The sequence below is a fragment of the Pararge aegeria genome, chromosome 22, assembly GCF_905163445.1.
Source record: "Pararge aegeria chromosome 22, ilParAegt1.1, whole genome shotgun sequence".
Classification (NCBI taxonomy): Eukaryota; Metazoa; Arthropoda; class Insecta; order Lepidoptera; family Nymphalidae; genus Pararge; species Pararge aegeria.
In genome coordinates, this window is record NC_053201.1 from 707,561 (window position 1) to 767,629 (window position 60,069).

Below are 60,069 nucleotides of genomic sequence, written 5' to 3' on the forward strand. Positions count from 1 at the left end.
GAGAATTTAGATTCCACAAGCATGCAGTTGTAAAAAGTTTAGAATAAATAAACGTAAAAAATATTTGGATTTCAATCGGTTTAACGTTATCACCCCAGTTTTGCAGATTTGTAAATAACACGCCCGTGTGTATATGACGCATTATTTTTATCTCAAACCAAATTTTATAATGTTGTATGAAATAATATATTATCAAAAAGGCATAAATTGATAGCGATTGAACGATTTCTAATTACTCATATCTTTCGTGGATTGCTATGGTATTGGGGCACTTCTACAATGTTGATATCAATTTGGTGTTTCGATCATTTGATAAGATATATTAATATGATAAAAAATGTAACATGATAAACATGAAGACGTAATTAGGTTTTGAACTAATTTTTCATCAAATCAAAATTCATATATTTCAAGTAGGCCTAATTTATAAGCACTTTTGGAACGTCAAGTAAGTCTGTTTGTAGTGACTCTACCACCGGTTCGGAAGGCAGATTCCACTGAGAAGAGCCGGCAAGAAACTCAGCAGATTGCTCTTTTCCAACATCATCATCACGTTTAACAATCTAAAGAATTTTTTTGTTTTGTGAGAGATGAGAGCGAAGTGGCCTGCTTCTCGTTAAAGAATTCATCAACCTTGTAGTAACCACGATTTGTTAAATGTGTTTTAATATATTATTTAAAGTTAGGTAAAGTAGTGTTATTACTTATTACTAAAGAAACGCAAAATTGTATGACCTTATAAATATCTTGTTCATCTAAGTAATCTTATATCTTTAAACGAGCAATTCTTGTTATATATATATATATATATATATATAATAGGAATCTCCCACTCGGAATCGGCTCCAACGATTTCATGAAATTTAGTATACAGGGGGTTTCGGGGCGATAAATCGATCTAGCTAGGATTCATTTTTAGAAAATGTCATTTTATTCGTTTTTAATCGATAAATATATATATATAATTGGAATCTCGGAATCGGCTCCAACGATTTTCATGAAATAAATTTGGCAGAGATACCTACAAAATTTATTTCATGAAAATCGCTAGTCTGGAATAGCTTCTTTTTATCCCGGAAAAGCAAACAACTTCTACAGGATAGCATCGCTATTTTTTCCTCATTTGTCTTTCAAAATCCGCGCAACGGAGTTTTAGATTGACGTGGTTTTATGGATAGGCATAGTTCAAATATTATAAAGGTTTAAATTTTTTTGGTTGAACGCGTTATCTCAGAAAGTGTTCTTTAGTTTTTTTTTTTTGGATTGGTAGTTACAATTATGGCTATATAACAACACGCTACGACCAATGGCTACTATCATTAGAAATATTGCAAAAACTGCAAAAAATATCCTTTTTGAGAGATTCGGATGCGCCCGATGCGTGAACGGTAAACTTTACGCCAAACGACGGAAGTATGAAGTAAGTATATCGGAATTGTCGGAATTGTTGTTTCTTTAAAGTTCTATAAAACAGTCCGCGACAACATACCACTATTTTTTGAAGACGACTTATTCGCGGACGAAGTCGCGCGGGTCCGCTAGTTATTAAATATAATTGATAAAAATTAAGAATGTACTCAAAGCTAATTTAGGAGAATTAAATCATAATCCATCAATAAATACGCTGCAAATGTAATTTGTAGATAAATAAAGAAAATTAGGACACCTATACTCTAGAGCACTAATCTAAAAGAGCAAGTATTTGATATGAGCCAATTTTATTTTAAAAATACAGTGTGTAATCACTTGCATTGAATCTTAATTTAAATTATCACGTAGAAGCGAGCCTTGCGTTTTATAGTAATTGATACGCAAATAAAATAAATTAAATTTGTTAATTGTTAAAATCTGCGGAAAGCAGTAAAAGCAGAATGGTGTTTTAGGGTTCCGTGCGGGTTAAACGGGACCCTAACACACCGCTGTTCGTTCGTCTATCACAAGCAGTGGCTTGCATACATGGTATGCACTAAGTGGGGAGATGAATGAAAAGACGAAGAGTACAGTGCCTACCCTTAAGTTTATCATAACATCATAACTTGCACTGGAGATTATTTCCATTTTACATAATCTGCCCGCTTAGTGCACGCCTCTCTATGCACACCACTGGTCACCAGGCTGTACCTCATGAACCGAGATAGTTAGACAGTTGGAGTTTCCACAGATTATGTATTTCTGTTGCTGATCTAACAAGAAATACAAAAACAAATGAAAGATAATAAATATTTAGGGAGGCTGACATACGTAGACATGATTTTATTGCTGTTTTTATAAATAATGGTATGGAACCTTACACGCGCGAGTCCGCACTCGCACTTGGCTGGTTTTTTTAAAATACATATTGGTTTCAGTGACTCTACACAGATTTTCCTAAATAAACTCATACACAAGTCGTGGTGCCAAGCCAATTCAGTCGAGTTGCCAGAAAGGGTTTGAATTAACTACTCTGAGATGTTGAGATGGATCATTTGCAAACATGGAACGAAATAAACCAATACAAAAAATAAATCTTAACTTGCTATAATCCGCGAAAACCAGGAAATTTTGCAAGGTGTACATTGTGCAGATTCAACTGAGGATGCTCCGGTATCGGAGTAATACATGGTTAGAGAAGGCATTTTGAAAGAACGGTGAGATGTGGTGTTTAAAAAAAATTAAAGATGTTTTCAAGTAACTGAATAATTTGCTTCGGGAAACAATAAATCAGTTAAACCTCCTAAATTAAACTTTTTTTATCTTTTAGTTGCTTAAATAAAATTAAACAAACTAATATAATCAGCTATATTTTATCATCAATAGCTAAGAAAGCCTTACTGCATATTGGGTTTATGGTAACTTTGACATTATTTCCGTCAGAAGATAATCATTTAGTCATAAAAATACGCATGAATAGTAAATCTTTTTTCTTCTCGAACAACACACCATACCTCCCGCTTCTATTTAATATATAAATGAATATTATAAAATGAATATGTACGGCTTGACAAAGTCACATCGCGCGAGGCATTTAGCGCCGGTACAGTAGCAATAACTCAGCTCAGGAAATCACGTCATCGCTCTATTACAGCGCGCACACAGACGCACGTACGCACACTACAGAGATGTCGCGCGTGTCGGATGTAGGGATGAAGCGTTCGGATAGCCATGGAGAGATTTAGAGTCGCATAAACGAACCTACAATACCCATACTTGATTTAAGTACTTTTATTGTGTTTTTACTGTTAATATACTATTTACAGATGTGCTTTTAATCATCATATCGAACCATTCCGGCCTACTACAGGGCACGGGTCTGCCTCCTACAATGAAAAGGGGTTAAGGCCGTAGTCCATCACGCTGGCCCTGTGCGGATTGGTGGACTTCACACACCTCTCGTCGCTATTAATTCCAGGACGCTAATCGTAATAGTTATGACTAACATTCTTATTTCTACCGCCGAGGGCTGTGCTCTGATCTGAAGGGTTGATATACTTTTGGTGGCACTTTGCAGGACGTGTCCTTCGCATGCCCTGATGTGATGCTCTGTTTATAGACCATGGTTTGCCACTTACCACCAGATAGCAATCTGCGTGCTCCGTCATTTATAACTATCATAAAATGATGCCTACTAACATTTAAAGGTAATATAGATAAAAATGTATCTATAAAAATAACTAATAACTCTACCACGATTTAAATGCATGATCTTATATTTTATTACGAGTGCGCGATAAAACGCTTATTGAATGATAAATTGTTGTACTAAGCCATTTGGATTAACTATAATCCTTTATGAGTCTAAAATTAAAATCATATTTTGCCCTTGTTACTCTTGGCAGTGTTTAATATACATTTAAAATATTTTCTTAAAATGCTATGAATCCCTACTAATTTTATAAATGCAAAAAAATGTTGTTTTATGTCTTTCCTTCACGACCTAAGCAACCATTCTGCTTGATTTTCAGCACACAGTTACTTGAAAGGACCGAGAGTAACAAAGGCTACTTATTATTCCAGGAAAATAAACGATTACCAAGGGATTTGTAAGAAAACGTAATTAACCCGAAAAACACGGGCAACCGCTAGTTACTTATAAATATACTTTTTTATTGATTTCTTATAACTAGGGCTAGCAACAAAAGTACATGTATAAAAAATTAAAGACAGAAATTATTGTCTTAGGTTAACGTTGGGGTCCCAAGAAATGGTTGGCTGGAATGGCGACCTCATACAAGTAAACGCAGCGTTGGTATACTTCCGACGAAGTGGAAAAGCAGATATCAACAAACGAGTCGCAGGTAGCCGCTGACCAGGACCGCAAATGTCCAGCAGTGGACATCCATTGATTGACATGACGATGTTGGTCACAAGAAAAAAAATCTCCAATTCATAACCTCCTTTCGGAAGCCGTTGGAAAAATATACTTGGACGCAACGTTTTTTAGCGAACGGCGCATACCCCTAATTGTGTGCGTTGCCATCACATCGCATTGTTAATGCTATGTATCCATTTGACATATTAACGTGCATCGTATACGCTGTACCACGTATAACGTGTTCTGTGTACAGGATGTCCGCGTAAAGGAAATAATATCTACCCATCATAAATCATATCAAACCTTTTACAGGGCACGGTTCTCCTCCCACAATGAGAATGGTTTAGGCCGTGGTCCACCACGCTGGCCCAGTGCGGATTGGTGGACTTCATACGCCTTTGAAAACATTTTGTAGAAGTCTCAAGCATACAGGTTTTCTCGGGACGTTATTCCTTCACCTCTCAAGCAAGGAATACCAATAACAAATGACTTTTTTGGACGAACTCCTCGGCGAGGCATCATCGTCATATCAACTCATTTTCTGTCCACTACAATCCAAGGGTGTATTTCCACAATGGCTTTAGGCAGTAGTCCACTACGCTGGCCCGGTACGCATTGGTGGACTTCACGCGCCTTTTGGGAACATTATTGAGAACTCTGAGGCATGCAAGTTTTTTCTTCACCAATACACATTTACAACGGTATAACTGAGTACCAAGTACCAATGATTTTGAACAACCCCCTTGGCACAGAGCTGGATGCTGTGGTTTTAAGTGGGAAGTCTAGGGTTCGATCTCCGGGAGGCGCAATTTGAGAATTTATAACTTCTGTATGTTCTTTGGTCTGGGAGGCTTCGGCCGTAACTAGTTTCCAACCTACCGATAAAGACGTGCCACAAAGCAGTTTAGCGTTCCGGTACGATGTTGAATAGAATTACAGGTTAGCCCGGTACCAGCTTAGACTTCATAATCACTTTGCAACAGGTGTGATTATAGTCTAGGGCTAACTTATTGTAGTTATCAGGAACTTACCATCTGATTCGAAATGGTACAACGCAAGTGGGTATCAGATAAAATCCTAATTAATATGACTGAGCGAAACGAGGTCTTAGAGTTTTCCTGGGTAAATTTACCTTGATCCTTCTGTCCGTCTGTCAGAGCTCTATAACTTCTAAATAAAGGAAAATAATTACTTTTAAAGTTCCCGTTGTTGAGAAAAGTTGAGAAGACTTACCTGTTTTATTTCTGAAGCTTTTCCTAAATCAATACGCCAAAGCTTGAATGGGAAAAGAAAGTTGGTAATGTGATGACTCTGAAAAATAGCTCAGAAAAAATAAGTCGATGCAATACGCAGTTTTCGCTGACCGTTTTCGACATCGGTGGTCTATCTCGAAGGAGATTCTAACTACGCGGCAGATATTAAAGTGCACATGTTTGTGCGCAAACACAGATGAACTCCACATTCCCTTACTCTCGCAGTCCGATGTGACGGCAGCTCCGACCCGACAGAAAAGAGATCGTGCGCAGGACCAACAGATTAACGTGCTCTCTGAGGCACGGGTGTGAATCGCCACAAATTTTCAAACCCACGCTGATAGTGTTACTAAGAATTTATTGACAGAAAAAACTTAATACTATTCATTGACCCGACACTGGGCTTCAAGCTAGGACGTTGTGATCTGCAGTCGCACTAAACTAACGAGGCTACAAGTATACATAATAAATAATAATAAAAAATATACTAGGACAAGCTTAGCTTGTGCTATGGGTACTAAGATGACTGATGACACTGAAAAACATTTACGTTTATCACACAAACATTTTCCAGTTGTGGGAATCGAACCCACAGCGTAGGACTCAGAAAGCAGAGTCGCTGCCAACTGCGCCAATCAGCTGTCAACACATAATAGAAACGAGGGAAATAAAAAATGCAATTTCTTAGAAATAAAGATCACGTTGTACCAAAATGAGAGATTTTACACTTGAATACACAATGTACACTTTTATAAGTATGCACTCTCAATACAGCTTTCTATAGCTAACACGCCTGTACCCTATATATTTAACAATCGGGCCACCCTGTAGAGTTACGTTACAACAGTAATTAATCCGCCGGTTCGCGAGATGCACGGCTTTAATTAGAAGCACGCTGTATATATTTTGATGACGATGTAAACGTTTTACTACAATTATTTTCTTTTTGTTTTAGTAAAATCATATATTTACAGATTATATATATATAATGACCCGCCAAAGGAAATATATAAGTTATATTTCCTTTGGCGGGTCATGAAAGCCATAAGTGAATTATTCAGCACGTAACAAAGATTGGCGAAATTAAATATATCCGAGCAAATACAATGAGAATATTGTGGGACTTTTGGATTTATACTAGACTTTTGTATTCTCGCAATACGAATTCTTATACGTACTTAAATCAAAATCTTGAAAACTTCTTTAGAGCGACTTGTTTTCCAAAACTTTATAATTTTCATTGATTTCATTTTTAGAATTATGGAAATAAACACTTGTGTTTCCGAGATGTTGCATTCTTTCTTTGGTCATCGTAGTCGGTGTAATCTATAAAATTTGAATAAATAGCATTTCGTTTCTAAGCTGAAACGTCAATCAATAACATATAAGTTAAAGTCACAGCAATCATTCAAGTAGCATTTATTTTGAAGCCGCCTGTATAAGAAGCACGTTATAACAGTAATTAAGCAGACAGTTCGCGAGATTCACGGCTTTAATTAGGAGCACGCTGTATAAGTTTGATTTGTACAGCTTTGTTTTATTATATTTTTACTGATAACTTTTAACAGTTTGATAAAACTTCATGGCTGTTGATAAGACATATAAGCCAAAAAAAAAATCTATAAAACAGACACACAAATTTCATTGTCTTCTATTGGTAGGATTGTAGCCATTTTCTGTAACTTACTGCCATTCAGTGTAACCTGCCACCGGATCAGACTAGAGAAAATTCAAAAATTACAAATTCCCATATTGCTCATGACAGGAATCAAACCAGGGACCTAACACAAATACCATAGTACTCATAACTGTGCCAGGGAGGTTAATATAAACAAATTATAAAATTGAAATTTACACATTTAAATAAAAACTGCATTTCAGAGGATATAAAATTAGATAATACAAAGTGTCGTAGCACGTACGGCGCTACGCCGTAGCAGTTTGAAACTAACGTGGATAAGTAAATAATAATTAGTTAAAATGTTATGGAATTTTTAAAATATAAATCTGACTTCACTAATTGTGGATAACAAACGTTCAGTATATTTTTCTTTGTTTTATCGGTCAATTGATAAAATGATTTCTTCAGAACTTCTTGCTGTGATTAAAAAAAACTTGTTCACTGAGAGAAAGCGAATAAGAAACAATTTCTCTTTTTAACCGATTAAGAAACGGAGAGAGGAGAGAAACTTACAGGTTATCGAAGCAGCGTGGATAAGTTCACGCTGAAATATAATAAATTCACACTTTGTACGAACGAGCGTAGTAAAGGCGTACATAGTTTGAGATTGAAAATGGGCTTACCCGAGTTGAACACACTTTTCTCAAATATGAGGAAAACGAATGGGCTTACAATACGGTACAAAAAAGTTTTGAAATAAGTTATGCTTTTTATTTTTATCTCGCCTTAACGTCCCACTTTACAGGTCTTCTGAATGCACAGTGCATCGATAAGCTGACTACAAACTATCGATAACACCTGACTTATATTCCGGGACTTACAGCTTACGTAAGTCACTCTTTAAACTAACTTACAAAGTTATTTACGTTAATAAATTGAACGTAAGGGAATTCCGTAACTAAGTTACATAAGTTAAACTTACAAGTGTAATCAACGCCTAGAGAATACTTGCTTCGAATAAAAACGTCAATTAAAATGCCACATACACAATTCATTTGAACAAGTAGCACATTCACATTTCACATGAACAAGTAGTAAGTTATATATTTATAATCTAAATTTTACAAAAAATATAAATCAATTAGCCCGTTCGTATCTTCCTATTATTATTAAGTAATCAAAACTGCATGTTTAATATTTAAGCTAAAAATAATCAAACACCCAAGGGGTTAAAGGCACTGAAGCTGAAATACAAGGTTTCTTAGTTTAGCTTCAGAAGCTCGTAGTAAAATGATTATTTAGGATTTCATGGATGCCCCATCCTATAAAATAAGAAAACCTTTTTACTTTATTGTTTAGACTTGAGATTTTTTGGAAATAAACATTATTATTATTATATTATTATTTACTTCATGCAAACACAATAAGCACGACATTCATCCCGTAAACAAAGCGGCCCCTATGTTGCTCAAAGTTCCATGAAACGGTTAATGTGCCACTAAAGTGGACAGTAAAAATAACTTATAAGTTATAACTTAACGCGTTATATTGCTGTTAATAGCCTCTATATTATAATATAGAGGCTATTAACACGGAGGCGAATGCCTACCGACTATCAACGATAACTATAAATGAAGCCTAGACACTGTAAAAGTGCGGGATATAAGTGGGGTGATGTTTACAGTAAAAATCCACTTCAATCACGCATTTTGATACGAAGCGATCCTTTCATTATGCGTACATGCCTTCAAATTAGGTGTTTGAAAACACACGTCATTAAAAAATATTCTTGCTATAATTTTTTATAATCATTATTATTTTTTAACGTGACGGCAGATCAGAATACAGTAATAACCACTCCTCCTCTTCTACGACTAAGGAAATATACTAAGGAAATATATATAGACGGCCGAGTGGCGCAGTGGGCAGCGACCTTGCTTTCCGAGTCCAAGGCCGTGGGTTCGATTCCCACAACTGGAGAGTGTTTATGTGATGAACATGAATGTTTTTCAGTGTCTGGGTGTTTATCTGTATATTATAAGTATTTATGTGTATTATATTCATAAAAAAATATTCATCAGCTATCTCAGTACCCATAACACAAGCTACGCTTACTTTGGGGCTAGATGGCGATGTGTGTATTGTCGTAGTATATTTATTATATATATTACAGCGGCCAGCAGTGTCCTCTGTGCTAATACCACCATCTACTGAGATCACCAACCCGCCTGTCCAGCGTGGGGATTACGGGTGAACCCTCCAGTTGGGAGAGGCCTTTAGTCCAGCAGTGGACCGTAATAGGCTGTTGATGATCATGAAATGATTAAGCTCAGTCAATGGGACTTTATGTACCAATAGTATAAAGAGGAAAGACTTGTTTGTTTATTTTTAATCGATAAAAGTACTTTGAAAGTAATGAACAAATTTAAATATATCACCATTAGCTAAGGATATAAAACTAGTAATAATAAGATTTCAGCCTGAAATAATGGTATTCGTAAACCAAGCCAGAGGAAAAACAGGTTTAAATACTGTTTTGTATTTTTAATTTTTTTTTTTGAGAAAATAAAGTCTGCTATACCTTTTTCTTGTAAATAAACATCAAAAACGCATTTTATGTCCAATCAAAATGGGATTTCAATGGTTATTTTTAGGCGTAAATTATGAATCCCTGTAAAAAAGAATCAGTTTATTATGATGACAATTATATGTAGATAAACCTAGCTCATCGTTGTATATTATTTGGTTGGATAGCTTAGGAGGTAATAGAAAATTTATATTCTTGGACGACCAATGCGGGGGAAACCACGGAAAACAGCCAGTTATTACATAAATCACGTATGCTTTACTGCAAAAAGGCTTTGTTAATTTTCCTCCTTGATGCGTAGACATATATGCTAAACCATCAAAGCAGTTAAAAAAAATATGGGCAGTTAATAATTAATATTCTCAACATCTAGACCAAGAATCAGAAGAAGCAAAGGGAATGTAATCTATCGACATTAATATCGAATACCTTCCTTAAAACGCTCCAAGTGATCTATAAAAGAGCCTTTTCGAGCAATTAAGAAGCGGCAATTAAAAATCCCATTCTCTTAATCGACTCTCGAGAAAAAATCGCATAAAAAATGACAGAGATGTCTTCATCACGTGCATTGGGTTATACAATGCTTCATTTGAGCTTAGGACGGACACACATCAAAGACAAAATTTAACTGTAGTCCAAACGTTTAGTCAGTCGTGACTTAAGTATTTCCCGGAATTTTTTGTAGGTACTTAAATCGTGTAGTACATAACTACACTATCTCAATTAATTTAATTATTCCCTAATGATATAATATGTTAGAATAAGAATATAAATTAATGAAATAACTTTTATGTGTCATAAATATATAAAATTTTAACTACTTTTGCTTACATTATTACATTTTTTTTCAAGAATGTATTATTTTCTTAAAAAAAATCCTATTAAACTAATCTTATATGTATATCTTCCAAGCTTTATTATTTACCTAGAAACATATTTATTTTAACAGCGAGCGACCCAAATATTGCCTCGTACTAAATACTAATTAGTATAAAACGGATTTATTTATCACCTACGGGAGTCCCGTCGTGACCATTATTATCGTGGTATGTAACCGTTGAACTATACTTAAGAAATGTTGATTTACCACGAAAATATTAGTTTAAAATTTTTATAATAGTGTTTATTCATGTTCATTTACAGCACTCAGTGAATTAATGAATTTGTGAAACATTATGAAATTTCAGATTGATAGATTGATATTTAAGACAATTTACCTCCAGTCGCAATAAAAAAATCATAAAACCCATACATGCAAAATAATTGCTGATTGCAGAACCTATAAACATAAAGACGAACGAAGATTGTCTTACTAAGGTGCGTAGTCACCCTTTTAAAACTATTAAAAATTATAAGTGTTTACATCGGATAAATATTTTTACCCTAAAAACAGGATATAAATTAAAAAATACTAAACCAATTTCGCTGTGTGTGTATATTTACTAAGTGTTAAAAGCAAAATTATTGAACATATTTTACATGATATTTTGATGAGAAATTCCATTCTCATTACCATGTCTGTTAAGCATTCTTACTAGTGGTTAATTAAACAGACAGTCCGAAATTATATTTAATCAAAATACAAAATACTGCATTCGAAATTCATATCGGTCCAACCATTTGAGTACCACGACGAAACAGACAGACATACAGTCAACGCAGAATAAGTTGTAAAGTTAGTATCGATCATGATCATCTACAGTAACACAAAAGCCAGCGATGCGTTCCCAACTTTTAATGAGTTGGTTAAGTAAGTATAAAAATAGGTCCAATATTCTTCTTATAGTAATAATTGAGAGACAAAGAAGGTGGCCCATCAAGTCTGTGAACAGAGTAGAACAAATTGCAGTCAAGCTAACTTGTAGTGGAATAAAAAAAAAAAGGGTTACAAGGATACCCTTTGCAAGGTGTCGTCCTGTGTTTATTAATCTGAGTTACCATGTCTACATTCCCACGAAAAAGTAGTATTAATAAAGGGTACTTCCACCAAACTGGCAACACTTTAAACTTATCATTCGTAGGTCACAATAACTCTTATTCTAAGCGCTATAAAGCATACAACTGTACAGTCGTTTGTCATGCGAGTTAATTGGCAGTAAAGAGGCTCGTTTATGAGGAACGCAGGTAGCACGGCTATAAAAATTAGTACGACCCCTGTTTGGAACAGAGATCCTCAGACAATTGATAACACGTTACACTACTAAACACCTATTACCATAAATCGATAGAGTTAAACATTAAATTGTTTCACTCCGAGCTTCAACCGTTTCATGTTTATTTATTTATTATTGTGATTACAAACATAAGTTTTGGTCACTTAGGAAAGCTTCTCTATGAGAGATCTCTTCCAGCCACCCATGAATGTGAGTAAGATCATTTTATAATGTGGTATAGGTCAAATAAAGGTACTATATAATAGCTACCTAAAATATACAATATATCTAAATATTAACAAGATTATACATACTAGTACATAAATAATTTGAAAATAGTACATAGATTTTATTTTATTTTATATATTTCGTTTGCTCAAGCGTGGCTGTGTTTTCTAAGTTGCTTGTTTATTTTTCTGAGATTCGTGCTTGTTTTTGAAGTGTAACCTCTTTAGATTTGAAACTCTATGAAACGAATTTGTTACGATAAAGAATTTAACTTATAAATGTATGGGAGAGAATGACATTGAACTATTTTAGTTAACGTGGAAACTGAATAATATGTTGGTAAAGAAACAAACACATACGAGTAAATAGCAGAGAATGAGATAGTATACATCAAACATTTTAAATAAATAAATATACTACGACAATCGTAGTAACTCAACAAACGTAATCTAATTCTCTCCTATACATTTATGTGTTTGTTTCTTTACCTACATATTATCTAACGCCATCTAGTTCCAAAGTAAGCGTATCGTGTGTTATGAGTACGAAGATGACTGATGAATATTTTTATGATTAATGTACATAAATACTTATAATATGCATAAAAACACTCATGCACTGAAAAATATTCTTGTTCATAACATATACATTTTCCAGTTGTGGGAATCAAACGGCATTGGAAGTTGGAATCAACAAAGCAAGGTCGCTGCCCACGGCGCCAATCGGCCATCAATTTTGTTTCCTATTTTAGTTACATGGGTATACATTAAAATATTAAATAGTAATTTATAAACCATACATTTATTGTAATAATACTCTTTATCAATCTCATTCCTCGTAGGCTACTTTTTGTCTTTTTTTTATTCCACTACAAATTAGCCCTTGACTGCAATATCACCTGGTGGTAAGCGATGATGGTAGCGGGCTAACCTGTTAGGGAGTATTGTACTCATACTAATCCCTAATCGGTTTCTACGCGACATCGCACCGGAACACTAAATCGCTAAGCGGCACGTCTTTGTCGGTAGGGTGGTAACTAGCCACAGCCAAAGCCCACCAGGCAAAATTCACTTCTGCCGTGTGGGAATTGCACACAGGATTTCCTTTTGTTATTGTAAATCTTGCTATCTCAAATTCTTACTGTTATGGCTCTACCAAGTATGCTTGGTTAATTATTTCCGAGACGTCAATTGACTTGGGGTTCTAGCTGATCAGCGCTGCATACGTTACGTAACGTAACATACTTGCGTTTGGAACCCTTAAGTTGAACCCTTTAACAACTTAGGTTGTAGTTTACAAACTTAGTTATCGTCATCATCTCACTTCTAATTACATATTTATTTATGTAATGTACGCATTCAACGAGCTACCTATTTGGCTTTGACTTTATAGTAATCTCCAAGCAAACTCTACAGACAATCGTAACTGCCTACTAAAAAAGTGGTTAGCATCAAATACGTATAGCGGGGCCCTGAGTTGGGTTCTTGGGTCGTGTCATCGTATCAACCCATTACCGGCCCACTACAGAGCATAGGGTCTTCCACAATGAGTAAGGGTTAAGGCCGTAGTCGCTGGCCCAGTGCCGATTGGTGGACTTCACATACCTTTGAGAACATGATGGAGAACTCTTAGGCATGCAGGTTGCCCACGATTAGGTCACGATGTTTTCCTACAACTTAGAAAAGGAGGATACCTTTTCCCAGCAGTGGGACGTTAATAAGCCGATGAAAAACATGTTGAACCTTCGAGATAAGATTAAGATATTAATAGTTACGGAACCCATTTCCAAATCCTTTCACATTTTTTTACCCCCAAACCGCTTATACAACTTTTATAGACCCAAATAAAATCCCGCAAGGCATTAGCGGCTTTGAACCCACTCACCCTAAGCGTATGCCTTCTTGCCATAATGAGGACCCCATTAGGGGTTTTATTATTATTTTATGAGGACTCAATAATAGTTTGAGTGCTTTGATTTACAATTTAGTGGGTATTTCCTGCTGAGACACTGGGCGTCGACTCTTATTTCATTAAAATATTAACTGCTCACGAAACTTTGGCACTCCTTCAGACTTAATTTTTACTTCATCCATACTTATATCCATATTTATTTGACGACCGATTGGCGCAGTGGGCGACCCTTCTTTCTTAGTCCAAGTATGTGGGTTCAATTCCAACAAATGGAAAATGTTTGTGTGAATGTGTCGAACATGATTTTTTTTCAGTATCTGAGTGTTTCCCTGTAAACTATAATATTTATGAGTATTATTCGTAAAAATATTCATTAGTCAAGCGTAGGTTGTGTTATGGGTACCTACTACTCATAACACAAGCTACGCTTACTTTGGATCTAGATGGCGATGTGTTCTGTGATGTATATTGTATTGTTTTTATCGTAGGTATATATTTTATAATAATATAACTTCAAATATCATTAATGCGAAAGTGTGTATGTTTTTTACCTTGTTTGTTACCTTGGTTCAACGAACCACTGCAGCGATTTTGACGAAGCGGCTAGCATACAGATAGCTAGTATCTCTATGATGGAGATTGGATATTCCGCGATATAAAATGTATTGGAAGGAAACAAACGACCTCCCCGGCATATAATTGGCCTCCCATAAGACCAGACCATAAAAAATTCAAAAATTATAAATTCCCAATATTAAAGCAATAGAATATAATTTGCTTCAACGGCAAAAGAGAACATCGCGAGGAAACCTCCATGTCCGAGAGTTTTGCATAATGGCCTAAGGCGTATGGAGTCCACCAATCCGCACTTGGACAATATCATGAAATACGGCTAAACCCCTTCTCATTCTGGGAGGAGACTTGTGTTCTGTACTGCTAATAGGTGTGTTAATAAAACAATCCTAAATTGCCTGGAATTTACGCTTATTTACTCAACTTTACCCTTCCGGGAATCGAGCCTAAGACCTCCAAGCTAAAAGGCCACAGTACGCCCTATGCCATAGAAGTCAACAAGTATGTATCGAAGAAAGAAAATAATCTTTCACAAAGTATGTATTAACATGATACCTGCCCACGCAATTACTCGCTACGTACACCATAACAATCCTCTCGGCGGTAAGGCTTGCTTTACACTAGGCTGAGCGATAAGGGTGCGAAGTTAAGCAGTGAAATTTGGTCACGTTTTCCACCAATGAGTGACCATTAACATATAAGAATATAATTAAATGTTACAAGCATTAAACATACATTAATAGACAGAGAAAACTTATACTTTAACTCGAATTTTTAATTAGTAAAGTTATGTTATTATAATCAAAAGCATTGTTCTGAGCATACGCCCAACTTAAGCAAGTGTGAATGAATGAATAAACAATGACTAGACTTTTATTGTACATGACAAATAGCGCAGAAAACCGAAATATAATCAAAACACAGCACATATAATTGGGCTCTCTTATAGCTACATAGCGATCCCTTCCAGGAACCAATGGTGAAAGAGAGACATCTATAGAAAATATATAGCTATAAGTAGTATACTTACTATATGTCTATAAATACCAATAAAAACACTTAGCTACATAACCAATTTAAATATATATGTTTATGTATATTTGGTGAATATAATATTATATTAACATCTATATTAAATAGTTAGGTGAATAAGAAAAACTTCCCCATCAGCTAAACATATCTACAGCCTCGCAGTCTCGGTGGAAAACCGCCCCAACACTGCTTATACCTCTGTAACCTATCCATTAAATAACAAAACGATATCATACACCCATCCATTACAGTTCAACATACAATTTGCGACCTTATTACTAAAACATTAAAGTACTGTATCCATTCTTAGTTAGCACATGTATTACGTGTCATATTTTTGTATTTTCCCCGTATCAATATAACCCGGCTAAATGTTTGAGTTAACATTGTGTTAGAACATATTGAATGGCATGTGACATCTGAACTCTGCCGAGTGTGCGACTCAGGTGGGCCGCCTAAATAAAAATAGAATCAAAATCAATAGAATGCTTTGTAAGAAAGATGTAATGACGTCAACACAAATAATATCGATACTTTCGATAATAGTCAGAGTTGTTACAGTAACTGTAGTTGTATTTAGCATTAATATTTTATAGGGACGGCAGTTGACTACGAAAATAGTCTTACTTCGGGGGCTTACTACCATTGTAAAAGTGGTATTATTTTAATATTGTTGGCGTTTGGTTTCGGAATTATAATCTTAAAGATGTCAAGGTACTCGATATAAACTGTAAGTTAATAAAATGTTTTTAAATATAGTAGCAAGCCGAAGAAAATGTATGCTTGGAAAACCGAATCAATATTAAAGTTATCTTTCATGTATAAGTTTCGCACCCAAGATTCTACGATCCATATTCGCACTTCTAAATCAATAAAGCAGTATTTTTTCTACCTAAAACAAAATACCTTTCTTCAGATTACTATACCTTTTTTGCTGCTCCTACCTTTTAAACCATGCTCTGAAAGAATTTAATTTTATGTAAATTATTGCGAGAACATATTTGGATTAGGCTTTAGTTATACGTAGACCTTGATCGTTATCAATATAAAAAATCATAGTAAATTTATGCCACTTTCTTCTCTCTCTGTTTAGTTAACGTACATCTAACTCAGTTAACTAACGAAAAGTACTACTTTTAGGTCGCGATAAATTTATTATCTACTAAAATACATATAATATATTGAGTAAAGATATAGATATTTTTTCATTTGTGAACAAATGACTGTTACCATAACGCTTTATTAAATATTGAACATCGATATCGATACTATGGTTGTTTGGAAGGCACTATAATCCCGCAGGGCTGTCAGCTAGCTTAAGTAATCGGCCATTATATCGATTTACCCAACAAGCAAATCATAACTCAACCGTAACATTTTATTCTTACTAAAACATTGCTGCTTTTCATTGATACTGTACACCAAAGTAACGTTATTAATCCGCATTGAATGCAAAATATGATGTAAATATAGGGGTTTTGTAAGCTTTTATATTTATGGACTTCAAATACGTACTTTATGCAGAAAACTTACGTGTTGTTTATGTTATATGTTAACGTTTCTACTCTAACAGAATATTTTTCTTTGTTTTTGTTTGTCTCACATATATATCGGTATTTTTTTTATCCCGCAAAAATCTTTTTTTCTTAAACAGGAAATATCTTATGACTGTAAGATACATAATGCTATATTTAAGCACGATTTAGTATAGTATTTAGTAGCACGGAAGTCGTACATGGGTAAATTTTTTTTTTTTTAAATTTTTACTACAAAGGTTAAGAAAAAGTCTTGCTGTTAATAGAAAAATATGAACGTCATCTCAATCAACCTATTATTGGCCCAATACAGGGTCGCTTCTCAGTATAATAGTAGCAGTCCACCAGGCACCAAGCTAGCTGTGAGGGTTGGCAGGCTTTGAGGATTTGAGAACGTTATGGAGAACTTTGAGGCATGTAGGTTTCTTCACGACGTTTTCCTTCACCGTTATAGCAAGCGATATTTAATTACTTAAATTAAAAACGCACATACTTGATAAATAATATGTCAGTTAAAGTCGTTTCCATTAAACGATGATCTTTGTTTTAGTCGTATGTTTTTGTTCGGTAATATTTGTGGAACTACCCTCTTCTACGAACATTTTCTTCTAGCTGCATTAAGTTATGCTTTATAGATTATAGTTTATAGATTTATATTTACCTCTATACTGTACGCTCACAAGATGTTTTAAGTTTTCTCAACTACGCGAATTTTTTGTAATTCTTTTGAGAAATAAAGATCTTAAACCATACATAGCTCCTAAAATTTACTATGCGGTGATGTGCTGTGACGTAAGGTTACGTAATCTTCTAACGAAGACGGTTACTTGAAATTGTAGGTGTGCTTATAACTGGAGACACCTTAACTTTTGTCTATTCTTCGAGGACCACTTTCCAAACAAAAGCTATCAATAAAATAAAAGTTTGGTCCAAACAATCCCTCAGACAAAACAATAAAGGGCCAATTAACCCTCCTACATCAGGCATTGGGGCTAACTCAACCATTTCGTCCCTTGTTTGCGCAGATACAACACCCCACTTGCAATGCATTTGTTAAAAGTTCAAGGGAATTCGATCCTTTTGTTCTTTTTTCCTTATACTAAATGAACTGCTCCATTTTCGCCCGGTTAACTTTAAAGGTGGCTTTTCCATAAACACATGATACATAAAATACACAATACGTAATGATTTTAGAGTCTAACCCTTTATTTGTATCAAAGGACTTTCGTAGCCAAATTGAAAAGTTGCCAAAAAGTATTCTGCAAGTTTTGATGATCAATCAGTAAGAACAACTTTCAGCATCAATGTTTTTGAAGACTGCATCATTTCATTGGATTTATCAAGAACCTTTGACTTATGAGTAAATTGAATATTATTGGATATTGGGGAAGGGTCTAGGCACGTGGACTGACAGACACAAGCAAAACGCAATTATAACATATATGCCTTACATTCTTTCTAAACTCCGCTCTTTCTTAACCCCAAAAATAACTTATCGTCGGTATTCTTATACCATACCATACACGGTACACCTATTGCGGTGATAGCGCAGTGTTTAGGACTTCAGCTTCACTTTAGGGGAGCCGAGTTCGAATCCCAGCACGAACCTCTTACTTTTCTAAGCTATGTGCGTTTTAAGCAATAAAAATATCAGTTTCTTCAACGGTGAAGGACAACATTGTGAAGAAACCGCATGCCTATGATTTCTCCATAATGTTCTCTAAAGCGTGTGGAGTCCACCAATCCTAATTGGGCCAGCGTAGTAATACACCTATTGCCAGGACGAATCAGTACAGTTATCCAAGATCCTTGTTTTCGATTCCTTCCAGCGGCCGCCTTCGTGACAAAATCAGTGTCATATAAGCTTCTATCGATGCTTCACGCTTGTCCGCAGCACGAATGGTGGAGAAAACTATCTCCCAATGTGCGCGACCAGCGGCTCAAATCAGAATTTTTCCTATAATCCGAATCAGTGATGAAGGAATGAGGAGATACGTAGAACCGGAGTAATGCTCAACGAATCGCAAAGCTTTTTTTATTTCACTACAGTTTAGCCCGCAATCTCACCTGGTGGAAAGTTTATCTGACCGAAAAATAAGGATTATAGTTTTGACCTTAAAGACGTCTGTCCCTTACTTAGCCAGCTTAGATGAATACTGCCAGAAATCTCATTTTGAGAGAAGCTTTTTGGGTTGATAATAGTGATGACGCTGAAGCGATCATAGTAAGGCCTCGAATACGACAATCAAATTTACAATAGGCCTACAGAGCACATTTTTGTTTGAAAGAGTTTTATTAATAAAAGCTTAGTGGCAGGTTGTACGCGAACAAAGGATATTTGAGTGGGGTTTAAAAATACGCAGCCCCAATTAATTAGGGACAATTAGCCGCCCTTTTAACAAAAGGTAGAAAAACTCCAGCCATTAATTACTAGGTGGGCTCGCGAATTTAACCCTTTGTTTTGAGAGGAATCCGTTTGAGTAGATACTAGTCTGCAGGGTGCACAGAGCACCAACGCCGTAGATGTGTTAGAGTATGGGAACCAGAAAACTGGACGGTTATTTATATTTTTAAATATTTACAGATACCCAAACAGATTTTTATTTAATTTTTAGCTGTCTGTCTTTCTGTCTCTTCGTGCATCATGCAGAAACTACAGAACGAATTCAAATGCAATTTCGTATACCTATAGCTGCCGCTAGGCCACAAATCTCTCCGTAGCAGCAACAAAGCAGTAATTTGTGATGGGAAATTAAAAGTAAGTATATTTATTTATTTATTTAGGAAAACCAACCGCTAATACATATTTTCTTGTCCAAGTTTTTACGTTGCGAGCTAAGTGAATGTTCAGCTTATTACAGGTTTTCACAACGTTTACAAATAATTTCAAAATTAATTACATTAATTTAGTTAGTGGGTCCACGGGACGGTAATTTGCGATCGACAATGTTGATTGTGAAAGTGCGTCTGTATGTTTGTTTGTTATCCATATTCCATCGATCTGCTTGCATTTTGAACAGAACGAAAGAAAGAACGAAAAATAAATATACTTACATTGTGCCACACATTACAAACCACATTAGTTATGCTTACTATGCTTTGTATAATAAAAATTGAAGTTTTGTTTCTATTTAAAATATTAGGCGATAAATTGCCTTTTTCATTTTATTTACTTAGTAGGCTCTCACTTATTTTACTCTGCAGTTCATCCAAATCTAAGCGGGGCTGGGGAAAGACTGGGAATCCGCTTTATGACGTATTTATAATTGCTCACAAAACGATGTGAGTATTAAAATGTTTTCTTTAACCAGTAGCCATACAAAAATGTTTTGTTATACATACTGTTTTGTTTAAAATGTCGTATAACAAGTCCTTTATATATTTTCTAAGACTTTAGTTTTCAGGCACTTTATTCTGAAAGGAGACCCGTGCCCTGTAGTGGTAATGGATTGACGATGATGATGACTTTAAGCCATTTCTGAAGTAAAGGCAGTAACACATCGATAAACTAGCGGATGCACTGACAGATAAAAGTGATCAGATAAGGCTCCTTAAGGTATGAAACCGTAAAAAATCACGAAGTGTGTAAACGAAATCAAAATCGCTTTATCGTGCCTAGTTAAAACTTAGTTGAGCACCTATTTCTAGTAAAGCCGGTAGCAGTAACTGACAGCTTTCAATAATCCGAGCATTTTGTATGCATTACCACCACTTCAACACCTAATGACCTAATCCTTTCCCGTCAATATAACCTTAAAAGCCCAAACGAAGTGTACACCATCCCACCAAATTGTGTCCCTGTTAGACTATGCTAAACAATCGAAAATGAACACTCAAGTCATTCTTAAAAGGTGCATACTCAAGTAACAGATATCGGTACAGGGTAACGCTATCGCATATCAGCAACGATCAGATTAGCCATGTCCATTAAACAAGTAGCTATCAATTACAACGCTTCTATCTATATTAGCGATAATTTGGGCAGTGCCTAGTAAGCTGTTGAAATGTGCGCTTGTAAGCAAAAAAGAGCGTCGTTCCTTATCGAGGATATACTTTGCGAGACGAAACCTCACAAGCATTTAGGCCACGAACCACTGGAGTCACTCACGTGTAGTAAAAAGCCTGAGGTTTTCGGTATTTGTGCAGTTACGACACCAGTTATAGAATTTGCTAATCAGAATGTGGCTTCCAAAACCCCAAAAGTGGCAAACACAGATAACAAAGGATTTTCAATCGCCAATCTGGCATCTTCAGAACCTGGCTCCTGTAAAGGACTAACTTCATTGGCAACTGAAGATGGCTGCAAATTCTCGATTTCGAAACTAACAACTGGAGATTTCGGCAAGGATTGTTCCACATCAAAAAACGCAACACATTCATCGAACCCAAATAGAAATGAAGAATTAATAACCAAACTAAACGTAGTTACTGAAGTTCAAAGGGAATTAGAAATAGTTAAACTGAAAGTTAATTTGGAGCAAAGAAGGAACACGTATCCAATATATCCAACGCCGATTAAAGCGAATTTACCCTGGACTCCGTATAGATTAAAAAATTCTGGCTACCCAATGGAATCCCGACACCCGATGAGCTTCTTCAGTGATCCCATGCTGAAGACTGAGCAGATATTGAGAAACCAACTAGCTGTGAACAGACTTGTGACCAACCCGTATAGTTTACGACAAGTTTATGGATTTGATGGAGGTTAGTGGAAAAATACATTATTTATGGCATTTTATGTATGAAGACATAGAATAATATAATAAAAAATATATTATGACAATGCACACACCGCCATCTAGCCCTTATTTATATGGGTACTAAGATAACTGATGAATATTTAGGAATAATACACATAAATACTTATGCTTAATATAAAGACATCCAGACACTGAAAAACATTCAAAGTAAAAATATTTTTTTTAAGTAGGCCCATAGATAGATTTCGATGTTTCTGTTTTTGTTACATTTTAAATGTTGTGGTATACAAATAAAGAGTTTAATAATAATAATAATAATAGATGGCACTTATTATCCGTACATTACATGAGAAATGTATACAAGGCAAATGTTCATCGTGGTAATATTGTCCAATTGTGGGAATCTAACCTACGACCTTAGACTTAGAAAACAAGCAAATTACTATATTACTTGGTTACACGCCACGATTTCCCTTTAGCTTAAATTTTTATAAGTAATTTAGGGGTCTTCTCCTAATTGACTCTTTATTATATTGGCGAAAAACTAGTTGAGTTTATGGTTAGTTACATTGATTCTCGTTCTGATCTCATTTAGGACTTTATCCTTGAGCGAAACTTGAGGGACTTAACACAGCCTACACCATAACTTGACGTCTTTGTGAATCCGGTGTCAGTTTTCGTTTTAACCGATAATCTTTCTTAATCCCTCAGATAACTATTTGATTATTCAATCAGAGCAACCATATCGAAACATTATTTTTCCATTTCGAATTCCACATGGCTCATATACGGATTGTTGTGTGTATATATATATATTTTGGACTGCATTAAAGTTTATCTTTTGAAATTAAACTGATTGCTGGTTTACTAGGATTTATTTTGGTACAAAGTTTAGTAAATGCACTGCGACCACCAATGCGTGAATGCTAGTGTGGGCCACGTAAGTCGAGCTCGCGGGTCGCCCCCCGCGTAGCCCGCGACCCGCGGACCGGTTTCGATGCATACAAGTGGGCATCGAACATACTGCCCGGGGAACGTTGAAGACATTCAACTTTATGAAGAGATTGGAAGGGGGCAGATGTTATTGAAGGCCCTCTGAATGATGCCCTTCCTGGTCTTGATGTCTGCAGCCCGGTTGACACCATCCTTGCCTGGATGCAGCTTGACGACTCTGCCCAGCTGCCACAGAAGCGGTGGTTGGTTCATCTCCTTCACGAGAACCATAGAGCCGAGCTGGAGAGAACTTGAAGAAGACCGCCACTTGGAGCGTTGCTAGAGGAGAGAAATGTATTCAGTTGAGAATATTGTCCAAAAATGCTGTTTTAGTTTCACGGTCCTCTCGTAGCGATCCAAGCGATTGATATTAGCGTCGCTGACCGGAGGACGGGGAACTGTCAACAGTGAACGCCCTATAAGGAAGTGAGCGGGTGTAAGGCATGTAAGATCTGAAGGATCCGAGGACAGAGGAGTGAGAGGTCTAGAGTTAAGGATAGCCTCTATTTGAATCAAACAAGTTGACATCTCTTCGTAGGTTAAGTTTGTGAGTGTTAGAATACGTCTAAGGTGATGTTTCACAGACTTAACCGCCGCTTCCCAAAGACCACCAAAATGAGGTGTATAAGGGGGAATGGTTTTAAATTCAATACCCCTATTACTTAATTCATTTTTAATGTTATCTGAGCATTGACTAAAAAATGATGTAAGATCGTTACTAGCTCCTATAAATGTCGTCGAATTATCTGACGTCACCGAAATTGGTTTTCCGTGTCGTCTAATAAATCTCAGGAACGCTGCAAGGAATGCCTCCTTTGTAAGATCCGTGACCAGCTCCAGGTGCAATGCTTTTACTGCCAAACAAACACACATGACAATATTGTAACAACTTAGAAAACTATCACCTTGAGGTCACCCCGCTGAACTAGGTAGTACTGTAACTCATACTAGGAAAGGGTTTTAGCTGCCATAGCGTCAAATATTCGACTACTCCATTTCTACAGTACCTACTCCATTTCTGCAGAAACATCCGTCTTTTCCAACTTATATTATAAATAATGAAAAACTACTGAACCGTTAGACTGAATTTTTGAATGGAGATAGATTATACCCTGGACAAACACATAGACTTTTTATCCCGGGAAAATGTACGGTTCCCACAGGATCCTTGAAAAATCAAAAAACCGCGTACAAACCCGTGGGCATCAGCTGGTCTAATTATAATTTACGCAGTGAAAGATGAAGCTTGGCATTGTCAGTTTCATTAAAACAGATGCACCGTCCGTCGGAAAGTAAGATAAGAGGTTAAAAGAAACTGAAAATGCTGCTCTGTGTGGCCAGATATTCTTTACATGAAAATTCTCCGAACACGCGGTATCGATCAGTTGCCTTAAGTGTAGCTTAAACATTTACCCTCCACTGATGATCACAATCATAATTTCAACCGATGGACACCCGATATACAAAGATTGGTTATTAACCTTTAATGGCGATTGGTAGTGGGAGGTCTACGAATGCTGCGTTCGTTGCGTGTCGACCATTCAGCACCTATTTGAAACTAACCAAACAAAATTGAAACAAGTATGACTTCCTTTGCCGCTACAAAAACCTTAATCCGGATGACTTCTTTTGAATACTGGATAAAAGCAGGCGTTACTTTTCGGAATTCCGTGATATATTATGAAAATTAAGCTTAATTTGCTATACTCCGCGAAAAGCAGGAAAATCTGTATGGTACCGGAGCATCCTCGGAATAATTGTTAAGATAACAAGTACAACAATTATTCATTGTAAAGTCAAATTAAGCTTAATTTTCTATACTTCCTTTGAACAGTACACCTTTAGGGAAAGATCTGTCTGTAGGTTAATATGAGACATGAGACAAAGTTGTATGTCGGGCATAAATCTGTATCATCTTAACACTAAGTTAATCCTGAACAAAGACATAATACGATCTATAAGTAATTGAAACCTTGTAAGTTGTACACGTGAGGGTTACGTTGGTAACTTAAACAAACGATTTCGTCGCGTTGTACTAACTGCGAATAGTTTTTATAAAATGCTATCAGCTACTTTGTTATTCAATAAAGCAATCATATTATTTTTATGATTAGGATTCGATAAGACTGCCTAAAGTAGTCCAACAAGCTATATGCTGTAATAATCTGCTGAATCAAGTAATTTTATAGCAATTACGTTTTATACGATTATTTTATATACTACTAGCTGGTCCCGCAATTTCACATGTGTTCGTTATCGTGGTGGTCGTAATGTTATTAAGCATAACATAAGCTAAGCGGATATTACTCATGATAGAATCTAAGATGGTATGTGTATACCTACCCCTTTTCTTCCCCTGTTGTGCATAGGTCTTCTTCTCACTTGGCCATTTCCCGCACGCCAGTTATCCGCTTGTTGTTGTTGTTCTTTACCCCGCTGAGCTTGCCACTCCAGCCATCCGAGCTCGATGCAAAAGGGGCCCACGTTGCCAAGGACTTCCGGAAATGTGGCTGGGGATGCCAGATAGATTTTGCGTTAGTCTGCCACGACCGTGCACTCCCCCGTCACGTGCGTTGGTATTTTATCCGGCAAAGGTCTTTTGTAGGGATTTCCAAAATCCATGGTACTGGGCCGCTTATTTCCAGGTCTTGAAGTCACCCGCTTGACGTCTTCTGTCAACCTAGTTGGCAGTCGACCAACCAATGCTGAGTTTACCGGTGCGAGCTCACCATTTCTTGGGACCCTAACGTCTATCGGTTCTTCGAGCTATGTGCCTCACCCATTGCTATAAAAGCTGCGCAATTCGTTGAGCTAGAGTGGTAGTTTAACACATTCTTTTTTCAAATTATTATTTTATACTTAGACCAAAGAACTGCTGTAAAGTGCATGGTTTATATCTACATACCACTGTTGATAGTTTAAGTCACACCGTTATTATTACAGTTACACAACCGTTGCGCTATGAAGCGGGTAGGTGGGCCTATGTGATGAACATTGACTCTAAATTAACTATTATTTTTTGATAGTTTTTAATGATAATGATTGGATCCCAATGGTTTAACGTGCTTTATGAAGAAATGGCCATATTTGTAAATCCAAGAGCGGTCAACCAGCGATGCTTAACTACTGGGAACGACAGGTTTTTAACGTTTGGGCGTAACCAATTGGATACCACTTTTATTAAACCCATGGGTTCCTCACCTTTAAGGTATCTGTTTAATATGCCTCTAAGTGCCATACTCCTAACAGGTTAGCCTGCTACCATATTATACTGCACTATCACGTTAACTTACGGGACAGACGAATTAAACGAATCGCAGGGCGCGACACAAGACCGTGCGATATGACAATCCCTACAAAAGATCTATAATTTCTGCCGCTAAGCAGCAATGTTGCAATTCTGTGTTCCGGTCTGAAGGGCTTGGTTGCCGTTGTAATTACAGGCACTTACACCTCAGACTGATGGACACAGGGAAGCAGATTGCTGGACCTATTCCTTGGATGACCTTCGTGTGTTGTTCTGTGTAAAGGCTATGGTTTACCACTTAGGTACCATCAAGCGGGCCATTACCATATATTACTTTAAAAAGCATTCTTATATTGTGAACGTCCAGCGTCTGAGATAATGATAATGATTATGACGATCATGTAAGACGCCTAGGTAAAAAGCAATCAAGCTAATTATTTCCTATATCTTTCGATGGCCATTAATGTAATAAAAATAAAAAAACACAATGTTTTGTTATCAGCGATCGTGATCAATCATATGCTGATAGCAGTATTTTACAATTAGGACGGACTATATAGTTATCACAACTTTAACTGACTCATTGGTCCAGTGGTATGAATTTTCAACTGCGGATCACCGGTACTAGATTCGAGTTTTTTGTAAAAAATTCTCAATACTAGCCTGGAAAATTTGTGGTTTCGCTGTACTTTCCAAGGGCCTTGTAATCGACCCACGTTAAGCCGTCGATTCTTGTTATTAAAACTGTTGTTTTATAAAAATCGTTACAGCCCGCAAACCTGCATTGGAGCACACTGCTCCAATGTGGTCCTTAATCTAAAACCCCTTTCTCCTATAAGAGAGGAGGCCTGCGCCCAACAGTATGGGGACATGGGGTGGTAACATTGATAGGGTGGAGATGGCATCATTCATTAAATCTTTCCCTAGGTTGAATCTTTCTTTAACAGTCGACTGCTGGAGTAAAGGAACCTCCCAATTTAAGGGTTTGCCTATAATCACAAGAAGGCTGTGAAGGGGGTTTGGTGATCGCAGCAGGTGGTAGCAGTTACACAGAGGACGCTGCTGCCCGCTCTCTGTTACAATCCCTTAGACGCGTCGGAGTTCCGCGGGACGAGGAGGGGTGGTGACAACTGAGTTCTGATCCGCCGTCACCACACGGCACAGTAATCAGGTTTAATAGTAGCGTTGCGGAGCGGATGCGTGAAGAAGCTGTAAACGCACATCCGCGCCGGCGTAGACGGGGGGGAAGGAGACGGCGGGAATATGCCGCACGTCTGCTTGCCCTGGGAGGCGGCGGGTAGTTATTGGGCTAGATACCCGTCCCTATATGAGTCTTCCTACTATCTGAGGGGGGGTCAAGCTGATCCTGATCCCCTCTTTCTTAGCGTAGTAGCCCTGGCAATCGGTTGGGGCGGTTGGTAGATGTCTGGGAAGTATACAACGGGTTCCCCGGACGTCCAATAAAGCCAACGAGAGGGACATGCCGTGGTGGTTTTTAGTTCGGGTATACGAGTCCCACATAACCTCTGCCCTGCTCAAAAGGACAAAGGTAGCCATAAAGCTTTTCCACCACGACAAAAAAAAAAAGGTTTAATAGTAGCATAGACCTGTCAAAAGGTGAAGCGTTTCCTAATACGGAACAAACAGATAGAAAACCAAAACTTGTATATGAGTTAAACTAACGGTCAAAGAATCATGTGAGCTTAATAGGTTATTCACAGACAAACAGTTTAATTTTATTTATTTGTATACACAGATGTATAGATACAGTACCTACAATGTGTATCTATGTATTTATGATATAACACGAATCAATTATGGTAAGATAAGCAGTTATCATTTTAATTATGATAAAAAGAACCATTTTTCGGGTTCCTCATAAAAATAAGAACCGTGTTGAACCAGTTTTAACGTGTTATCTGTCTGGATTTTGATTTAGGGTATGACTTATGACATTTGAAATTATATTTTTCAGTAATTGAACTTTATCTAGGTTGCTCTAAATAGCGAAATTAATATCCCGCAAAATTTGTGGTTTTATAACGTCAACAACGTAAAATATTTTCGTACATTGGACTCATTTACCACCTTACTTTAAATTATATTTGGAATAAGTGAATTTTTAACAACTAGCTGTTGCCCCCGTTCTTCGTTTATTACGGTTTTTTATTAATCCCTTGGGAACCGTTGGGTACTCTCAGTCCTTTCAACTAACCTCAGCTAAAAATCAAGTGTACCTACTAGTTGCTCAGTAAAGGCGTAAGTGACGACAGACAAATAAAAAAAAAAGAAACTAACTTTCGCATTTATAATGTTAGAATGGATAACTTATTTTAAAAAATGACATTGGTACCAATTCTGTTAAACAGAATCAATACGTAAGGTCTTATTAGTGGGACGTGCCGGATTCGATGCATGACGAGAGCTATTTCTCAATTAAATATGGTTCACCTGGTGGGAGACTTCAGGACCTGGTCCCCGGACCCTGCGATGCGTTTTCGGATGTGGGATCGACCTTTCAGGACCTGTCGGTTCTTTTTGTCACTTCGTCTTCTGAAAGGTTTCGACCACGGCTAATAACTACCCGTATTAGAGCAACACTGAGTCTATACTCTAAGACCCTTTCTCCTATAGAAAAAAATTTTGTCTTTGGCTTCCAACGTGGCTGGTTGCCATCCTACCGTCAAGTGATGTGCCGCCAAGAAATTCATCGTTCCGATACGATATACGAGTTTAATACAACTGCCCTAACAGTGCCCGTTACCGTTTGCATCATCACTTACTAATTGTCACTTATAAAGTCAAGGGCTTACTTGAATGACACCTTAGACATTTGTGTTGCACTGAATTCGCGTCAATATCGAATATGAATATTTCTAATGATTCAAAACTACGGAACCCTACCGTACGTGTCAGCCATAACACACTTACCTGGATATTTTAAATGGTTTAAGTACACACTCACTTATCTATTTTTTGAGGATTAACGAATTATAATACATCACCTATTAATTGAAGAGATACAAAACATTCAAATGATTAGATGTGGTTTGTCGCCAGACATTCGAATGTAAAGGATTTTTTAGCTCAACAGCATTTTTGTGGACGTGGTTCAGAACCGTTGTAGCTGTTCCCAACTTAACTTTTGAATAGTAACTAATAACTCAAGAAAGAACCCAGTAACTTCATCATCATCAAATCAACCGATTAACGTCCACTGCTGGACATAGGTATTTTGTAGGGCGTTCCAAACTCCACGATTCTGGGCCGCTTGTATCCAGCGGCTCCCGACTCGTTTGATGTCGTCTGTCCACCTGGTTGGGGGTCGACCAACACTGCGTTTACCGGTGCGGAGTTGCCACAACAACTTGAACCCCAACGTCCATCTGTTCTCTGAACTATGTGCCCCGCCCATTGCCATTTCAGCTTCGCGAATCGTTGAGCTATGCCGGTAACTTTAGTTCTTTTACGTATCTCGTCATTTCTGATTTGATCACGTAGAGATCCTAACATGGGTTTTTCCATCGCCCGCTGTGTGACTCTGAGCCTTCTTATGACGCCCATAGTTAGCGACCGTTACAATCCGTTTCAATATACACTTTAAATTATTAACAATAGATCAATAAGCGACCATATTAACAAAATAAAAAGGCGCAACGACTTTTTTTTCGCGCGCCAAGGTAAACCCACATGCAGCCAGCGCCGTTCGCTGCTATATTAAAAATATAATACGGGGAATATTTTTGTATTCAAAACATGTTTATAATATGACCTGTTATGAATTGTGAATAATTTAATCAAATTAAACGTTCACTTATTATTGAGAAGGTAAAAAGTTGTTTATTTATGGAAATGCCTACTATTTTAAGCCGCAGCCGGATCTTTGATTTAAAAAATAAGATGTATTATCCGGCTAAAATAAATTTGTCCATCTTCATACATACAACTTGAAGTGAAGTGCAAACTAAACTTCATCATCATGTCATCGCAAATAAAGCACTATGGTATAAACTCCTTCATTTATCAATTCATTTTGCAAGTTAATTCCATGAAACTTTGATTTTAGGTTTTCGATTAAAAATCCAACTACAAAGTTTCTGATTTTTAAAGTTATTTACATTAAATTTTTTCTATTAGCAGCAAGATTTTTTTTAAACCTTTGTAGTTAAAATTTACCAAATCAAAACTTGAACTTAACATGAGCGAAGCCGCGGGCGACAGCTAGTCATAAATAAAGCACAAGTAAGGTAATTTTAAAATAAAACAAGAGTGTCTAATATTTTGGATTATGAGCCTTATGTCAATGGAATAAGGTTCTCGTTACGAGCAAGTGTGATTAAACATGTTATGGCCAAAATCTCGGTAGGTAACTATAAAATCTTGATTTTTGTTCCCTCAAGTCTAGAAAGGCTTAGCTAATACCTGAAATTGGCTAATCTGTATAAAGCCAGAAGAAAAAAAAAGATTTATCTTAAAGCCTACCGTTGGTAAGGTAATAAAGTATTTAAATACTTAAAAAATCGGACCTACTTGATTCGGTCGGTTGATGTCTTGCATCAGTGAATTTCCTTATAACAATATTTCAGCTGTTTAGCCTCGCGAGAGAAAAGGCGAATTATCAAAAACTGTCGGCCAGCCTTCACTAGTTGGAGAGGCACCTAAAGAATAATATTTTAGAGTCAATTTGGACTTTTTATATAAAGTTAATGCACGAAACGTTTGACTTAATGAATAAGCCACTAGTTTTTGAATCTAGGCAATAAGCAATTTTGATAACATCAATTTCTGATCTGATTGAGTTTTTGATAATAGCAGATAACATCAATATTGCGGATTATAATCATCAATCATTTTTATGACCCCTCTGAAATTATGTAGGTACTAATTCGCCAAAACGTAAGATCTTGCGGTATTACTATGTACTTACCTAAATATGATTAGGAATATAAAATGTCTTCGAAACCAACGAGGCGAGGTAGTGTCTAAGATGCCCCTTCTTCAGTTCTCCTTTGAATGGTAACAAAGTAACTGCTAGTAAATAATTTAGATAGGTACTTAACAACTAGACTCTAGGATCCCCGGAAGGTTCATAAACCCTTTTTTTTTAATTCCTTATAAAAGCTTGAGCATCTAGCGGGTTTAACTGTTAAAGTTAAAGCAATATTTCTCAACTCAAAAGTTATTGGATTCCAACAAACACTTAACTTAACTTATTTTTTATTTAATACACTTTATTGTACCAAAAAATAACACAAAGTTTGACTAGAATAACGTAAAAAAAAATGAGCACGTACAATAGGCGGCCTTATCGCTAATGAGCGATCTCTACCAGGCAACCTTTCACAGGCCAAGAGAAACGTTACAGTACAGGGTTAGGGTGTACACAAAAAAAAACAAAAAATAAGTAAGGAAAAGAAATACGAAAAGTAAAACCATTATCTTTAGCCAATGTCTATAAACCGATGTACCGAAAGATCAAGTTCTATTCCCCAATAGCAGCTAGGATCTTGCTTTGCTGATCATCATAATGATTCATAGCCATATTAGACAGGTTGGTTGACTGAGTCCAAGACCGTGGGTTCGATTCCCACAACTGGAAAATGTTTGTGCGATGATCTGTATATTATAAGGATTCATGTGTATTTTATTCATAAAAATATGCTTCAGCTATCTTAGTACCCATAACACAAGCTATGCTTAATTTGGGGCTTAGATATTATCGTAGTATATTTATTTAATGACAAGGTTGCTTGGAAGCATCCGGCTCCGCTTTCATCTCTCACAAGATAGAAAAATGAATGTTAAAATGTAAATTGTTGATGTTGGAAAAGAGCAACTGCTGAGTTTCACGCCGGCTTCTTCTCGGTAGAATCTGCCTTCCGAACCGGTGGTAGAGACACTGCAAACAGACAGTCTTGTTTCAAAATGCTTATATTAGGCCTACTTGAAATAAATTAATTTTGAATTTTTTGAATTTTATTTACTACTACTGCTCCTTCTAACGCCCCACGCTGCCATATTGTGGGTTGGTGGACTTTAACACATCTAAGGGATAAAAACTGCTAACGTAACGTGAAGAAAATCCTTATGCAGGGTGTTCCCTGTTGGACATAATGTTGGTAATTTCAAAAAACATAATTCTTTTCAGTACCACCCTCATGCTGCAGCCCGTGGTGGGGAGTGGGAGGGAGAAGAAAAGGTGGGCAAGTGCGATTCAGCGCGGCGCAAACTGGCGCTCTGGAGCGGCGGTTCAGCGCCAGCAAGTACCTCAGCCCTGACGAGAGGAGAGCGCTGGCGGCGTCCTTAAGACTGAGTGATCGACAGGTTAGGAAGGTCTTCTTTGCCCTAGGCTTACCCCTTATCCCCCCATTCTTATACGAATACTGATGCAGATATGCATATAACAGAATACTGAACTAGAATCTTTTACTGCATTGTGGTCCAAGCACCGGGTGGGACCTAATTGAATCCTAATTTGCATCTAAGGTTTTTTTTTATTCCACTACAAGTTAGCCTTTGACTGCAATGTCACCTGGTGATAGAAGGCTTACCTTACCAGGCAGTCATACCCATAATAAAAATTCGACCTGGGTGCGTTTGAAGTCCTCGTAGCTTTAGTTTAAAGTTGACGAATTTAGTTATCAACTCACTTCTATGTCATATTTTACACGTAATGTACGCATCAAAAGTGCCATCTATGTGTCTATTTGAATAACTAAATACATATTTGACTTTGACATTGAAAGCCAAAGTCTTACCTACTAGGCTATTACCGCTTTGGTTTCTTAATCTTTGGTACTAAATTAAATAAACTTGTTTGTGTATAACAAATTGTTTTAAATATTTCAAGGTTAAAACTTGGTTTCAAAACCGAAGAGCGAAATGGCGCCGCACCACTCCAGAGATAGCGGACGCAGGGAGTCCCCCCACTGCCGACGAGTCTGATGACGACGTGCAAATCGCTGATGATGACTGAATTATCTAATAACATACCTACCTCGCTGATGACTGAATTAAATATTTTAAAACTAATGCCCTTATTACTTATATGGATGGTTATTTCATTTTCATATCTCAGTTTATGAAAATTGGCGTTGGAACCGTCAAACGATATATAAACTTAGATCACGCGAATCCCTTCGTGCCAAATTTAAATAAATAGGTATACTTATGGTAGCCTCGCAATATATTTATACTAATATAATCTTTATTAAACAAAACATAAGTAATTATAAATCAAAAGTCTATATAAACAGTCGACTAACTAGAAACGGACATAAATTAGTGATATCTGCATATCGGCTGAGAAAAGTACAGAAATTCTCTTGTGAGATCTTCAACGAGCCGCAAGAGCGAGAATGTGAAGCCCCAAATAAAATATATTTTTATCTTTACTAAGGTATTAACTGACAACAGATTATGACCGATTAATTATCTGTTTGATTAATTGCAAATACTTAATAAAGGCATCAAAGGATATAGAATTAAAGATTATGTCGATGCGTAGTTAACCTACCTACTTATTTATAAAATAAATCAGACATACCTAGAAAATATTCCGTCTTATCAACTTTATCAGGCATGCATCGGTAAATATATCCAAAATAAATTAAGGTCTGCTTAGCAAAATTCTTAGTATAACATTTTTCTATGCTTACAATTGCAATCTTGTGGTGTAACATTGGATAGAAACAGACTTTACTTTGCGGAAGTTTCATCGTAAATACGAGGCATACAGAAGTCGCTTAAAACACATTAGCAACCTACATACACAACTCGCATAAGAGACACTTGCCTCCTTGCCATATATATATATATATATATATATAAGGGACACTTGTCTGTCCTGTCCTGTCCTTTATGCGAGTTCTGTATGCTTTGCATGTAGAAGGCAAGTGTCCCTTATGCGAGTTCTGAATGTTTTGCATGTAGAAGGCAAGTGTCCCTTATGCGAGTTCTGTATGTTTTGCATTTGGGTGACAGGTGATTTTATGCGAGTTCTGTATGTTTTGCATTTGGGTGACGAGTGATTTTATGCGAGTTCTGTATGTTTTGCATTTGGGTGACGAGTGATTTTATGCGAGTTCTGTATGTCTTGCAAGGAGGTGGCAAGTATCCTTTATGCGAGTTCTGTATGTTTTGCATGTAGGATGCAACTGTCCTTTAAAAGACTGTGTCCTAAAAATACACTTGTCGTTGTTGATGAGTTCCGGTTTGAAGGGTGTGGTAACCTATGTAATTACACCTGCCCTCGGACACAAGGTTTTGCTATGTTAAGAGGCGATTCTTTCCCTTTTACCATCAGGTGGGACATTCTGCTTGTTCCATCAGTTATAAGTATATAAAAAATATCCTGGTATATAATAAATGTATTAATCGTTAAAATCGAGAAACCCTTATCACAGCGGCGTGTTGAGTCTATGACCTAAAACCGTCTCTACGAGGGGAGGCCTGTTTCCAAAAGTGGGACGTACACAGCCTGATGGTAATGATAGTTTAAGATCTCATCTGCAGATTAGCGCCTACTTTAGTCCAATACCAATAACAATCACAACATATGACGGTAAATAAAAAATATAAAAATTATGGACACCAAAATAATTTATTTCCTTTCCACACTGAATATACTTAGAAAATTAGCCGAATATTCCCCTAAAATGTAATCTCTATACACATAATAAAATAGCTATAACATTTATATCTAAAATAGACAGATTTTTTTAATACAGAATATTAACTTTATCAGCCAAATAGCTGTTGCCTGGGTTCACCGTCCGCTTCACTACAGTTATTTACAATCCCGCGGGGTTCGTTGGTTTTCCTGGGCCTACGGTATTAGTTGACAAGACGGAGAGTACTCCGTGCTGTCAACTATACCAAATATACTATGCCAAAAATTAAAGTGATTGCTTGCTAAGTTAAGGCATAAAGTACTTACTTTATGCCCAAACTTAGCAAACAAACAAACACACTTTTTCATTTATATTTATATGGGCGTGAAGTTGTCAGAGTGAATGCTACAACTAACTATTTATGCATTTATGTATATTATAAAAATATTCATCAGTCATCTCAGTACCCATAACACAAGCTACGCTTACTTTCGGGCTAGATGGCGAATAAGGCGATGTGTGTGTTGTCTTAGTATATTTATTAACATTTATTTATTTATTCCATTTAAAGTTAGCCGTAGTCTGCAATCACACCTGGTGATAAGTTATGCCGACTATCTCGTTAAAGAGATATGGCAGTTCTATTAAAGCCAGTACCCCATCGATTACTACACGGCATCGTACAAGAACGCTAAATCGATTGACAGCTGATCTTCGTTGTTTGTTGTAAACTAGCCACGACCGAAGCCCCTAACCAGACAAAAGGATAAATTATAATGAACTACAGCGCATTTCCGTAGCGGTCACAATAACGTTTTTTAATCACTAATAATCTACACCTCAGTATCAAAACAATAAAAAAAAAATGAAAAATTTCTTACATAAACTGTATTTAAAAAGAAACAACAGTACATAATAACATACAGTAAAAAACAACAAGGAACGAGTATTCAGACAACAGTAAATATAAATCGAGTAAAAAAAACTTACTCATTTGTCATATTTTTCATTTCACACTTAAAAACAGGAAATTGGCGCCGATTCGAGCGGACTGAAACTAAAACGTTGTTTTCTCTTTTCTCTACATAAGAAAATAAAAATTCGATCGACAATTAAGTACTCGTATTAAATTTACCTGTAAAGATACTATAAAAAAAATCGTTTATGGTGTATCGAACGAAAACAACGACAATTTATAATTTCTTCAAACCTTACACTCCACACCAAACGGATCTTCGGCAATGCACCCTCTACGCACGTTTCGCTCCGGAACCGGAGCATCTTCAGGAGATGTTCACTTTACAATGTATTACAATCAAAAATACAGATTCTCCTGCTTTCCGCGCAGTATAGCAAATTAAGCTTAATTTTCATAATATATTCAATAAATAAATAAACACTTCATTTAAACTTCGCTCAGCATAGAGAAGTGGAGAAAAAAGGTATCCACCTAACTTCAATTTCATTTAGTTTCAATTCACCCGAATCGCCATTGAAAATTGAAAATGAACCTTATTAATACGTGTCATTTAGTCCGTTTTTCTGTAAGTGCCTCTGGCCCGCCACGCTTTCAGCAGGTTATAGCCAAAGTAAAGTTGGAAGAAGTGCACTTGCGAGGCCAGCAACACGAACGCGTACCACAGGAGGCCGTAGGGGTAACCCTGGAACACAAGTCACCACCATTTTAACAACTGTATAAAGAAGAACAATAAATTTTTTTAAGAAATAGGTTATTTGATAACAATATAGTATTTATGTAGCGCTGATAGCCCAATGGGTAGGACTTCGACTTCACTTTGGGGGGGGAAAGTTGGAATCCCAGCACGCACTTTTCTAAATTATGTGCGGTCAAGGAAAAAATCGTGAGAAAACCCGAGAATTCTCCATAATGTTCTCAAATGAGTGTGGAGTCCACCAATCTACACTGGGCAAGCATAGTGGACTACGGAATTAACCCCTTCTTATTGTGGGAGGAGACCCATGCCCTGTAATGGGCCAGTAACGGGTTGATATGATAAAAGAAGCCGAGTGCAGTAGTAGACCAGCTAGCCTAGCCTAGCACGCTACTCTAAAGCGAAGGTAACATCCTTCCTTACTGGCCTTGAAGGTTACGTCCTGCTTCAACTGTTCGGAGATTAGTGCGTTTTTAATTTAAGCAATTAAATCAAAGTGCTGAAGGATAACATAGTGAGGAAATCTGCATGCGTCAGAACTCCCCATAACGTTCTACAAGCGTGTGAAGTCCAACCGTGCGGGGGGATTTTGAGGTACAACAATCGAAATTTTAACGTGCAGTAACGACAGTCTCAAAGAGTACTGACCTGCCACAGTTGTATCTCATCCTCATCATCCTCGTCCTCGTCGAAAGTGAGGTACTGGTACACGTCGCCGCAGTAGTACACCACGCAGTACAGAAGTGGGATCACGCCCAGCGCGGTGATGCCGTACAGATAGTGCCGCATGTAGCGGATGTTGTTGCGCTTGATCGCTGACAGGCCGAGGAAGGAGAGCACCAGAGAGAGGGACCAGAAGTACTCCCACCAGAGAGGCTGAAAAGAAAAAAAAAGTAAATATATTAAAGCAGTATGGAAACTGTAGCGGTCTCCACATTACAGAACTAGATGGCGCCACAAAAATCCTGCATCGCGCTAGCGAAGTGTTCACGAAGAATGCCTATATATATAACTTCCAAAAATGAATGTTTGGACCTCAGTCCCCAAGCACAAGCACCCGCTCGGAAGAAGATCTTCCTATTGTTACGGTCGAGCGTATCACCATAGCTCCCGTACAGAAACTACTACAAATATAATTTTTTTTAACATCTATAATTTCACATGTTTTTTTGCAAATAAATGATTATGATTATGATTACAAATGTAAGACAAGGTACACTCAGATGCACGCACCGATGAGGCCCCAAAGCTAGTATCGCTCACTAAAATAATGCGATATAATAGCTTTTGAGCCTTGTTGGTGCATGCAGCTTTGTATATCATGAAAAATTTACTTTTATTTTATTCCAAACAAGATCAGTTATATTTTCATTAAATAAAACTGCATAGCTGTCATGACAAGTTGAACAACAATTAAAGCGAATGACATCACATCTTACATGCTTAAAAGAAGTGCGAACTTCAAAAAACTCTGCACTTGTTATAAGCACATAAATAAAGTATTAGTGATTTCAAACTATGAGTTGCACAGTTTTAAGTTATCTAATAAAAAATAATAATAAACCTTGTCATAGAGTGTATAAGTAAAAAAATCATTTTACATTCCTATTTAAATTGTAGGTTGATATACTTATAAAGTTTTAAATAATAATATAACAATTACTTTGTAATGCAAATAAAAATGCAGTACATTTTTTTAAATAACTGAGCAATACCACTTCAAAGTTACACTGTCTTACTTACTTGGGGTATCTGGAGCTCCTCAATTTCCAGTATGAATATGTCAAGTTTGTCCAGGATATCTGCGGAGAGCTTGGCCAGCATAACCATAAACAGCATGTGGTGGAAGAACACACAGTATTTCAGACGAGACTTGTTGAGTGCACTGGAAAAAGATACAGAAATTTAATGACAATTTGTTATAATGCAATAGTTTAAGAAGGAATCTAGCCTATTAACATCCTACTGCTGAGGGCAAGGCCTCTGAAGAAAGGAGAGATATATTATAGACCCACCATGCTGCTCCAATTTGGCTTGTTGGACTTAAACAAATATTACATGTTAGTGATAATAACAACAGCTAAATGTACTCTCAGATATAGGGTTGGAAACCACCATTTCAAAATTCTGGGATTCTACCCACAGCCTTGTGATCCATAATTGAACGTACTAACCTCAGTCCAAAATTAAAAAAATATTGATACAGATTTTATATTTTGATATAAAATAACATGCAACTTGTTTTTCTTCTCTTACATAAAGATGGTAAAGTGTTCTTTGCTGAAGTCAAATAGATAATCTATTAGTTTTAATGGTTCATTGAAATGTGATAAAATACATTAAAGTTTAGCTCGATTTGTAAAGAAAAGATAAGACGTATTTTTGTCGTTTTAGACATATTCTCGCAACAAGAATTCAATACCTGTTGAACGCGACAGCAAAAGTGAATTAAAGATTCACATCGCATAATTCAAACGAAAGGCGGGAAACCGTGATCGACCAAGCTTTCGTCTAAAAATAATTTGACGGAACCTCATTCAAATGTCGCGGTGTGACACGCTGTGAGCAAAGTTTTGAACCCAACAGACTTAAAAATAATCCACATTCTCACCTTATTTGATACTGAGCTGCGACTTTTTCCCTATGTTCGAAATCCGCACCATTCGTCCCCGTAACCATAACACCTCCCCTTGACGCCATTTTATAAATGAACAACACCAAATCTACAGTTTGTGAGACGCTTTCGTAACTTGGGAACCGTTTTTAGGCCGTAAAATTGTAGGTTTCTGTTTATATTTCAATATTTTTGTTCAATCCATCACGGAATCACCATCTGCCAAACGTATCCAGTTGGCGAATTGTCAAATGACGTCACTGACATGCCAAGAATGCCAACGTCAGAGGTAGAAAATGTTGCCCTATAAAGTATATACAACCTCCTTATATATATATTGTTTTGCTGTATATAAATTTATTATTTTGCTGTATTTATTTTTTATATATATTTTTTGTCAATCTACTTTGCGGATCTTCCAAGTATAGATACGTGACATTGACGCGAAGTACAACGTGCTGATTTAGCATTCCTAAACGAAAAAAAACCAAAAGGAGAAAAAGAAGATACGATTTTGTTATTGATTTTGCTGTTATAAACTGATCTGTGTTATACAAAAATAATACGCATTCACTTGATGAAGTTCCGTATTCATTTCTAATATCGATATCTACTTTCTCTCTCTCTGTAACTACTTTATTTTTCTTTGGTATACAATAAAAGTTCATTCATTCATTCATTCATTCATCGATAGAAATATTATAAAATTTATATTTCATTCTATTTATAATGGCAGGAATGTTCAAATTAATATTTGATTAATTAAAATTTTTCAATATCCTGTTTTATTTTATTGGGCAACAAAGTATTCTATGTTTGTCTCAAGGATGCGAGTGGTCAAAATTTTGAACTTCCAAATTTGCCGATCATTTCCAAATTTTGACCGCTATATATTAAATAGATAACAAACAAACTCGCATGTATGTTTGTAGAGTTTTGCACAATAATTCCTCCAATATCAACGTAGTGGAAAACTGTTACGTTATTTATTTTGTCCCCTACTTTAGGGCAGACGTCGTAATCTGGGCAAACTCGACTATGTTTCGGGTTTGACATATCATTTTCGTTCGGAAATGCAAATTATAAGAAACATTAATCTTTTATTATTATTTTATATTTAAATTTTTATTATTTTAAATAAAAGCAAGGTAAGGTGTTAGAAAACAAATTCAAATTTTGGTTAAACACAAACAAGCAAATGACCGAATGCACTGCCATTCTCTAACTCTCTTTAGGCTCGGACTTTGGTCGATGTTACTTAACAAAAATTTAGGAACAATATACCTATCTATCATTAATTAATAAAAGGCTAATAAGGCTTTATGAATAATCTTTTTAACCGAACAGGGTGGACAACCATTCTTTTTTTTACTCGACTATCGGAGGGCGAGGAATAAGCGACGTAATGTGTTTAACAGTAGGTAACCGTATCTTGATCTTGATGTCCCGCTTTTGTGGCCCATTTTGGTACAATTTTAACGAATATATAATACCCTATTCGTTAAAATCGTACCTACTATAATAATAAGTTGACAAATAAAAAATTAAATCGATCTCCTGTTATTATTTATTTAAAAAAAAATGAGAGATGGTGATAACTGAATTTTAAATTTTTGAAAAAAATATCGTCCCACCTCGACATCTCAAAATCGGTAGATACAGAGCAGAGCAACATGAAGTAAATCTTATATATTTACTGTGACATAGCCCAAGTTTGTGCATGCGGTGCCGGGGTACCTGAGCTAGTGGCAATACGTAAAACAGATTCAAAAAAATTCCTTCCATTGTGACGATTTCATTGCGCAAAAAAATTGAAACGAGAGTAACAGTTGGCAAGGGTGGAACGCACTGCGGTTTATCGCAAGTTTATTTTGAAAACACAATCCGTAACTACTACTACTACTGTGGATTAAAAATACTCGTTTAGGAACGCCAGCGAGAGAAACTCGGCAGTTGCTAATGAGATTCTTTCATTTTAATAATCTGTATCGGAACGCACAGTACCTAGATAAGGCCTATAGCGAGTATAAAGCATGGTTACACGCACTAACACTAAAGGAGCAATCCCAGTTATAAAATAAATAAATATAAATATACTACGACAATACACACATCGCCATCTAGCCCCAAAGTAAGCGTAGCTTGTGTTATGGGTACTAAGATGACTGATCAATATTTTTATGACTTATATACATAAATACTTATAATATAAAGATAAACACCCAGACACTGAAAAACATTCATGTTCATCACTGTGGCTGCTCACTGCGCCAGTCGGCCGTTAAAGTAAGTTATGCACAGCACGTCATTACAATTATATTACAATTATAATATATTAGTTAAACTAAATTGAATTATATAATGTAACGTATATACATCCAGTTTGGTCTCAGCCATCTTTTATATAAAATAATTCTATTCTATAATAATTTCAATAACATAACTAAGACATCGTATAGTAGAGAAACCGATTTTATCGGGGATACTTATTTAAAAAAAAATCATTAACGGAATAAAAGCATTGATCCATGTATTCTTTAATGTTTTATTAAATTCATTATCATTTTCAGTGTTCCTAGTGAAATCTGGCAGATGATTTTATAGACATTGCTAATTTTTACTAATAACAAGGCACAACCCATTAAACATACCTCTTTCCATCATAGAGTGCACGGCCGTGGCAGAACAACGCGAGGTCTATCTGGGATCCCCAGCCACTTCCCCAGAACTTCTTGGCAGCGGGGAGCCTGCTAAGCTTCTGGAACGAGTTAGTCTGGTAGGAGTAGCGAGCAAAAAACAGCGGGAAAGTTCGACAAAAAACGACACATTTCGAAGAAGAAGAAGAACACCTGCGCCTCAGGTCGACGGACACAGGGTTGCAATTTACGACGTGTTCTTTGCATGCTGATGCCGCCAACGATGGTTTTCCACTTACAATCAGGTAGACCATCTGCTTGGTTCGTCAATTCTTACTAAAAAAAGCAGACAGACGGAATTTTTTGTCAATTGGATATGACCGGTTTCAACAGCGGACCGGCGGGTTGGCGAGCATCGAAATAAAACAATGACTAAGTTTTAGCTTTTAGTCCTAGGGCTCGAAAAAGCAAAGGAATCTCAAACCCGAGATAGTCTCAGGTGATTATTGGGGTGCCGGGGTTTCAGACGGTGATTAGTCCGCAAGCGTCCTAGGCCGTGGTAGCAGCCCACGTCTGGATGACGTTCGTAGGGAGCTCGTCTTAAACGGCATAGTAGCTAAGTAAGTTGTATCAAAGTTTGGTTGGATCGATCGGAGTCGATCCGTATGTCCTGACTATTGCTACAGCCTACGTCGCTTAAACCGCACGCGGCACACCACAGTGCGTTCTTGCTGAAAAGCGATAAACATTTGTAATTGTTCCGCAGTTGTTTTATAAACACGCCCATTATCGATTGAATGAACGACCGTATTTTGATACATCCCCAGGCTGCAGTGAGTCGAGTGGTTATATATATTGGTGTTGGTCTCGCATACGACAAGTAGCTCTCCTGTGTTTCTAAAATGAAGGTCTTAGTGATTGTCGCGGTACTCGCTTTCGTGGCTGTGCAGGTGAATTTTAATGATTAATTATTTTATCCTGAGGTAGATTATATAGATTCAAAACACATTAGCCTGTACGTCTCGAGAGACGATTCAAATACTGTCTAAGCGATATATATAATTTGTATGGCTAAACAAGATATTCACAGCCGCAAATATGGCAGTTGAAACCTTTGGTGCAATCAGAAGGTACGCATGTCATCATCATCATCATATCCACCGATAGAGGCCCACTGCTGGACATAGGTCTTTTGTAGGGAGTTCCAAATTCCACGGTTCGGACGCTACGTCGGTAACTCTGATTCTTCTACGAATCTCCACATTTCTGATTTGATAGCGTAGAGATACTCCGAGCATAGCTCTCTCCATCGCCTGCTGAGTGACTTCTTATGAGGCCAATAGTAGAGGTACGCATATACTAATATCATAACTGCAAAATTGTGTTCCGTTCATTTGTTTGTCGCAAATCGTTTTAAACTACATTTTACTCTGATGATATATTTATGGTTAGAAATCATATATTTATATCCGGTACTATATCCAGACACCTAAATAGAATCAGGATGTTTTATCAGAACTAGTGAATTAGTCGAGATATCACACTTAATCTTTAGAATCTTCCAGCTCAGCCATTCCGCTCCAACTCCTGAGGAGGAGAAGAAAGATGCAGGAGTGGCGCCAGCAGCTGCTGCCGCCGCGGAACCGGCATCCCAACCTGTAGCTGTGGTTAGTAGAACAAACCTTACTAATATTATAAATGCGAAAGTGTTTGTTTGTTTGTCATACAGTCACGGAATAAAAAGGTTCGCCGATTTCCTAATCGATTCGTTCATCGTATCACGAAAACATATTACTTTTAAGAGACTTTAGTTAGGAAAAATAATGTTTACCTGTTCAAAAGTTCAAATTTGTTAAAATCAAAGTCGTTTGACTATTTATCTTGCCAACAAGAGCAACATAATAAATGTTTGATAAACTACAACCTTCTTGTTGGTTCAACCTCCCATTATTATGTCTGGTAAAACTATTGTGAATCGGCAGTACACGTACAAGTGAAACCGACACTAGGGTGACGAACGTTTTCATTCTGTGACTGTGTACCTAGAATGCGTCCTAACTCCCACCAATCAAATTGTTTTTTGGCATAGAGTACTAGAAAGGACGAATGGTTTATTGGTTTGAACGCTAACTAGTTTCCGTAAAAACTAACCCCGTGGTTGCCCGAAAACTATGGTAGGCAAACAAGAAATAAAGGCGATTGGAAAAGCCGATGATACTAAATCTATGGGTTATGGAGCTTTTGAGTTAGCATCAGCTTTGCAGCTTCAGATTTTTAAGCGAAGATTGGCAAATGGATGATCGCCAGCGCAACGAATCAACATTCGTGACTTGCTTTCCTTAATAGACACCGACATCGCATTGTCATTTGTAACGAGAAGTAATTTCTTTTTGACAACCTTTTTATTATCATCGGGATGGACTCTAGTTAAGCACCAATGCCTCAAACGATAATTCAAGGTCACTGCTTGGTGGTCTAGAACCAGTGCTATTAATCAGGGCTTCTTACCAAACGGCACGAGCGTTACCGCGGATGCGTACTGTGAAGAGCAGAACACAATGATGGAGAAGCATATTTCCAGCCACCTTCAGGATCTATTTGGGAATATTATTACCCTACCGAAAAAATCGAGCCGCTGAGCTACTAAGCGTTCCAATACGATTCGGTGTATTGGTTTAATATACCTGCCACACCCCTATCAGGTGTGCCCGCTAACCATCTTAGCGTGCATCATGTAGAGGAATAAAAAATAACCTTGGTTACTCGCTCGTCCTCACATCGCTTTCACGACAGCTGGTCTCCAAGCTACGGAAACTAGGTCCCACGCTTTTAAACCTACGAGCTTTCGGTTTAAAATTTTCCCCCAAAAACCATCGTAAAGCCGTTCTTTTATTAAATGAAACGGCTGAATCCAATCAAGTCCAATAATCCAATTAGTGTTATCGGTAGTGTGATGAATGTGAAATGGTAATGCATTGGTTACAGGCATGGTCGCAATGGAATTTAATTAATTTTCTACTACTATGATATTTAATGCGGTGTAAACAAACATTCGATTTAAACTCACACCTATGTAACTACATGTAGAGTTCAAAATTAAGTATAATAATAAACCACTAAATTTTTCTTATTTTACTACAAGTTAGCCCTTGACTGCAATCACAGCTGCTGATAAGTTATGATGCAGTTTAAAATGGTAACGAGCTAACCTGTTAGGGGTATGGCAGTTATATTATACCCTAAAATCTCTAAAATCGCTTAGCGGCAATAATCGGACTACCACTCAATGTTCTAGAGAATACTTAATCAACAAGAAAAACAATAGCCTATGTAATAATACACAAATAATATATGTGTGATAATAAACGGGGGTAAACTTCTCCTATCCCATGTTACCGTGCTTTAGAAGGTGGACACGTTATTCATATCCCCTGTCAGGGGATTTAATCGGGGGATATAATTCTGTCCCATGCCTGTGCTAGCCCTGCTGGGGAAACACCCAGCTTTATGGGAGAAAAGCTTGTGTTATGTGGGATTCTTATCTACTAGAACCCCCTCGGGGCCCTGGGCACAAATTGGGAAGCCCCGGGATCTCCTAGGAACACGTCGGTGCGTCCCTTGTGCCGCGCCCAAAAGTCTCATCCCGGGATAAACGGAACCCCATTGCAACAATGTGCCAGAACAAGTTGCCACCGTCCCTGGGGTCGAAGGAGGCATTTAAAGGAAATTGTATTAAATTTTACAATAAATTACCAGTTGATATATTGGAAATGACTCTGAAAAAGTTCAAAGTTTGTATTAAACGTAAGCTTATAGAAAAGTCCTATTAAAGTATTAAGGACTACGTCAACGATAAAGATGCTTGGGTGTAAATTATTGCTCTAACCAGGTTGCTTCTTTAATTGTTTTTAAATGACAATGTGAAATGGTGATAACGAAAAAAAAAAAATAACAACCGGCTTAGTTTGTTGTGGGTTTCTTCTTAGACCAGGGCGCGTTTGGAACCCTCGCAGCTTTAGTTTTAATTTGAAGAATTTATTTATCGCCATAAACTCACTCCTATGTCATATTTTACATGTAATGTACGCATCAAAAGTGCCATCTATGTGCCTATTTGAATAAAGAAATATTTGACTTTGACTTTGAAAAAGAGGGTGAGCAGCCAGATCCCCTATTTCCTCTGTATTACCTTAGTCGCCTCGTACAGGCTGCAGTTAGTGGCGTGCACAGGAATTTGGACTAGGGTAAGCATAAAGAACTAAAATGGCATAAAATGGCAAAATTCTCCTCCATTGCCAGTTATATAAAAATGTTAGGGTATGCAGTGCTTTTGTGCATGTATGAAGTGCACGCCACTGGCTGCAGTGTCCTCTGTGCTACTACCACTACTCCAATCACCAACCCGTCATCACCCGTGATGATCATGGGCCCCCCTCCGGCGAAGAGGCTCCAGTACAAGCTCCAGAAGTCCAGCAGTGAAGGTACTGTTAACGGTTTTTTGATGATGATGATAATGAATATAGTTAGAGATCATTACATCAACCCATTACCGGCCCACTACAGGGCACGGGTCTCCTCCCACAATGAGAAGGGGTTAAGACCGTAGTCCACCACGCTAGCCCAGTGCGGACTGGTGGACTTCGCACACCTCAGGCATGCAGGTTTCATCTCGATGTTTTCCTTTACCGTTGCAGCAAGTGATATTTTAATTGCTTATAAAACGCACATAACTTCGAAAAGTCAGAGGTGCGTGCCGCGATTCGAACTCGGCTCCCCGAAAGTGAAGTCGGAGTCATCACCGTTTCAGTTAGATATACGTTTTCGTTAGTGAAGATATATTTGGTGTGGTAAGGATTGAAAAAATTATAAATTACACCATACAGATTCTCCTGCTTTTCGCGCAGTATAGCAAATTAAGCTTACTTTTCACAATACGTTTATTTATTTTATAAGTTTTACTACAGGTTTTATTTCGTTGTTGCAGGCTAAAGCGGAAACACCTGAAGCCGCCGCCAGTCCGGTAGACCCCGCACCTCACGCCGAAGAGAAGAAGGCCTAAGGATACTCTAACAGTCAGTTAGAGCACCCTTTGTTACTTAATTAAGTTTAATTGGCAGATTTGCTTACAATAAACGTTTATTGAATATGTAGTTTAATGTGTACAATGAGCATTATAATTTACTATATAATCCGCGAAAATATGTAGGTACAGTGTAGTTTTTGAATTCCTTAATCTTTATACTCCACAGCAAAATCTTCCAAAATGTGGGCACTCTTTACGCACGTTTCGCTCTGACACCGGGGCATTTTAAGGTGACATTGACGTTACATGAATACCTAATCGCTGAGATTATAATTTATAGACAGATTTAACCCTGATTTTCGCGGATTGTAGCAAATTAAGAATTCCACGACTTCTCTCCGATAGTTTAATGTGTATTTAATAATAAAGTGTTGATTGCTTTCATTTATTTTTATGGTTTCACTGCTACCCACTACATTGTTAAGATATAATATTAAAAAATATGCTCATTTTATATTTGTTGTGTATGCTTTTCGCTACAATATTTATTTTCTCTGGTCTGGTGGGAGGTTTCTGCGCTGGATAGTTACCACCCTACCGACAAAGACGTACCGCTAAGCGATTTAGCGTTCCGGTACGAAGTCACGCAGTGACTCCACCAATCAGTGGTACCCCCACAGGTAAGCCCGTTACCTTCTCAGAATGTATATTAACTTACCGCAGGTGAGACTACAGTAAAAATAAATTTGCTTTAAAAAAAACTTAATAAAACAATACTTAGGAGGGAAGGTAAATATATTTATTTAGTTTCTTTTAAGGTAAGAGGTACCTAAGATGAATTAGTATCAGTGGTCTCGAATCTGAAATGGAACTATTTAGGCATAATAATGTTTCCGAATTCAAGGAACTTATTTAAGATTTTAACATATTCAGCCTATTTTACTAGAAACCTTGACGCCGCGCCCATCTAACCCAACTAACATTATCAATGCGAAAGTGCATATGATTGTCTGTCTGTTTGTCCTTCCCTAACTAAGCAACCAATCAACGTTATTTTTGGCATAGAGTTGGATGAAAGGACGGAGAGTAACATAGGCAACTTTTTATTCCAAGAAAACAAACGGTTCCCACGGAAATTCTAATAAACGCAGGAAACAGGTAGTGTGGATCATAATTATTGTGAAACAAGAGCTTCGACAATATTAAAGTAATACTGTTTTAAGCGGTAGTAGTAGGCCTTTTGATTGATTTAGTCCGTGAACTGCAGCATCTGAATCATAATTATTTATTAATTTATGTATTAGTATCTAGTTATTCGTATGTACGAGTATGTATTTTATATTATGTACCACCTGCGATTTGTTCTCCGCTTAAATTTCTGGCAGAGATCGCTACTAAGCGATAAGGCCGTTTATTGTATACTGCTTATATTTTCATTTTTCTTGTATATTTCTTTTACCTCATATGGTGTACAGATAATAATAATTGTGTAACAATATTATAGTTATGTTGTAACTGTTTTAAGCCATGATATTGGGTCGTCTGATTTAGTCTGTGGTAAAAAACAGTATATCCCTGATACTGCCGCGCGGCGGAAACTCCAGGGGCCGGAGGGCGACAGCGCCCGTGTTGCCTGCACCCAGTCGGGACGTACATTCCGCCCCTTGGATGAACAGCGTCACCTGATAACGCGACAAATATAATATACGTAAACTCACAATAAAACTGTAACAGTGCCCTGTACACATCATATTTTTTGAAAAATTTACTTGGGGGTAGCTCAAATATCGGTCACCACCATCGACCCAGTGGCGTGAGGGTATGAGTTATAAAAAACTTAAGGATAGGCATTGTAAGAGTTATTGAAAGCTGAAGTTTGTATAACTCATCATCATCATCATCATCATCATCTCAACCAATTGACGTCCACTGCTGGACATAGGTCTTTTGTAGGGAGTTCCACAATGCACGGTCCTGGGCCGCTTGCCTCCAACGGCTCCCAGCTACTCGCCTGATGTCATCTGTCCACCTCGTTGAGGCCGACCTACGCTGCGTTTACCGGTGCGGGGTCGCCATTCCAGCACCTTAAGACCCCAACGTCCATCGGTTCTCCGAGCTATGTGCCCCGCCAATTGCCACTTCAGCTTCGCAACTCGCTGAGCTATGTCGGTAACTCTAGTTCTTCTACGGATCTCCTCATTTCTTATTTGATCACGTAGAGATACTCCTAACATAGCTCTCTCCATCGCCCGCTGAGTGACTCTGAGCCTTCTTATGAGGCCCATAGTTAGCGACCTAGATATTCTTCATTTTATATCATCTGCATGCCCGGTGCATACCCTCTATGCAAGCTTGCACCAACCCATTACCGGCCCACAACCTGGGTCTCCTTTCAAAATGAGAAGGGTTAGGGCCGTAGTCCACCACGCTGGCCAAGTGCGGATCGGTGGACGCGCCTTTGAATTTGGTATGCAAATTTTCAAACGATGTTTCCTTAAATTAACCACGCACATAGCTCCGAAAATTGGAGGTGTGTGCTGGGAATCAAACTCGGTACCACCTACAGGGAAACTAGGTTATCACCTATAGAGATCCCAAAACAAATTTCATTTCACTTTTGTCTGCCTGTAGGGTTTCTTCAGGATATGGGATAAGAGATTTTGTCGATTTTACACCACAACTATGCCATTTCTAAACATTTTATATAAAGAGCTGAATTGATATAATGTTTTTGGTTTTTGTATATATTAAGTATGTATGTATATCTATATAAATAAAAATGTTATGTTGGTTTGTGTACGCTTCAAAAACTCAAAAAGTTCTGCACCGATCGAGCTGAAACTTTAGCATGATATATAATCCGCATCAAGGATTGTTTTTATATATTTTTTGCATCAGTCACATATCCGCAACCGCGAAACTACAGTATTTTTTATCGATCGATGTACCAGTGACCGCGCTATCTGCCAAAAGCGAGAAAACTCTCGCTGACATATTATGTAATGTACTCTTTGTTTTGTTTCTCATTTCTCAACAATTCCATAAAAATGTGCCACAGCGAAGCGTGGCAGGGTACAACTAGTTATTTTTAAAAATATTCATCAGTTATCTTAGTATCCATAACTTTGGGGTTAGATAGCGATGTGTGTATTGTCTTAAGTAATATTATTTATTAATTATGTACCTGTTGCGGACTATGTCGGCTGGGTTCACAAGACAACGGCATGGATCTTGGCTCCCTGAAAGCTTCTTTTCTTTTACGTTTGTTTGAGCGAAGACTATCGTGTCGCTTGCGTACGCTTCCTATTTGATCTGAACCTGAAATGGTGGAGGAGTCTGATTAAGTCCGTATATGTACCTACTTTAAAGAAGGAAATTTCACCTCATTTGTAGTGACATAAGGTATTTATAGACGGCAGATCTGAATACAGTTGTCACCGGGTATCGTACGAGGCGACTAAGGGAATATGACGGAGAGCGGGCAGCTGCGTCCTCTGTGCTACTACCACCATCTACTGAGAACACCAACCCGTCTGCACAGCGTGATGATTATAGGTAAACCTTCCCGTTGGGAGAGGCCTTTTGTCCAAACGTGGACTGTTTTAGGCCATTGATATAATGATGTACCGTGAAGAAGGAACAGGAACCTTATTTATATTATCACAAGGTATTTTCCACATTCCACAAGACTATTTAAGATATTTGCTTATAGAAAAGTCCTGTCCTACGTAATCGATAAAAAAGCTTGGGTGTGAATTGCTCTAACCAGGTTGCTCTTCTAATAATTTTAAATGACAAAAAAAACACCCGGCTAAGTTTGTTGTGGGCTTCTTCTTGGACCAGGACGCGTTTGGAAACCTCGGAAGTTTTAAGTTCACGAAAATGATAATCGCCATCATCTAACTACCGTGTAATTCTCATGCAATGTACGCATCAAAAGTGCCACGTATGGGCCTACTTGAATAAAGATATTTTGACTTTGACTTTGGTATAAATAAAAACATTAAGCGTAAGCTGAAAGAATATAAGTTAGTTGGCCGACTTTTTTGTATCTAATAGTTTATATCCATTTGGTTATTATTTACACGCTTACTTAGTTCCTATCGTTCTATAATGTAGCATTATGTTTTTTCCACAGCTAGCCTTTTATTTTTCTCTGATGAAACCTAAGGTAATCGTTGCAAATAGGCACCGAGGACAAACCACTGCGGTTTTTTCGGTGCTTTTATACTAACCATTTTAATAAAAAGATTATTTAATAAAAAGAGATACGTTTTACGCTACAAGGCCCACTAGGCGTTCAGTAGCTTTAGTGCTAGATTTGATCGCCCACAATTTAGAAGTCGTTTTCGAGTATGGAAAGACTTAAACATCGGAGTAAAATGTATCTGTCTGTAATTTCCTTAAATTCAAAAATGTAGACCTATCACAGGCACTTATGAAGCTTTCATATATATGTGTTATAAATGTAAGGTGATAGGGATAACTACATTCATTAACTTAAAAATATAGCTAGGAGGGTTCCAAACGTGCCCTGGCCTAAGAGCCCAAAACAAACTTAGCCAGGGTAGTCGCAGGAAGCCGTTGGACACAAGCGGCACGAGACTGTGAAATTTGGTAACTCCTACGAAAGATGAAAGTCCAGTGATGAGGACGTGCAGGTCCTTACTTTCATCATCATTCGACGACGCCGGAAGGGGACGAAAAACTGGTGTCCTGGAGACGTTGGCACGACGGCTTTCTATCAGGCGGACTAGACATTCCAAAGCCATTTGTTTGTTCTGAAAAAAAAGTTTTGTGGGGTGGTGAATAATTATATTATATTGCTTAGGGTTATTTTTATTTATTCCGATTTGGAGCAAGTTTCATAGTGTCACATCAACGATTGCTTTATACAGCACTAAACTAAAAAACCAGCAATCTTAGTTGAATAGCCTTCTCGGGGTTTTCTCTGCGTTTCCCAAGATGGATGCTACGTTAAGCGGTGACAGCCTAGTCACATGTGATCTAAACTCCGCCCTCCCTTTTCGGAGTTATTTCGCATTTTAAGAACATTAAAGAGAACTCTCTAGCATTGGATAGAAGCAGGCGTTACTTTGCAGAAATCCATAATATATTATGAAAATTAAGCTTAATTGCACGGCCCGAATTTCACAAAAAAAAAACTATACCGACTGCGCCACTGTAATGTACTTGGGAAATAGCAACGCGTCCGAGCAATCGTTTATTTCAAACTGGCTAGTTACACACACTTAGTTTTTAAGATTAACATTCATTATCAAACTACCCACATATATACTACAGAAAGAAAGAAGATGTAAACAGTCATACCCTAACTTCTTCCAGTAGTGGTTCGAAAGCGGCAGAATCAGTGGAGTCCCGCAACGACTCCCAGTTCTTATACAGCTTCCGATCAGACAACCGCACTGAACTCTCTAGCTCTCGCACTTCTGTTAAAGAAATCGGCAGTCCTGTAGCCCTATTTAGTAACTCTTCAAACAGTCTAAGCGGTGGCCACCCGTTATCCTCATAATGCGATGAGTTGAAAACTGTCGCTATCAAATATACGTTTTATTTGTACACGACGAGTTGACAATTCGTTGGAAGATTTAGGGAATTGGACAGCAGATATTTTTGCTTGTGTTGTGTAATGGAAACACAAATTAATACCAGTGCCTTTTATATAACAGGTTCTTTGAAACGACGTTCTGTGGTTGCCGTGGTTGTGATGTACAAGACTTCTGACATCACAACCAAGGTGAAGCGTACTGGGTGAAAATCTAATAAGTTTGCAACAAAACTACTTAGTTGAATTATGCAATTGTTTAATGTAAAACTAAAAGTTTTCATATCGGCGTCCCGCAGCAATTTAGAATATCTCAACACATAGTCTCTTCTGATGACTATATTTTTATAGTGATCGGGATCTTAATATCAATATGCAATTCGTTGGAATTTAAATATATAAAAAATAATGTAATATTTTGCGAACAAATAAAATATAACATGCATTCCAAATATGGTAACTGTACAATATCTTGCAAGAGATTTTAAACTATCTGGTTTTTTTGATAGTTTTTGGTAATTCTGTTTTACTGCATCCCTTAACACATTATCGCCTGCATGATAATCGCTCTAACTCTATACCGTTTAAGTGAAATAGCCCTAGTGCCAAAAGGTCTAGAGTCGTAAATCGTGTACTTCTGAGTTTTATTTCACAAAAGTTCTGCGAAAAGTCCTAGCTACAGATTTTTTTTTGAGCTTTCACTTTATATGAATAAGATCAATTTTACTCTGATGTACAAGTACGAGTATCTCGATACCCAATAACGACTCCTCGGTTGCGAGTTAACAAATCTTGCGCTAAAAGATGCTGTATCTCTTCTACAACAGATCAAGGTTCTCTACCACATACCAGAGTCCCTCAGTTTAGCAATATGAGCGACGAGTTCTGTCTTCTGAGCGCGTAACGCTCGTCGTTGTAAAAGTGCTCGAGATGCCGCTTCTTGAGCGTTACGAGTTTCGCTTGCAAGCGAGGCCACTTCACGCGCCTCCCGTTCTAAGCGACGCTCTAGTTCGCTACAATAAGCGATATAAGCAAGGTAAGAGACATACTCGGATAACAATTAGAAGATAGTAGTGCTTTCAGTACAGACCTCGTCAGGGGAAGATATACCGCTATGCTTATTTCTGCCGCCGTCTGAAGGGCCCAGTTTCCGATGTTATGTCAGTTTCAAGAGGCTTAACACCTATGCCTCAGTTTGATGGACACAGGGTGGAAACATTGCAACTTGCAGGATGCGTTCCGTGCATGCCAGTGTCGTCCAGTTTATAGGCGATGGTTTTCCACTTATCATCAGATAGCCATCTACATCTTGGCCGTCAATTATTACAAACTGTAGTTCAGTTAGTAGTTGTAGTGTTTTTGTTATTAATTAAATATAATTCCACGAATTTTATTGATTGCTAAAAGGGGTAAAATCTAAGTTTTTAATGATAAATCCTCTAGAAACTTTCATCTAGCGTAACCTATATATTGTTTTCTAATCCGATAAGCCGAAATATATCTGGGAAGCCGATAATATACCTAGGGTACTCTCCAGTGACTTTCGCGTAGGACTGTATGTTCCTGATGACTTCTACCAGGTGGTGGAGTTGGTTGCAGAATTCCGGTAGCTGTTCCGGAGTTAAGTACTGTCCACCGTACCTATAAATTATTACAACTCGATTAATACAAGTGGGAAATCAGGACTATTCGGTATCCCAGTTGACACCAAATTTAGCTAGCCACTCAGGAAAGCTGCCTCCTAATGACCAGTAGTATCCATATTTTGCATTACCTATGTTTTCAACTGGGTTCATTTCAATGCGGATACAATAACGTAATATATAAAAATGCTTTGGGCGTTATTTGATACCTTGATTTGGTATCAACTGAGATAAAGAACCGGCCTTCTGGTGTTTATTTTTGATGTCACGTAGAAAGCGATTGACTGCATCTTCATTTACTACCAGGTGAGATTGCAGTCAAGGGCTAACTTGTAGTAGAATAAAAAAATAGACTGAATGGAGTAAGGATTAGGATTACACTTGATGGACTTTAAACCTTGTGCTCTGTTACCTAAGATCGATATTAGCTGCGAACTGAGCGTCATCTATCGTGGCGGAGGACAGACCAGCTCTTGGCGCATCGACCTCTTCATCTCCGTTCGTGCTGCCGCAGCCAATGCTTTCACTCATGCTGGAACACAATGAGATTTTTTTCATTCCATTACTATTTTTCTCTTGAAGCCATCTTTTATATGTCAGAATTTTGAACAGAGCTTCGGCCTCTCTTTCTCCTTCCGGAGTTATTTTTATCATACGCATCATTTCACTTACGATATCACTAGCTTAATAGTGAAGGAATCCTTCAGGCTTCTAGGAGTCATGATGTTCACAATGCCTTGACAAATTTAGGTAGGTATTAGCAGTGGCGTGCATAGAGGGTATGCACAGGGTATGCAAATGATATAAAATGAAAACATCTTCAGTACGTGTTATAAAAAAGGCATTTTAAGAGTTATAAAAAGCCTACCCTTAAGTATTTATAACTCGTACTGGAGATTTTCTTCATTTTATGTCATCTGCATACCCTGTGCATACCCTCCATGCACGCCACTGGGTATTAGGTACGCACGTGCCAGCGTTGTGGACGCTGACAAGTGATGAATAGTAGGTACCTGCCAGACCAGCCTAAACGTATCTGATTTCAAGTGTGTGTGTGTGGTGACCCGTGCGCTGTAGTGAGCCGGTACTGATGATAAAGATTATAGTTTTCGTGACAGAGCTCGTCCAGGGAAGTTTAAGTGGAAGGTTTTTTATTTATTTTATTTAAACCCTTTATTTCAACAACACAGTTGGGAATATAAAGAACGAATAGTATAGTAGAATACAAAAGGCTGCCTTATCGCATAGAAACGATCTCTGCTAGGCAACCTAAGGATTAGGACAACAAGAACGAGAACAAATAGGTGATGTAAAATTACTATAAACCTACATTCAAATAACTACATACGATTCATCATCATCATCATCACATCAACCCATTACCGGCCCACTACAGAACATGGGTCTCCTCCCACAATAAGAAGGGGTTAACGCCGTATTCCACCACGCTCCACCAGTGCGGATTGGTGCGGTGCGGACAGGCACACGAGGCTAAACCCCTACGCTATAGATTGGTGGACACAGGGTGGCACTTTGCAGGACCTGCGAACTGTTGCTCAGTTGGGACATCTGATTTGTCCGTCAATTATGACTACAAAAAAATTATATATATGTCATGCTATCTCTCTTGCACAATATACGGGCGTGCTCGTTATACGAAACCCGAACGTCGCGGACGGCCAAGTCAAAAGGTTCAGTTATTAAGTTTGATTTACCCGGTGGATGTGAAGGAGAAGTTCTTGTCGAGCGTCGTGTAGCGGTGCTCGCCGCGCAACTTGCCGAGCAGTCTTCTGAGCAAGCGCGACTGTCGCGTCGAACCTGTGTTGCTGCTGCTTTCCATTGATGCTTCTTGCGACACCCTTTATTGACTAGTTTTGTATCTGCTATACATAATGTAGTAAAAAAAAGGTTCCATGAACTCTTATGTGATGTTTAACGATATTAGGCACCGTCTAATGTACTATGTTATATGTTCATTTTATGTTAATTTAGTTTAAAATGCTAATATTTCACTAATGTTTGTTGTACCACCTACTAATTTCGTATAGCATTTTCTTGTATGCCTTTGGTTGCCTGGAAGAGATCGCTATTTAGCGATAAGGCCGCCAAATTGTACGTTCTACCTTATTGCGCTGTTGTATTTATATCTGTAAATTTTCTCAGTGGTGTACAATAAAAGTGTATTCATTCATTCAAGGAAACATGTTTATCGTGGTGGAAAAACTTTGTAGCTCTTGAGCATAACAGATGTTATGCGAGACTTGTCTCTTCCCTGAGGCTGCCTTAACATAAGTTATTATAAAGCAGGTGTAGTGTATAGGTTTACTAGTATTTTACAGCAGGTAAGATATTAAATGCAAGTTATAAAAGGATAATAATCCTCTTTACTTACAAGTTTATGATAGAGATATGTGGATTGTGGGTATTGCTGTGAAACTTTTGTTTGATTCGGGTATTATTGATTTTTATATCTCCATTATCTATTTAATCATTGTGTTAATATTTATGGTATGATGTTCCCATTTATTTAATTCATTTTAGTTTATTTTTTTATTTGACAGTCTGATATGCCAAAAAAATCACTTACTGTCAATTTAAACATAAAAATTTATTAATGAAATGTAATAAGTTTTGTTTTAATTTTAGCGAACTCCAGTAACAGAAACTCCTACCCAGAACTCTTGAGTATGGACGCACGCATATTCCGTCCCGTCCTTAGGCAGGTGGAAACGTCAATTTTATCCCTACTGGTCGGCATAAAATATACCTACTTATGAATCTACTTAGAATCGTTGACTGTACTTTACCCTACCGAACCGCTAGCTAGTGCTCTATTTTGGAATGAGTATCTTTTTTTTTTATCTTTATTATTTTGTTATTGACATAATTACGAAGTTTTAAAGTCCCCTTGCTTTAAAACTTTGTGATAATGTCGCTCCAGTAATTAAGTTTACACCTATAATAGAATTACATACAATATAAAAAAACATCGATTCAAAGCGAGTTTTGAATAAACTCTACTGACTGTTTAGTAACAACTTTATAGTGAGTAAAATGTTAGTATGGTATTTTTTTTTTGGATTACCAATATGTGCTAGTACAATTCTTTAATATTAGCTCTGGGATGTGGACAGACTTTTCAATTACTTTTGGCCAAGATCTCCAGATAGCTAAATTAATAGTTTCCTGACATTTCTATTTATGCCAACAGCATAGATTCTTTTAAGCTTACGCTACCTAATAAGTAGGTATTGTATCTATCATATCATATCAATAAATATAATATAATATAAAAGTCAATAAATTATTCGCGAATCGGTATCAGAAATAAAACACTCAATGTAATGTTTATTGCATTTTAATTCATATAAAAATACAATTGTCATTATTTAATATACATAATCGCGTTTGCCTGCGCAGGCATAGAAAAACATATAATATAAAAAACGGCGAAAATGCTACAATTATTTTTTTAAGTACTTTTCAATAGGCACAATATGTCAGTCGAGTTACAAACAGATTCAAAATCCAATGCCACTTAAAATCACAACTTTATAAGCTTCCATTCGAGGTTCATACAATTCTTAACATTTCCATTTCCTATATCATAACTTAAAGGCGGAAATATACTTTTAACACGAGCCGTGTGCTCTAATCTAATCGCAGTATAGATTTATTGCGATCCATTAGAAGTTAGCACTTGTCTGTAAAGTCACCTGATGGTAAGTGATGATGCAGTATATGGTAGCTGGCTAACGTGTTAGGGGTATAGCAGTTTTTTAAGCCCATACCCCTAATCTGTTTCTACGATCCTACCGGAACGCTTATTAGCTACGCGATACGTCTTTGCCGGCATGGTGGCGACGGCTGAAGCCTCCCACCAGACAATACGCAGGCTGGCCATCCCTTATTTACTTTAGAAGCGTGGTGGGTCAAAGCTCAAATTAAATTCCAGTTATGAAAAGGAAAGTCTTTAACCCAGCAGTGAAACTTTTCAGCATTTTGGTTTATCGGCTCGCGTAAAAATAGGTTTCCCCTTATAATATGAAACCAGATTTTTCCGCCTCTTCCAAGTGAACCCTATATGAAATACAAGTTCTAGAAGCATATTTTCAATCAAGTTATTATGCCTAAGCTCTTTCAGCGAAATAAATGACAGAAATAACAAAGTTGACCGGTTCGGGAGTACCAAATACCTTTTTAGTTAGAAAAAGACAGGAAAATTGATTTGCAAAGATTTAAAATATCCGTTTCAAAACCAAGCAATACTGACTCTGTCAAAAGTACGCCCAGTTCAAATACATGAAACGTTACATATTTAAAAAAGAAGATATTTTTTTTTTAAAGTATCCCTTAAATAGAGAATTAAGTTATACGATGTTATAGTTTGGTGTTTTTTATTACGTTTATGATATTTCTTTAATAAATAATTAATAAACAATATTAAATTCAATCATATTCTTACAATTTGCTACAATTTATTTCCCATAACCCAAGAAGGCAACTTGGTACGCCCGACAAAGTCCGCGAAAACTCCTATAAAGCCTAAATAGAAAAATTCGTAAAACCTACTTTGTGACCGTATATCATACAAATCCAATAGTTTGGCTGCAAAACTGCCTTTGACACAAGCGAAACCGTGTGACGAATACATGTTAATTATTTTATTAAAATAATAAAAATTACTCCTTCTTAAAATTGCGTAAATAAATATACAGAAGAAATACATTTGAGTAAATATAAATGTAAAATACCTTTTGCGAGGAATTAAATTACCAATTATACACAGACTGGATGTAAAAGAAAGACGAAAGATAGCAATAGGCTAATAAATAAAACAGCTCTTGAAGAAAGCGTTAACTCCCACCTAAGCTATGCGGCCCTAGTACCAGTGACGCATGCGCCATAGACAAGAGAATACTGAAGCTGCCCGAAGTAGGTATTTGAAGAAAAACCAAATTTAAAAAACTAATAGAACTGCCTTTTTGGAACAGTATACAATCATATTTACTAGATACTTTATTTTTACTGGTTTTTGGATACTGGTTTGAGGTCTCTGTGGGCAAGGCTTCAATCCTTATGTCATGTCGATTATCAGAATTCACAGAATACTGGCCAAATTTTATCAAAATTCGAACTTCGGACCATAATATAATGCTTAATCATATTTAGAACGCTGTCCAACAATGCATCATCAATCCTAACATGCGAACAACCTCCATGTATATACATAACCTGCTCTTAGATGAATATATTAATTAGTTTATACGCTGACTAAATGGAAACTGGCTTCACTTATACCAACGCGTTAGTTCGCGCTCCGTCTATCTTTCACCTCTAGTCTGTGTGTTTTGACTGGCTGAAGCGAACCACGCTAAGCCGGGGACCAGTTACAAATTACGCGAACGAGCACATTAATATGTGTACACACAACGAATTCTAAGTATATTGAGCATGCCCAAGCATGACCACCCCGAGAAATCTTTCTTGGTGGCCATACTAGGAGGCCAGTTTGGTTTAGTAATTAGTACGCACCACGAAAGTTGAAACTACCTTTTGTACGCAAGTGTACTCCGGACATCTATAAAGTGTAATCAAAGAAAAATAGACTTAGAAGTCCACGTTTGAAAGTCTTAAATCCAGTACTACCGATTGTTATTTGACTATATTTCCACAAGGGGTTCTTGTTATAGATATGTTAAGATTAAATAGGCTTTAAATCAAGGCCTAATAAGTCTGTTTTACAATGACATTATACTTTATCGGTGTTTAAAAAACGTGCCTCTTCGATGCAGTACAATTAAATCGCAGCTGTCATCTATGTTGCCGATGTTAATACCTACGGAGTCAGCGCCATCTTAGTTCAACATTCGTGGCGCGTGTATTTTCCAGATTTAATTTGACAGACGTAGCTGTACGTTAGCGTAAAAAAGAAGTACTCAACGGGGTGTCTTAATCTTTAAAATTAAACAAATTTCGAATACCATCATTAGCCAAGTTTTCGGTACATCCTACCTTTAAACCAGAGAATAAAATAATAAGACTATCTCGTCTTTAAAAAATATCATGACATTCTTCATAGTATAAACAACATTACAACTGCAAGATAAATGCAAATTTGCAGTTAAAATAACATTACTAATGAAATCTCACAAGAACATCCGAACGCAGTCAAAAT

At 37.2% G+C, this 60,069-nt stretch overlaps 4 protein-coding genes across 5 annotated transcripts; 2 read left to right on the top strand and 2 right to left on the bottom strand.

Moving 5' to 3' along the window:
• The first annotated feature begins 21,188 nt into the window (after positions 1 to 21,188).
• LOC120633858 (hematopoietically-expressed homeobox protein hhex-like) lies at positions 21,189 to 33,100 on the top strand. Its single transcript, XM_039904228.1, has 4 exons — positions 21,189 to 21,318; positions 21,586 to 21,888; positions 32,273 to 32,448; positions 32,975 to 33,100. Exons 1-4 carry the CDS (start codon positions 21,189 to 21,191, stop codon positions 33,098 to 33,100), a joined length of 735 nt encoding a protein of 244 aa, XP_039760162.1.
• A 1,604-nt stretch (positions 33,101 to 34,704) lies between these two features.
• On the bottom strand, positions 34,705 to 39,267 carry LOC120633853 (protein jagunal). Its single transcript, XM_039904222.1, has 4 exons — positions 39,021 to 39,267; positions 38,153 to 38,294; positions 37,058 to 37,285; positions 34,705 to 36,397 (listed from the first exon to the last, which is right to left on the bottom strand). The coding sequence occupies exons 1-4, from the start codon at positions 39,107 to 39,109 to the stop codon at positions 36,266 to 36,268; spliced, it is 591 nt and encodes a 196-aa protein (XP_039760156.1). The 5' UTR covers positions 39,110 to 39,267; the 3' UTR covers positions 34,705 to 36,265.
• Positions 39,268 to 42,438: 3,171 nt separating this feature from the next.
• LOC120633750 lies at positions 42,439 to 46,821 on the top strand. Its single transcript, XM_039904084.1, has 3 exons — positions 42,439 to 42,609; positions 43,225 to 43,326; positions 46,644 to 46,821. Exons 1-3 carry the CDS (start codon positions 42,562 to 42,564, stop codon positions 46,716 to 46,718), a joined length of 225 nt encoding a protein of 74 aa, XP_039760018.1. The 5' UTR covers positions 42,439 to 42,561; the 3' UTR covers positions 46,719 to 46,821.
• Positions 46,822 to 48,189: 1,368 nt separating this feature from the next.
• LOC120633774 lies at positions 48,190 to 56,424 on the bottom strand. 2 transcript variants are annotated; one of them, XM_039904117.1, is made up of 9 exons: positions 56,284 to 56,424; positions 55,607 to 55,771; positions 54,304 to 54,423; positions 53,770 to 53,889; positions 53,098 to 53,261; positions 52,014 to 52,132; positions 51,352 to 51,463; positions 49,867 to 50,000; positions 48,190 to 48,364 (listed from the first exon to the last, which is right to left on the bottom strand). In XM_039904117.1, the coding sequence occupies exons 2-9, from the start codon at positions 55,729 to 55,731 to the stop codon at positions 48,230 to 48,232; spliced, it is 1,029 nt and encodes a 342-aa protein (XP_039760051.1). In that variant the 5' UTR covers positions 55,732 to 55,771; positions 56,284 to 56,424; the 3' UTR covers positions 48,190 to 48,229. The 2 variants fall into 2 exon arrangements, with proteins under 2 accessions (XP_039760051.1, XP_039760050.1); XM_039904116.1 differs by having other exon boundaries at positions 55,607 to 55,774.
• Positions 56,425 to 60,069: the final 3,645 nt, after the last annotated feature.

Excerpts from the sequence above, each read along its gene's own strand:
- LOC120633858 (XM_039904228.1), top strand. The coding sequence starts at position 21,189 with ATGTGCGCTTGTAAGCAAAAAAGAGCGTCGTTCCTTATCGAGGATATA. Across the intron at positions 21,889-32,272 it reads AGTTTATGGATTTGATGGAG|TACCACCCTCATGCTGCAGC; the intron begins GTTAGTGGAAAA and ends AATTCTTTTCAG. Across the intron at positions 32,449-32,974 it reads TAAGACTGAGTGATCGACAG|GTTAAAACTTGGTTTCAAAA; the intron begins GTTAGGAAGGTC and ends AAATATTTCAAG.
- LOC120633853 (XM_039904222.1), bottom strand. The coding sequence starts at position 39,109 with ATGGCGTCAAGGGGAGGTGTTATGGTTACGGGGACGAATGGTGCGGAT. Across the intron at positions 37,286-38,152 it reads AGGAGCTCCAGATACCCCAA|CCTCTCTGGTGGGAGTACTT; the intron begins GTAAGTAAGACA and ends TTTTCTTTTCAG. Across the intron at positions 36,398-37,057 it reads ATGAGATACAACTGTGGCAG|GGTTACCCCTACGGCCTCCT; the intron begins GTCAGTACTCTT and ends CTTGTGTTCCAG.
- LOC120633750 (XM_039904084.1), top strand. The coding sequence starts at position 42,562 with ATGAAGGTCTTAGTGATTGTCGCGGTACTCGCTTTCGTGGCTGTGCAG. Across the intron at positions 42,610-43,224 it reads TCGCTTTCGTGGCTGTGCAG|CTCAGCCATTCCGCTCCAAC; the intron begins GTGAATTTTAAT and ends AGAATCTTCCAG. Across the intron at positions 43,327-46,643 it reads CATCCCAACCTGTAGCTGTG|GCTAAAGCGGAAACACCTGA; the intron begins GTTAGTAGAACA and ends TCGTTGTTGCAG.
- LOC120633774 (XM_039904117.1), bottom strand. The coding sequence starts at position 55,731 with ATGGAAAGCAGCAGCAACACAGGTTCGACGCGACAGTCGCGCTTGCTC. Across the intron at positions 53,890-54,303 it reads GCAGCTAATATCGATCTTAG|GTACGGTGGACAGTACTTAA; the intron begins GTAACAGAGCAC and ends AATAATTTATAG. Across the intron at positions 52,133-53,097 it reads TGCTAAACTGAGGGACTCTG|AAGTGCGAGAGCTAGAGAGT; the intron begins GTATGTGGTAGA and ends TTTCTTTAACAG.